At 45.4% G+C, this 68,071-nt stretch overlaps 1 protein-coding gene and 1 pseudogene across 4 annotated transcripts; one reads left to right on the top strand and one right to left on the bottom strand.

Annotated features, from left to right (window-relative positions):
* Positions 1 to 15,424: 15,424 nt before the first annotated feature.
* Positions 15,425 to 27,748, bottom strand: LOC102967688 (annotated as a pseudogene).
* Positions 27,749 to 28,321: 573 nt separating this feature from the next.
* Positions 28,322 to 33,292, top strand: LOC122239338 (pollen-specific leucine-rich repeat extensin-like protein 1). Of its 4 annotated transcripts, none has more exons than XR_006218304.1 (3): positions 28,322 to 28,462; positions 29,026 to 33,077; positions 33,155 to 33,292. XR_006218304.1 is itself a non-coding variant. In XM_042987818.1 (3 exons), exon 3 carries the CDS (start codon positions 30,956 to 30,958, stop codon positions 32,276 to 32,278), a length of 1,323 nt encoding a protein of 440 aa, XP_042843752.1. In that variant the 5' UTR covers positions 28,322 to 28,462; positions 29,026 to 30,485; positions 30,643 to 30,955; the 3' UTR covers positions 32,279 to 33,292. The 4 variants fall into 4 exon arrangements, 2 of the variants coding, with proteins under 2 accessions (XP_042843752.1, XP_042843751.1); XR_006218303.1 differs by having other exon boundaries at positions 33,131 to 33,292; XM_042987818.1 differs by having other exon boundaries at positions 29,026 to 30,485; positions 30,643 to 33,292.
* Positions 33,293 to 68,071: the final 34,779 nt, after the last annotated feature.

Here is a 68,071-nt window from a genome sequence, read left to right as displayed (position 1 = left end):
GAGTCACACAGCAGCATGGTGGTAGTGTCGCCACGGGAACACAGCCCTTCATTCCTAAATCTTTGCACTGTCTTTGTCAGTCAGACACCAGGGACCTCCAAGGCCTCAAAAAGGACCTCGGTCTTTGCATGGGTCAGTGCTACATCCCCTCTGCCAGCCTTTCCTTCGTAAAGTGCTGTTTCTCTCTGCTGGCTGATCGCTGTGAGAGGAATGCAGTTTTATCGTTTGTAAAGGCAGAGACAAGCTCAGAGCTGGGAGAGGAAGTCAAAGTCTCCTCGGAAAAGGCTTGATGGGAGGTGGTCCTCTCAGCCCACCCGGATGTGGGAAGGAGGCCCTCTCCTCGGCCACCTGCCACAGGCCAGCTCCCTCACCAGCAGCTGGAGCTTCTCCAGGCCCTGTCTTCCTCTTCTCTCCAAAGACTTCCCCTCTGTCTCAGGTCCAGCTCCCGGCAGGCATTCAAGGATTCTATGATGCCCACTGTGACCGTGGGTCAGATACACTCGAGATGGACAGAATGTAGCTGAAACCACCTCGAGTGTTTGTCGGGACTGTGGGTTTTGTGTCATGACCCTGTGGGAAAAGACCAAGGAAGCCGGTCCTGCCCCCGGCCGCCCCCAGACAAAGCAGTTAGCAGGGAGGCATGTGTCTCAGGAGCTCTGAGCCCTGGTCCTTCCTCCACTGTTGAGTTGCCTTCCCTTCTCTTGGCCCCAGTTGCTCCTTATGCCAGACAAGATGGTTGGACCAGATCACTTCACATTGTCTTATGTTGTGTTGTGTTGTATTGTAATGTACTGTATTTCATTTTAATTTTTCCTTTATTTTTTTTGAATAATAGCTTTTTAAAAAATGTTTATTTATTTTTGAGAGACAGAGACAGAATGTGAGTGGGTTAGGGGCAGAGAGAGAGGGAGACAGAATCCGAACCGGGCTCCAGGCTCCGAGCTGTCAGCACAGAGCCCAACACAGGGCTCAAACTCACGAGCTGTGAGACCATGACCTGAGCCAAAGTCGGACGCTCAACCGACTGAGCCACCCAAGCGCCCCTAAATAATAGCTTTATTGAGATATAATTCACGTGCCATAAGCACACTTTTCTTTCTGTCTTATTTCCTTTTTAAAAACATTTTTAATGCATTTATTTTTTAATTTACATCCAAGTTAGTTAGCGTATAGTGCAACAATGATTTCAGGAGTAGATTCCTTAATGCCCCTTACCCATTTAGCCCATCCCCTCTCCTACAACCCCTCCAGCTACCCTCAGTTTGTTCTTCATATTTAAGAATCTCTTATGTTTTTGTCTCCCTCCCTGTTTTTATTTGCTCCCTGTTTTCTTTTTGCTTCACTTCCCTTGTGTTCATCTGTTTTGTATCTTAAAGTCCTCATATGAGTGAAGTCATAGGATATGTCTTTCTCTGACTAATTTCGCTTAGCATAATATCCTCTATTTCCATCCATATAGTTGCAAATGGCAAGATTTCATTCTTTTTGATTGCTGAGTAATACTTCATTGTGTGTGTGTATATATGTATATATATGTATGTATATATATACATACACCACATTTTCTTTATCCATTCATCCATCGATGGACATTTGGGCTCTTTCCATATTTTAGCTATTGTTGACAGTGCTGTTATAAACATTGGGGTGCATGTGCCTGTTCAAAACAGTATACCTGTATCCCTTGGATAAATACCTAGTAGTGCAATTGCTGGGTCGTAGGTTAGTTCTATTTTTAATTTTTTGAGGAACCTCCATACTGTTTTCCAGAGCGGCTGCACCAGCTTGCATTCCCACCAGCAGTGCAAAAGATCCTGTTTCTCCGCATCTTCGCCAATATCTATTGTTGCCTAAGTTGTTGATGTTAATGAGTTGTAGGGCTGACAATAATCATCTGTACTTCGTGACAGTGTCTTAAGGGTTCAGTAATATACATGACTCACATGACTCCTTGTGTCCCATCATGCTTTTTGACCCATGGAGCTGCCCTGGAGGTTTCGTTGTAAAGGCTTGGTGCTTACTATCAGTTTTGAATCATTATGTCGAAAGGTTACCAAGACCATCCTCTGCCTTTGGGACTGGCAATAGCAAATCTTCTCTCCAGTTTGCAAATATGGTCTTTTCTTGTTTTTCTGGGGAACTTCTGCTTTGGCCAGACTGGCTTTCTCATCACCCCCAACATGCCTTTATGATCTCACTTCTGGGATCTTTTCTTTCCTTCCTTCTTTCTTTTTCTTTCTTCCTTCATTTCTTTCTTTCTTTCTTTCTTTCTTTCTTTCTTTCTTTCTTTCTTTCTTTCTCTCTGTTTAATTTTTTATATTTAGAGAGAGAGAGAGCATGAGTGGGGGAGAGGGGAAGAGAGAGAGAGAATCCCAAGCAGGCCCCATGCTCAGCATGGAGCCTGATGTGGGGCTCAATCCCATGACCTTGGAATCATAACCTGAACCGAAATCAAGAGTTGGACGCTCAACCTACTGAACCACCCAGGCACCCTTGGGATCTTTCTAATCCCTCCCCTGCCTGTTCTGACCCTCCCTGTCTTCAAGGATTTCCATAACCATGGACACCAGGAGTGGGTCCTCTCCTCTGATCTCTCATGGCATTTATTATCTGTTTAACTCCATCCAGAAAGAGAGAGAGAGAGAGAGAGAGAGAGAGAGAGAAGAAGAAGAAGAAGAAGAAGGAGGAGGAGGAGGAGGAGGAGGAGGAGGAAGGGGAGGAGGGGGAGGAGAAGGTCTTCTTTTAGGAGACAAAGTATTTATACCTGGTCCTTGGAGGATGGATATAGTTTGGTCTTGTAGAGAGGGAGGAAGAACGCATTTAGGGGAAAGTTGCAGTGTAAGTAAAGGCACTGGGGTGGTGAAGCCCAGTTTGCATGTGGGAAAAATTGGTCCAGTGTAGCAGGGCCAAGGGGAGGTGTAGTGGACTAGTGAGAGGTGAGGCTACATCAGGAAGAGCCTTGAATGCCAGGCTGAGCCTGGAGATATTTCCTGCAGAGTGGAAAGTGCCTTGGGTGGGAGGGGGGTTCCACAATGGAAAGGATACCTGGGGGAATGAATCTGGTATCAGTGTGGGTAGGGGTGAGGAATGAGCAGGGCTGGAGGCTGAAATAAGCCAGGAAAATGGACATACGGCCCAGAGTGTGGTCTTGAGGCTGCTCAAGGGGCAGTCTGCACCCTGAGTTCTAACATGGAGCATGGCATGGGGCGGACGATTTAGAAGATAAAAATACCCCTCCCCATTATGGCAGTGTTTCCCAACTGAGCTCGAAGCCAGAGTTCTAGAAGTGGGGCAGCCGGCTTGCCTCTGTCTCTTGTCTTAGCATCAGAAGGAAACTCAAAGACAGTTTCAGCTACTGAACGCTGATAATTTTTGTGAGAAAACTGTCGATTGCTTATGTTAATTCCTAAAGCTCACATGACTCCATGTATCCCAATCTAGGGGAAAAACCATCTTTCTTAAACTGAGTGTGCTGTAAGTGGCCTTCAACTCTGTCTTAGCCAGTTAGAACCCCACAAGCTTGTCTCTAGTTTTCCAGAGGAAGAAGGAAACCAGAATGAAATTTGATGATAAATTGTGCCTCTCACTGAGCCCATCTCCTCTCATTGAAGAGAAGGAAATGGGATTGGGCCTATTGCTGCCCTGTCAGCAAAAGTCACAAAGTAAGCAAATAATTACTGTTTGAAACCAGAGAGTCTTATAATTTATTCATGAATGGCACACATTACACATTAGGTCTCCCACTTCAATTTAGTTGTATTCTTTGAAACAAATTGATAAGATTTGAATTATTCAGAAACGCTAATTAGAAGAAAATTTTCTCCAACTACAGGAAATATTCTACTACACACTGTGGTGTGGTGGGGAAGTGTGAGGGCCCTGAAACAGGGCCACCTGGCTTCGAGTCTTGGCTCTATGGCCTAGGGAAACTGATTTGGCCTATCTGTGACTCAACTTCCCCATCTGAAAAGTGGGGATGATAATAATCATCTGTACTTCATGATGGTGTCTTAAGGGTTCAATAATATACGTAAAGCACTTTGGATAATAGCAAGTGCTATATATTTGCTATATCTTGTTATTTCAACCCTTCAGGTTGTAAATGTTCTATTGTGTTGTCCAAGTGACAAACATCCCTGAGGTGGTGACACAATGAAGAACTTTAAAGTCCCTTAACCTTCTATCAACTTTGGGAGGAGGAGGGCCACAGATAGGAGATAGACTGAAACAGGCATGAGGAGGAAGCTTGCTTTAAGACTGGTTGGTTTAGGGTTCTTAGGTTTGTTTTGTCTTCTAAAGACTTCCTAAATTCCATTGAAAAGAAGGTTTTAAATATCAGTCTAGCCAAAAAGGACCGATAAACCCCACAAAGCATTACGTTAGACATAATGGGAGAGTAATGAACAAAATAGGGAAAGCTAGAGCAATGAGAAGTGACAACATGGATAAATCTCACACACATGCGGAGTGAAAGCAGCTAGCCACAAAAGGGCACATACAGTGTGATTTCAAATATGTGGAATCATAGATATCTCAAGAACAGGTAAAACTATGACAATAGAAGTCAGAATATTAGTTACGGAATGTTACTGGAAGGGGGCATGAGGGAGCCTTCTAAAGGGTGATGGAAACTTTCTATATTCTGATTGGGGTGGTATTTTGCATGGGTTCATACATATGTAAAAAGTAACAGAGTTGTACACTTAAGATATGTGTGCCTTGCCCTATGTCAAACGGACTTCACTAATAAAGAAAAAAAAACCTGGATAATCATGTCACTGAAAATTACAGCTTAAGATTTTATATATTTAAAGACTAATTTTCCTGTTGCTAACACACATATGTGACCATGAATGAGATTCCTAGCTGAGAAAAGTTCCATGGAAACAATTTTATCTCTCACATTATCTACTCCATTTGGATAAATCCAAATTTCTAACTTCGATTTTAGGTGAGGACTGAAATTCGTAGCCTTTTGCAGCCAATGTGAATGGTCTAGAGAGTTCCATTAATAACTAGTAGAATGAATCGAACTATAAAAATAAATTTAAGGGCACGATTCTTTACTAATGACTTCCCCAGACAAATCCTATTACTTGGATGTCAATGAATCAACTGAAAACGGAAGCGAGGAAAATTTGAGCCCTTTTTGCAACGGATGGATGTCTGTGAGGCTAAGAAATAGGGATAAATGGCATGCTAATTTGGGGTTGAATGTAAAGGGATGATCTTGGAAATGTAAGAATACTGCCTAATGGGACTGTTTGCAATTTAATAAACCAACACACTTAAAGTCAAAGAGATAAAGGACATGGGCACTCAGAACAATGAGGGCCGCTGCTCTGGGCAGACGGAGGTCCCCCGCCCCGTCCGAGTCCTGGGAAGGGTGAGTGCTGGGAAGGGTATCTCGGGAAACACAGCATTTGATTGGAAGCTAAAGCCAGTGGTTGCAGCGGGTTCACAGAGGCTCCCGCTCACACTGGAGAAGCTAAAGCAGATGCTGCAACGTGTAAAATAAACCCGGTCCAGGGGCATCCTCCAAAACTGATGCTCGAAATAGCATGTTTGACACAAAAACGAATAAAAAAAATAACGGAAACAACGAAGAGAAAATGGCCTGAAGCTGCGGTGACAGAAGGTTCAGGTTTGCGGGGATGGGTGAGTTTAAGCCTGTGGTCCCATGCGGTGAGTGACAGTGGCCCCGTCACCCCACCATAGAGAGGGCATTAGCCAGAGGCCCCCTGTGCTGTTTCCGAAGGGTATGGATTTGCCCCCCCCCCCCAGTGTTGGAGTTGCCCTGCACTACCCCCCTCCAGCCGCCCTGCTGAGCGGAGACCACCGCCCCCCTCCCCCCCACCCGCCAGCCACTTTGCTGAGCAGACAGCACCCCCCCCCCACCCCGCCTCCCACCCGGCACTCCACTCCCGCGTTGCTCTGCTGCCACCTGCAGGCCGTCTGGGAGACAGGCCTTGTCCTCCGTCGCAGCCTGGACTGCATCGTAGGCCACGGGGCGGGCTTGGACCCGGCAGCGAAGCCCAGTTACAGAATCACACGGGGCGCAGCTGCAACCAACAGAGCCAAGCTCCTCCTCTTACCCACCCCTGCCTGCGTGCCTGCCTGCCTAATTTGATAAAGTGGAGACTGAGATCTAATTTAGAGACGGGATTGGATAGGGCTGTGAAGCATGTAGCTGGAGCCTTCCCATACTACTTTCCCCATCCCATTCCCCTTTAACAAATACTTTAGGATAGTGAGGAAGGAAGGGGTTTAAACTACCAAACTCCTGTTATGTGCTGGGCATAGGGCAGGCACTTTACATACGTTATCGCCAGCCTCTCAAATCCTGGGAACCAGGTGATTATACAACAGAGACACAGGATCAGAGTGGGCTAGTCCCTTGCTCATGGGCCTTCAGCTGGAATTTGAAGGTAAGGATCTGGTACTCTATTCAGGTGTCTGAATCCAGCAATATCTGTAAAATTCACATTGTCCTATGGAAATCTAATATTGCTCCAGAGTAAGGCTGTATTGCAAACAGAAGCGTGGAGTGTCTCCTTAGGGCTGGAATGATCTCAACAAAAATTTTACTCGATGTAACATGGGATATCTCGTGGAAACTGAATGAAGCACGACTTTGAGAGCAGTTTGTTGGATAAACAAAATCTGTCCTTGTAGGTCCCGGCTAGTAGAGAAAAGAAACCATTTTGCTACACATTTTCTAAGATGATTTTTATTTTTAATTTTATTTTTTATTTTTTAAAATTTACATCCAAATTAGTTAGTATGTAGTGCAACGATTTCAGGAGTAGATTCCTTAGTGCCCCTTACCCATTTAGCCCATCCCCCCTCCCACACCCCCTCCAGCGACCCTCTGTTTGTTCTCCATATTTATGAGTCTCTTCTGTTTTGTCCCCCTCCCTGTTTTTATATTATTTTTGTTTCCCTTCCCTTATGTTCATCTGTTTTGTCTCTTAAAGTCCTCATATGAGTGAAGTCATATGATGTTTGTCTTTCACTGACTAATTTCACTTAGCGTAATACCCTCCAGTTCCACCCACGTAGTTGCAAATGGCAAGATTTCATTCTTTTTGATTGCCGAGTAATACTCCATTGTATATACATACCACCTCTTCTTTATCCATTCATCCACAGATGGACATTTGGGCTCTTTCCATACTTTGGCTATTGTTGATAGTGCTGCTATAAACATTCGGGGGCATGTGCCTGTTCAAAACAGTACACCTGTATCCCTTGGATAAATACCTAGTAGTGCAATTGCTGGGTCGTAGGGTAGGGACCTCCAAACTGTTTTTCCAGAGTGGCTGCACCAGTTTGCATTCCTACATCCCAGCAGCAGTGCAAAAGAGATCCTCTTTCTCCACATCCTTGCCAACATGTGTTGTTGCCTGAGTTGTTAATGTTAGCCATTCTGACAGGTGTGAAGTGGTATCTCATTGTGGTTTTGATTTGTATTTCTCTGATGATGAGTGATGTTGAGCATTTTTTCATGTGTCAGTTGGCCATCTGGATGTCTTCTTTGGAGAAGTGTCTGTTCATGTCTTTTGCCCATTTCTTCACTGGATTATTTGTTTTTTGGGTGTTGAGTTTGATAAGTTCTTCATAGATTTTGGATACTAACCCTTTATCTGATATGTCATTTGCAAATATCTTCTCCCATTCTGTCGGTTGCCTTTTAGTTTTGCTGATTGTTTCTTTTGCTGTGCAGAAGCTTTTTATTTCGATGAGGGCCCAATAGTTCATTTTTGCTTTTGTTTCCCTTGCCTCCAGAGACGTGTTGAGTAAGAAGTTGCTGCGGCCAAAGTTAAAGAGGTTTTTGCCTGCTTTATTCTCTAGGATTTTTATGGCTTCCTGTCTTTCATCCATTTTGAATTTATTTTTGTGTATAGTGTAAGAAAGTGGTCCAGGTTCATTCTTCTGGATGTCGCTGTCCGGTTTTCCCAGCACCACTTGCTGAAGAGACTGTCTTTATTCCATTGGATATTCTTTCCTGCTTTGTCAAAGATTAGTTGGCCATATGTCTGTGGGTCCATTTCTGGGTTCTCTATTCTGTTCCACTGATCTGAGTTTTTATGCCAGTACCATACTGTCTTGATGATTACAGCTTTGTAATACAGCTTGGTGTCTGGGATTGTGATGCCTCCTGCTTTGGTCTTCTTTTTCAAGATTGCTTTGGCTATTTGGAGTCTTTTCTGGTTCCATACAAATTTTAGGATTATTTGTTCTAGCTCTGTGAAGAATGCTGGTGTTACTTTGATAGGTCTTGCATTGAATATGTAGATTACTTTGGGTAGTATTGACATTTAACAATATTTGTTCTTCCTGTCCAGGAGCATGGAATATTTTTCCATTTTTTTTTGTGTCTTCTTCGATTTCTCTCATAAGCTTTCTATAGTCTTCAGTGTATAGATTTTTCACCTCTTTAGTTAGATATATTCCTAGGTATTTTATGGTTTTTGGTGCAATTGTAAATGGGATCGATTCCTTGATTTCTCTTTCTGTTGCTTCATTGTTGGTGTATAGGAATGCAACCTATTTTTGTGCATTGATTTTATATCCTGCAACTTTGCTGAATTCATGAATCAGTTCTAGCAGTTTTTTGGTGGAATCTTTTGGGTTTTCCATATAGAGTATCATGTCATCTGCGAAGAGTGAAAGTTTGACCTCCTCCTGGCTTATTTGGATGCCTTTTATTTCTTTGTGTTGTCTGATTGCAGAGGCTAAGACTTCCAATACTACGTTGAATAACAGTGGTGACAGTGTACATCCCTGTCTTGTTCCTGACCTCAGGGGGAAAGCTCTCAGTTTTTCCCCATTAAGGATGATACTAGCATTGGGTCGCTTGTATGTGGCTTTTATCATCTCACGATATGATTCTTCTATCCCTACCTTCTTGAGGGTTTTTATCAAGAAAGGATGCTGTATTTTGTCAAATCCTTTCTCTGCATCTATTGAGAGGATCATATGGTTCTCTTTTCTTTTATGGATGTGATGAATCACACTGATTGTTTTGCGGATATTGAACCAGCCCTGCATCCCAGGTATAAATCCCACTTGGTCGTGGTGAATAATTTTTTAAATGTATTGTTGGATCCAGTTGGTTAATATCTTATTGAGGATTTTTGCATTCATGTTCATCAATGAAATTGGTCTATAGTTCTCCTTTTTTGTGGGGTCTCTGTCTGGTTTTGGAATCAGGGTAATGCTGGCTTCATAGAAAAAGTTTGGAAGTTTTCCTTCCATTTCTATTTTTTGTAACAGTTTCAAGAGAATAGGTATTAACTCTTCCTTAAATGCTTGGTAGAATTCCCCTGGAAAGCCATCTGTCCCTGGACTCTTGTTTTTTGGCCAATTTTTGATTACTAATTCAATTTCCTTACTGGTTATGGGTCTGTTCAAATGTTCTATTTCTTCCTGTTTCAGTTTTGGTAGTGTATATGTTTCTAGGAATTTGTCCATTTCTTCCAGATTGCTCATTTTGTTGGTGTATAATTGCTCATAATATTCTCTTATTATTGTTTTTATTTCTGTTGTGTTGGTTGTGATTTCTCCTTTTTCATTCTTGATTTTACTTATTTGGGTCCTTTCCTTTTTCTTCTTGATCAAACTGGCTAGCGGTTTATCAATTTTGTTAATTCTTTCAAAGAACCAGCTTCTGGTTTCATTGATCTGTTCTACTGTTTGTTTGTTTGTTTGTTTGTTTCAATAGCATTGGTTTCTGCTCTAATTTTTATTATTTCCTCTCTTCTGCTGTTTTTGGGTTTTATTTGCTGTTCTTTTTCCAGCTTTTTAAGGAGTAAGGTTAGGTTGTGTATCTGAGATGTTTCTTCCTTCTTTAGGAAGGCCTGGATTGCTATATACTTTCCTCTTATGACCGCCTTTGCTGCATCCCAGAGGTTTTGGGTTGTGGTGCTATCATTTTCATTGACTTCCATATACTTTTTAATTTCTTCTTTAACTGCTTGGTTAGCCCATCCATTCTTTAGTAGGATGTTCTTCAGTCTCCAAGTCTTTGTTACCTTCCCAAATTTTTTCTTGTGGTTGATTTTGAGTTTCATAGCATTGTGGTCTGAATGCACGGTATGCATGGTATGATTTCGATCTTTTTGTACTTGTTGAGGGCTGATTTGTGTCCCAGTATGTGGTCTATTCTGGAGAATGTTCCATGTGCGCTGGAGAAGAATGTATGTTCTGCTGCTTTAGGATGAAATGTTCTGAATATATCTGTTAAGACCATCTGGTCCAATGTGTCATTCAAAGCCATTGTTTCCTTGTTGATTTTTTGATTAGATGATCTGTCCATTGTTGTGAGTGTGGTGTTGAAGTCTCCTACTATTATGGTATTACTATTGATGAGTTTCCTGATGTTCATGACTAATTGATGTATATATTTGGGTGCTGCCACATTTGGCGAATAAATGTTTACAATTGTTAGGTCTTCTTGGTCTATAGACCCCTTGATTATGATATAATGCCCTTCTGCATCTCTTGATACAGTCTTTATTTTAAAGTCTAGGTTGTCTGATATAAGTATGGGTACTCTGGCTTTCTTTTGTTGACTGTTAGCATGATAGATGGTTCTCCATCCCCTTATTTTCAATCTGTAGGTATCTTTAGGTCTAAAGTGGGTCTCTGGTAAACAGCATATAGATGGGTCTTGTTTTCTTATCCATTCTATTACCCTATGTCTTTTGATTGGAGCATTGAGTCCATTGACGTTTAAAGTGACTACTGAAAGATATGAATTTACTGGCGTTGTGATGGTTGTAGAGTTGGAGTTTCTGGTGGTATTCTCTGGTCCATTCTAATCTGTTGTTGCTTTTGGTGTGTGTGTGTGTGTGTGTGTGTGTATACACACATATATATATGTATGTATATATATATACACACATACATACATATATATATACATACATATATATATATATACATACATATATATATATATGTGTGTGTGTGTGTGTATATATATATATATATTCATCTTTTCTCCCCTCAGAGAGTCCCCCTTAATATATTTCTTGAAGGGCTGGTTTAGTGGTCACAAACTCCTTTAATTTTTGTTTGTCTGGGAAACTTTTTATCTCTCCTTCTATTTTGAATGACAGCCTTGCTGGATAAAGAATTCTTGGCTGCATATTTTTCTGATTCAGCACACTGAATATATCCTGCCACTCCTTTCTGGCCTGCCAGGTTTCTGTAGATAGGTCTGCTGCAAACCTGATCTGTCTTCCCTTGTAGGTTGGGGACTTTTTTTCCCTTGCTGCTTTCATGATTGTCTTCTTGCCTGCGTATTTTGTGAATTTGACTATGATATGCCTTGTTGATGGCTGGTTTTTGTTGAATTTAATGGGAGTCCTCTGTGCTTCCTGGATTTTGATGTCTGTGTCTTTCCCCAGGTTAGGAAAGATTTCTGCTATGATTTGCTCACATAACCCTTCTATCCCTATTTCTCTCTCTTCCTCCTCTGGGACCCCTATGATTCTGATGTTGTTCTTTTTTAATGAGTCACTGATTTCTCTAATTCTTAAATCGTGCTCTTTTGCCTTAATCTCCCTCTTTTTCTCTGCTTCATTAGTCTCTATAAGTTTGTCCTCTATATAGTTGATTCTCTGTTCTGCCTTGTCCATCCTTGCCACCGCTTCATCCATCCGTGATTGCAGCTTATTTGTAACATTTTAAATTTCATTCTGGCTATTTTTTACTTCTTTTATCTCTGCAGAAAGGGATTCAAATCTATTTTTGACTCCAGCTAGTATTCTTATTATTGTGATTCTAAATTCTGGTTCAGACGTCTTGCTTGTGTCTGTGTTGGTTAAGTCCCTGGCTGTCATTTCTTTGTGCTCTTTCTTTTGGTGTGAATTCTTTCATTTTGTCATTTTGAAGGGAGAAAAGGAATTAATGAGGTAGAAAAATTGAAATTAAAAACATTAAAATTAAAAAAATATTAAAATTAAAAATTAAAAACACACCCACACAAAAATTGAATAGATGATGCTAGATCCTAGGTGTGTTTTGGTCTGAGTGGAGGAAGTGGTTTGACAGATTAGGGAAACAAACAAAAAAAAAGGGGGGGAGGGAGAGAAAAAAAGGAAATTGTTTGAGAACTTGAAAAAATGAATACACTAAAGTAGACTAAAATACACAAAAGTAGAGAATATAGAAAAAAAATTATAGAAAAATATTTTTAATAAAAATTAAAAAGAAATATGAATTTTTTCATTTCTGTATTTAAGAAAAAAGAAAAGAAACGAAAAGGAGAAAAAAGATAAAAAGAGAAAAAAGGAAAAGACAAAAAAACCCAAATCGTGTGAAAATTTGAAAAAGTGAATACACTGTAGTAGACTGAAATAAAATGATGGGAGTAAGATAGAATTTGAAAAAATTTACATAAAAGCAAAAAATATAGTAATAAAAATTAAATAAAAATATTTTTAAAAGAAATTGAAAGTAAAAATGAAGTTTTTCTCTTTGTGCATTCAAGAAAAAGAAAAATGAAAAAGAAAAAAAGAAAAAGAAAGAAAAAAAGGAAATTGTTTGAAAATTTGAAAAGGTGAGTACACTGAAGTAGACTAAAATAAAATGATGGAAGTAAAGTAGAATTTGAAAAAATTTACACAAAAGTAAAAAATATAGTAATAAAAATTAAAGACAGATGTTTTTAATAAAAATTGAAAATAAAAATGAGTTTTTTCTCTTTCTGTATTCAAGAAAAAGAAAAGAATTGTAAAAGAGAAAAAGGAAAAAGAAAAAAAATTGAATAGATGAACCGGCTAACGGATTGAAGTAGGACTGAAATTGCTTTGTTTTCCCCTAGAGGCCAGTCCACGTAGCTCTTTATAGCCCATAGCTTAAGCCGGCGGTGAGGTTTGTGTTCTTCAAGAGCAAAGTTGGCCCAGTTGGGCAGGGCTCGGTGTAACAGCTCCACTCTCCCCTAGATGGCGCTGCTAGCCTACTGGGGTGGATTGTTGCGGTGCTCGTCGGTGCGCATGTGCATGTGCGGGAGCGGTGAAAAATGGCGCCATCCAGCCACCCAGTCTCTTCTCCTGGATCAGCAAATTGCGCTCCGTCCTCTGTCTTCACCTCTCATCCACTCCCCGCTTTTCGACTCTCCGTGACCAGGCCCCAGGCAGTACCTCTCTCCCGAGTTTTGTCTCAGATGTGGCTGTTTTCCCCGGCTCCTTTCTTCTGAAGGACTGAGGCTTTGACCCGCCCTGCCCCTCTGCGGGAGGGTCTCACGAGCAATGGTGAATGAGCAATGGCCGAATGTTGGCTGCACCCAGGAACACCCGCTGGACCCTGCTGCTGCCGGTGCCCTGAGACTGCAGCCAGGTGCCAGCCTGCCTCCCAAAAAATCGCAAGACAGTGTAGCCTCAGTGTTTCAGGGACCATGGAAAATCGCAACACACATCTGGCACCAGGCTTCACCCCCAACAACCTTGCCCCAGCACCAGCGAATGTGTCTGCCTTCCGGAGTCTGCTGGGACCAGGTGGCTTCAACAGTCTCTACCAAATGTCCTTCCAGCAGTGGAACCGCTTTTCCCCGTGTGGCCCACGAACCTCCCGGACCCCACTCTGTTCCTGGGGATTCACCTTTCCCACCAGAGCACCTCCAGGTATCGAGCTGCGGAGTTGCAGCCTTTGTGCTCCCCTTGTTTACAGTCTTAATGGAATTTAAACCCTCTCCTTTCTCGTCTCTCCCTTTTTAGTTTAGTCCCTGAAGCTGTTTCCAATTTTCTACTTTCTCTCCAGCTGCTTTTGGGAAGGGGTGCTTTTCCCATATGCTCCCCCCCTCCCCAGTCTCTGTCCTCTCTCCTCCTGCAAAAGGGGTTCCCTACCTTTCAGGGCTTCTTGCTCCCCAAGTTCAGCTCTTCATGTTACATACCTGCTGAATTCTGTGGTTCAGGTTGTGCAGATTGTTGTGTTAATCTTCCAATCGGTTTTCTAGGTGTGTAGGATGGTTTAGTGTTGGTCTGGCTGTGGCATGGATGTGAGACACACAAAAAGCTTCCATGCTGTTCCGCCATCTTGGCTCCTCCTGCATTCCTTTTTTTTTTTTCCAAACAAGAAAATAACAACAACAACAAAAGCAAGAGAACCAAAGCATGCACACAGGGGGAGACGACAGCCCTGGGTGGCCACCACCCCCCTAGCTAGTTCTGGGTCGTGATGGCTCACACCTCCCTGTGTACCGCGTCCGCGCCTCCAAGCCAGCGCCTGGCACTTGTGGGACGACGTGGCACCTGCCCCAGAGGGGACCACTAGGCCTCCCTCACCTGCTGCCCTGGGCTCCTCAGGCACTCCACCGGCAGCCCTAACCAGAGGGGTTCACTGGGAACGGGAAACACCATGACTGCTCAATCTGGGGCACCTGCGGAAGGACCTGGAGCCCTCCAGAGAGCCAGGGGTATGCATGGGAACAATTTCTTAAACTGCTTTTTGAATGGAATGGTTTATAACAACGCTAAGCTGTAGACGAGACATGCCAATCAGCACCAAAAATCAGTTTTTTTAAAAAAATAAAGGATGCCAAGATCACATCACCCTCTTCAATACATTAAGAGAAAAGATTCCATTCCAGATCCCACCCTTGGTCTCCATCTGCCTCCATTTATAGGAGTTTTGGTTATGGCCCAAAGCGAAATTGCCCCTTTTGATAAAAATATGGTGGTGTCTGCCATGAACCATGTTTGGAAGAAGAAGCATGATGTCAAAAAGACACGTGAAACCCAGGACCCAATCACCTGTGTCCAGCCGACAAAATAAAACCTCTCTTTTAGGTAGCAGCTACCATAGACAGCAAGAGTTCGCAACTAGAGATTCAGCTACGCTCCTGACTTAGTAACAAACAGGTAGTCGAGAGCAAAGGTGCTTCCACATCCAAAATGGTTCAACCGCATTGACAGATTGTTTCGTCCTCCCTCCCCCTTCACATCCCTTATTTCTAATTCTTTCTTGAGTTCATTGCTTCTCAATCTAACGATGCCATAAATGGCATATGCAGTTCCTTGAAATTATCCTAAAAGGGGTGTGTACATGCTAGTCATAACATGAAAAAAAAGCCTCCTCTAATTTGTTCCCATATTTGCAGCGTACATTTTCTTTAGCTAGTCTGCAGGGTCTCCTGTAAGCATTTTACTATTACTTTTAACATACTCAAACAATAACTGTTTGCATAGAGAAGGGATTCCCTTCCGTTGTACTTCAAATAGCCACCAAATGCTTTTAGTTATTCCATTTATATAGGACCTTTTTCTCTCTCTTCTAAAAGATCTTTCAATATGATCTAGGTGGGGGCAGAATTTTTTTTTTAAGTTTCATCCTAAAACACAAAGAACAAAACACAGCCAGAGAAAAGGAGAGAGCAAGTGTGAACACGTCCCTCCCATGCGGCCAGACTACATCCTCACAGGTCAATATCCCGCACATCTGTAGGGGTGCTGGCCTGGTCCAGTTCATCCTCTGACTTGGACCCATCCCCCTGGTCCTGACAGAAATACTGCAGGCCGTTGAGCAGCACCACCTCAATCTGCTCCTGGCAGGCTTTGAGGCAGTCCACATCTGTGTTGGTGATCTTGACCAGCAGATCTACCAGGGCATTACTGGTGAGCGAGCTCACGTCCTCACCCTGCTGGAGCCCATAGATGGCAACTCCAACACTTCCAGTTACAATCATCGATGGCAGGTACATGGCGAGCTTAAAGTTGGTAGCACACAGAGCAATGAAAGTCTGCACATGCTTGCGGATCGGAGACAACTTCTTGCTGGGCTGGGGCAGCTTGCGAAGGATGTGCTAGATGAGGTCGTGAGGAGTGACAGCCGCCAGGTTCCACTTCAACTTCCCCGACACCACCAGCTCCCACTCCAGCAGCTCCTGAGGTTTGATGGAGTTGTTGGTGTAAATGCACAACTTCTCTGCTGTCAGAGGGGTGGTCTCTGAGCTTGGAGGCCAGGAACATGCAGATAGCACCCAGGAGTTGGGACCCCAGCCAAGAAGTGGTCCAGGCAATTCATGGCCAAAGGTAAGACCTCTTCTTCACACTTCTGTTCCTCACGGACCTCCAGCTCCAGGTGGCACCCTTCTGCACATGTAGGGCTGGATGTCCTTCTGCACACATTTGAAGTAGGAGCACTGGGAAGATAGTGCTCCTCGATGGTGAGCAAGTTCTGTAAAACGCAGTCACCGTAGAGCAGGTTGGCGTCCGGCATGGCCCTGACGACGGGGTCCACCTTGCAGCACAGCAGGTTCGTGGTCAGCTGGGTGCCCGCTCACTCCCTTGCTTTCTCTGGATTGGAAAATTGGGGGGGAGTTTGGAGGGGGGAGGGGAGAGCTTTCCCCTTACCTCTTTCCTTTGGCTAAATAAGGGGTTTTCAGGAGAAAAGTTATGGGACAGAGAGAAAGAGGCTGGGGGAGAAGAGAAGAAAGGGATGAGCAGTGGGAGAGGAGAACCTCGGGGGCTGCTAACTCTGCCTGCCCTCCCCTTCAAACTTTACAGTCTTTGTTTTAAAATCTAGTTTGTCTGATATGAATATGGCTATTCCAGCTTTCTTTTGATGTCCATTAGCATGACAGATGATTTTCCATTCCCTCACGTTCAATCTGCAGGTGTCTTTAGGTATAAAATGCGTCTTGTAGGAAGTATATGGATGGATCTAGGGTTTTTTTTTTTTTTTAATCCATTCTGATATCCTATTTCTTTTGATTGGAGCTTTTAGTCCACTTACATTCAGGGTGATTATTGAAAGGTAGGAATTTAGTGGCATTGTATGACCTGAAGATTTGGTGTTTCTGGTGATGTCCTCTGGTCCTTTGTAGTCTTGTTGCTTTGGTCTTCCTTTTTTTTTTTTCCCTCAGATCAGAGAGTCCCCTTTAAAATTTCTTGCAGGGCTGGTTGAGTGGTCACTAACTCCTTTAGATTTTGTTTGGGAAGCTCTTTTTCTGTCCTTCTATTCTGAACAACAGCCTTGCTGGATAAAGGATTCTTGGCTGCATATTTTCCCTATTCAGCACATTGAATATTTCCTGCCACTCCCTTCTGGCCTGCCAAGTTTCAGTGGACAGGTCTGCTGCAAACCTTATGTGTCTACCCTTATAGGGACCTTTTCTCCCTAGCTGCTTTCAGAGTTCTGTCTCTTTTTAAAAAATTTTTTATTTAAAAATTTTTAATGTTTATTTATTTTTGAGAGAGAGAGAGAGAGAGAGAGAGAGAGAGGCAAAGGGAGATGGAGACACAGAATGTGAAGCAGGCTCCAGGCTCTGAGCTGTCAGCACAGAGCCTGACACGGCTCAAACTTATGAACTGTGAGATCATGACCTGAGCTGAAGTTGGATGCTTAACTGATTGAGCCACCCAGGCACCCTTCAGAGTTCTGTCTTTATCTTTGTATTTTGCAAGTTTCTGTATGATATGTCATGATGTTGACCTGTTCTTGTTGATTTTGAGGGGAGTTCTCTGTGCCTCTTGGACTTGAATGCCTGTTTCCTTCCCCAGATTAGGGACGTTCTCAGCTATAATTTGTTCAAATAAACCTTCTGCTCTTATTCCCTCTCTTCTTCTGAGACTCCTATGGTATGGATAGTGTTTCATTTCATGGAATCACTAAGTTCTCTAAGTTTCCCCTCATGATCTACTAACTACCTTGCCCTCTTTTTTTTCAGCTTCATTATTTTCCATAATTTTATCTTCTATATCACCTACTCTCTCCTGTGCTTCTTCAATCCTCACTGTGATTGTATCCAGTTGGTTTTGCATCTCAGTTATAACATTTTTTATTTCAGCCTGACTAGTTTTTAGGTCTTTGATCTCTGCAGGAAAGGTTTCCCTGGTGTCTTCTATGCTTTTTGTTGAAGCACAGCTAGTAGTCTTATGACTGTTGTTCTAAAGTCTTGTTCAGATATATGGCTTATATATGTTTTGAGCAAATCTCTGGCTGTGATTTCTTCTTGACCTTTCTTTTGGGGAGAATTCCTCTGTCTTGTCATTTTGGCTAACTTTCTGCCTGTTGCATGTTTTAAAAGCATGTTATGTTTCCTGCCCCCAGGAGTACTGCTATATTAAAAAGGTGTCATACACTGTCCAGGGTCTGGCATTTCAGGAAGTGTTTCTGACGTATGCTGTGTGCACTCTGCTGTTGCATTCTGGCTGTCCTTCCCCACTGGTCAATTCTCTGCAGACTCCTCCTTGCTTGCCGTGGGGAGTGTTTGGACCTTTAAACTAGGTGTGCTTTGATTTGTTTGTTGAAGTAAGCCTGGAAAAAACAGTGGCGGTGGCGGGGCGGGGGGGAGGCTGATCCCCAAAAAAGTGGAAAGAAAAGGGAACAACAACAAAAAAACCCAAACAGAGAATCAAAAAACTGTAAGACTGATTCAAAAGAGAAAAGAAAGGATTTTTTTTCAAAGAAAAAGGAAAGAAAAAGAAATGACTTTTTAAAAAGACCTAATCCAAAAAAAAAGAGAAAAGGAAAAAAAAAAAAAAAAGACAAGACACTGAGCCAGATTCCAAAAGAAAAAAAGAAGAAGAAAATGAAAAAAACCGTAAGACTGGTCCTATTTCCAGCAGAACTGCAGGTGACACTTTGAAGCCCTGGGTTTTCAGTGCATTTGGTGCATGGGGAGGTGCTGGGCGTGCTGTTCTGGAGACCCAGAGCCAGTCTTGCCCCAGTAAATAAGCAGTTGCCAGGGATGGGGGTTGGGTTTGGTGTGAGTGGGTCCCGCCTTCACTGGGGGCTGCTGTGTTGCTCTCTGAAGTCCCACTGTGTTGGTGTTGGGGGGAATATGGCACCTCCCCAGTCTCTTGTCCCTGGGCGGGGGATCTGACAACTTCACTGTTCAGGCAGCCCTCACAGAACAGCGAGGGCAGTCAGCTCGTCCCGCACTATAACTCTTCCGTGTTTTTTCTTTGATGTGTGAGGGAGATTCTAAGCTTGAAATCTTTAAGGACCCGGCTCAGTGCAGATCTGCTCCCCTTCTCCAGAGTAGAGCCTCTTGACGCTGTGTCTGAAGTCCTTTGTCCCTGAAATACAGTCTCATTCCTGCACAGTGCACAGAATCTGTGGTGTAGCGCCTCTAAAAGCAGCAAAGGTTATATTCCCTCTGGGGGTACCTCTGTCCCCTGCTGATGAAAGGCATTTGGCTGGTGCCTGCAGGGTCTTTTGTCCTTGGGGAGGCAATATACCCTCTTCAAAAAGTGTCCAGGAAGGGGACTGTTCTCTCCCAGTGCACACCAGAGATCCCTACACCATGCTGTACACTCAGAGGCCAGCTTCCTCCTCCCCAGGAGCCACGCCGTGGCTCTGCTCCAGAGAAAGTCGTGCACTTCCAAAACCTGAGAGTTCGAGCTCCAAACACTGTTTGCAAAAAAACCCCCTGCGACATTCAGTGTCTCTTGCTCCCCGGTCCATGGTCCCGAGAGATTTTCCTCCTGTGCAAACTCGATGCTGTGCTTTCTCAACCCCTCTCTTTCTCTGTCAGTCTTTGTGTGTCTTTAGTTCTGAAGTGAGTTGTTTTGTAGGCAGCATATAGATGAATCTTCTATTTTAAAACTCTTCTTGTTTATCAAATTTGTGAGCATAGAATTATTTAAAGTATTCCTTTATTATCTGTTTAATGTCTGTGTGATCTGTGTGTGTTGTCTCTTGTTTTATTCATATTAGTAATTTTTGTCTTCTCATTTTTTTTTTCTTATTTAGCTTGGCTGGAGGCTTATCATTTTTATTGATCTTTCAAAAACCAACTTTTGGTTTTGTTCGTTTTTTCCTCTTAATTTCCTGTTTATATTTTCATTGATCATACTCTCATTCTTTTTTCTCCCCTTTGAATACTGTTGATTTTTATTTGCTTTTACTTTTTAAAGCTGTCATAGGTATTTTCCCAGAATGCCTTACACCTGGCTTGGTAAAAAGATTTTATTTTTCATGCAAAGTATATGCAAACATTTGTTTGACCAAAGTTACACATTAAATTATAACTGTAGTTGTGATAATACTACTAAGCTAACTTTTTCTTTTGTGTTGTTGTGTTAAAAATACACATAACATAAAATTACCATCTTACCACTTTCTTAAAAAAATGTTTTTTATTTATTTTTGAGAGATAGAAAGTCAGAGCACAAGCTAGGGAGGGAGAGAGAGAGGGAGACACAGAATCCGAAGCAGGCTCCAGGTTCTGAGCTGTCAGCACAGAGCCCAACGTGGGTCTTGAACTCACAAACCATGAGATCATGACCTGAGCCAAGCACCACACTTAACTAACTGAACCATCCAGATACCCACATGTATATTTTATTTTAAAGCTACTGTTCTATTGTAAATGTGTACCCAAGATAAAGTGTTCTTCACACTGAATATTTTAAGAAATGAGTGGTTGCCATTTATGAAAGTAGCAATTAAAATGAGATTTTTAATGAAACTTTTCAGAAAACATTTGTTCTTATGTCATGTTGAACATATGAGTCCAATGTTTTGATGAGCAGTGTGAAGAGGTAAATAAAAGACTCCATTTTAAGACAAATTCTTTCTTTCTGTATAAATCAGATCATAAAATATTTTTCTTGTGAAACTGCAAAATATATCTCCTCTTATAGTAATTTAATGCTTTAATATTATTATTAAAGAGTCTTAAAAAGTTTCAATCCCAGTAACATATTTTTGCTTGATCTAAATATGTAGTTTTTTAGGGGCGTCTGGGTGGCTCAGTCGGTTGAGCGTCCGACTTCGGCTCAGGTCATGATCTCACGGTCCGTGAGTTCGAGCCCCGCGTCGGGCTCTGTGCTGACAGCTCAGAGCCTGGAGCCTGTTTCGGATTCTGTGTCTCCCTCTCTCTCTGACCCTCCCCTGTTCATGCTCTGTCTCTCTCTGTCTCAAAAAAATAAATAAACATTAAAAAAATTTTTTTAAATTATGTAGATTTTTAAAGAGCATTAAAACATAATACTAATATGTCTTTCCTTTGACATAGGATTATTCTCTTTGCCAGGTCATAGACTGGATGTTTTGTTAACTGGATGTTTCCTAAATATGAGTAATTTATGCGGTTTCTAATTGTCTATTATTGTTTAGTTATTTAGGAAAATCCTTATCTCATACCCTCCAAAAAGATGTGCATGTGTATGTATGTGTGTTTTTCCTAAAGTGCTAAAGGTGTTCATATAAAATTAAAGATTTTGTATAATAATATTCTTACTCATTTAGTAATACTGTATATTAAACTGTCTCAATTTAAAAATGCTTGACATATCATGAATATTAAGGAATTAAATTACCATTTTAGACCCTATTTATATATTGAAGCTATTTCTTCTATGTTGAGAAGATTAGGCAGGGGTCAAAGAACTGATCAATTATTATACCAATATACATTTTGAGTCAAAAGTGTTTTCTTTGGGTTTTTAGTCTTCCTGCTCCAGAGAGTATTTCATTGTCTTTAGACTTATGGAATAAACTTGGATTAGATCCACATGATAAAATCTTAGAAAAGAAATCATCAGAATTTCCCAGATTTCCTAATCAGTGGTTATTAGTGAAGGCCTCCAGGCCTTGGTCATGGGCCCTAGGTCATCCAAGGTCCGTGCAGCAGAAGGGAGGCAGATATGCTGGACAGAGTCTGGGCTGTTTCCCAAATGTCTTTTCAGTATAAATGTTTAGAGTGGCCCATCAAGGGTGTCTTGTCTGATTCTTTTTGTCACCAAAGAAGAAACTAGTGGCTGAACCACACTGCTGGCTCTTAGGTTAATATTTTCCCATCTTATTTTTGAGACCTTATACCAAAATGAAATAATTTTTAAAAAAATGATTTCAGCTATGACTGAAAAACTGACAAGGTTATTGAAAATACCTGGCAATTATAATATTAATAGAAAATTTTGTTTTGTGGTTAAATAGAAATTAATTCACTGGTTTAGGGTCAGTGTGTCTGTTATTTATTTTATGGCACAACATCCTCATCTTCTTGGTTTTTGCACTCTGCTTTTCCCTGAAAACTCCTTAAAAAATCAATATCCCTTACTTAGGAAACCATTAAATAAGAATCCAAATCCAAGTCCTAATAACCTGCATCCTGATGTCTTAAGATTTACTTTCAAGTGTTCACTGTGTATTTGCACATTAAAAAAACACACACACACGCAAATGACTGCAGTAGCCGAGGTTACTGTGAAAAGGTGCTTCTACAAAATGTTGGGCAGAAGCACTTGTGAGAGAGAGTTGGGGGTAAAGTTGCCATAAGTGAAGATATCATTTCTGTCAGAACCACCTGCCTTTGTTTCGGGAAGTTTACCTGGATGGATCTGATATTTTGCAATCCACCTTTTTTGGTTTGTTTGTTTTGATTACGCTTATGCTCAAGGTGGGGTTGAACTCACAACCCAGAGATCAAGAGTCGCATGCTCTATTGACTGAGCCAGCCAGGCACCCCCACGATCTACCTTCCTTAGTAAAAACTTGGAGGTCTCCTAAAATCAGTGAGACTTTGCAGACTGAAATGACAAATGCTTCATTTCAGTGCTCAGACATTGCTTCTGTCAAGTGGTCTTTCTGAGAGAGTTCTGTCAGGGCCTGTTGGGGTCTCCCTGGCTCATGCCAATGAGATTCAATGATATGATGCTGGTGCGATGTTTGGAAGAATGTGCTATTTACTAGCAAAATGCACACTGTAACCTTCCTCCTCCTGCCCTGTTTTTATTGGAGGAAATAGAGAAGCTACTTCAGCGTGGAAGGGGTCTCTCAGCTGACATGGTGAGGAACAGTAAATGGTCCCTGAATTTCTTCCTCCAGGGCTGTCGGCTTGTCATCAGACTTCTGTTAGGCTGAGAGGTCACAGAAACCAAACGCTGGAGGTGAAAGTGTCCAGGCCTGAGAGTGGTTTTGGAAGCAATGTGGGAGAAGGGGGAAATGGAAGAAGAGGACAGGAGATGAAGGAAGGAGATGAATTTCAGAAAAACAACAGTCTGAAGGTGATATTAATGAAGTTCTGTGTTGGGTGTACCACAAACCTTTCTTCTCTTACCATGAAAACTGTAAAACCCTCCTCACTGGTTAGTGTATTGGAACTCTAATTTCAGGGTAGGATCAGACATCTTCTTCCTCAATAAGAAAGTTCAGGTAGATCCTGGGCAGGTAACTGAGGTTCACACTTTAGGGAACACGGAACAGTTATGGTGGAATCACTTGATGTAGAAATTGGACAATGTGCAGCCCAACTGAATGTGCTCCCTTACGAATAATGAGTTGTCTGTCATTTGAGTTGGTGGCACAGAGACCAGATGGATTGCAGTGAAAACTCAAAGATCAAAAGAAAAGTTGTTTCTATTTAAGCTTGTAAATTGCAAGCATTTTGTGTTTTTATACTGTCTAAATACTGTCAGTAGTTTTGATAAACCTACCAGGTAGAAACAGGCAAGTTAAAAAACATTGGAAAAAGATGCCTACTTTGTGCAAGGTGGTATATTAGCCCTTTCACACAGGTGTTGATACCCTAGCGAACTGAGGCACAGAAGCTGTAACTGATTTTTCCAAATTTACATAGTAAGAAGGTGCCAGACCCAAGAGGTAAATTAACTTTTTTGACCTCAATCTAGTGCATACTACATAATATGCTGATTCTTAATCTGAAGCTATAGAAAGTAGACTTTCTGTTTTGAGTTGGCTGTGCATATTGCACAGGGAGATTGAAGATGGTGAATATGTTTGGATTTTTCTAGTTAATTCTCTGCTGTGTTGATTTACCATCTTCAAAACAGGGAGAGGGCCATCCAAAAGCCATATTCATGACTCCAAATTCTGAGGCTCGTTCTGGAAAACACCATCTATGTGACCATTGCTGTCCTAGGTTATTGAGGCAGGGTGGTGAACAAAATAAGCAAGAGCTTTATACTCATGGAGCCTGCGTGCTAGCAGAGGAAAACAGAAAAGAGACATGGAGAAAGATAGGAAATACAATTTGAGATGATGGTAAGTGATGAGAAGAAAACAAGATAGTATAGTACAGTGAGCTAGGAAGTGAGTGAGGAAGGTGATGCTAAAACACTATGGAAATCATTATCATAAGTAGATGACTCATCTTCCCATTAACACTTTCCAGCCTCCTTGCCTTGATTTACCATTAATTTAACAACAGCTCTCTCTCTGATGTGAGATATTTGCCTTGATAAGTTAAAATTTTCTTGGAAGATATATCTGTAAATATCTAAGTCATAAGTGAGATGATATATGGGGAAATTTTATAAATAAAATCCTATGCTTATGCTAAATAAAACACAATGTTGCTTTTCCCTCCAGACTTTTATTGTGGTTTTCAACAATTAAAACCAATGTTATTAGATAGAGATACCCAGTCATAAAGGAAGAATGACTTTGACCCTGGGCAGCAACAGTATTTTCCAGTAGCACTTTATTCATTAGCTTCAACTGGATATTGCCTTTAGAAGGGGGATAATAAATGGTACTATCCCCATAGTCAGAGCAGGGACTAGTATTGGTTATTTTGTACTTCAATTAACACATATGTCTGTGATAAATATTTATGTATAGTGACCATTCACTTGGTAGTCATTCTTCAAAACCCTATTAATTCTATGTATTCATACAGTATTGTAGAAGATAGCACTTTATACTCAATGGAAGAACACGTTTGTATCCTCCAAAGTCTTGCACAGGTTGGCTTTCAGTCAGTTATGTCTGTAGCCTGACACTAACCTCTTGATGATATTGCTTAGCTTTCCCATGCACAGGAAATTCCAGTATTTGCTAGCTTTGATTTGCTCTGATAGTAAGTCATTCAAATCAAAGAATTCAGCAAACCTCTTCCTAGAAGACTGTAACACTGACACATGTACTGGGAGTCTATGGTCTTAAGGGACGCTTTGCTTGTGCTACAGAGATGTTCATAATAGTGAAAGACAGGCTGTGTGCACTTAGATGATGAGTTGTGTGTTGAAGCAGTCTGTGGAAGTTTAGTCCTTTGGTAAGTACTGAACGGGATATCACAATATGTCAAACTTGTATACTGTATCATTTTCTCCTCCATTTATTTTGCCCCATCCTGTGCAGAAAGCACTTAATCATTTTTGGTATGGCCCTAACATAACATGACTCTTTGAAAGAGCTTTGTGCTTTCCCCTCCTCCAGGAAGTTCTTTACTTAGTGAAATTAAATGGTGATTTCACTTCTGGCCGAATGTTAGAGTTAAAACCTGTCTGTGGGAGAACTTAACATAGGAAGGTGGGTTGTGCTCTCTTGCTACTTCAGAATCTTCCTGGTGATAGAGATTAATTACAGTGAAAATACAAAATATCAGAACTTGTGGGATGGAGTGAAGGCAATACTTAGAGAAAAATTTATAGCTGTAAACCTCTACCTTAAAATAATGAGAAAGATCTCAAATCAATAACATAACTGTTCACCTACCAGGAGGAAGGAAACATTGTAAGAGAGGTGAAGTATGCCTTTGATGGGCTAACCAGTAGGCTGAACTAAGCTAAGGAGAGAATCATGAGTCAGAAGAATAGTTAATAGAAAGTTTCAAAACTTAAATGCAAAAGACAAAAGAATTAAAACAGCAGAAGGGAATAGTCCCAAGAACCATGGGACAGTTTTGAAAGGTGTAATATATGCTCAATGGAAACACCAGAAAGAGAAGAAAGAGAAAAAGAAAAATAAATATTTTAAGGTAATGCTTCGAATTGATTGACAATTTTCCAGGTTTAGTGATACTGTATTAGTTTGTTGGGTCTACCATAACAAAGTACTACAGGACAGAAACATGCAGAAGAATAAAACTTGACCACTTTATTATACCATATACAAAAATAAATTCAAAATAGATGAAAGACCTAAATGTGAGACAAGAAATCATCAAAATCCTAGAGGAGAAAACAGGCAACAACCTCTTTGACCTCAGCCAGAGAAAATTCTTACTAGTCATGACACAAGAGGCAAGAGAAACAAAAGTAAACATGAACTATTGGGACTTCATCAAGATAAAATCTGCACAGCAAAGAAAACAATCAACACAACTAAAAGGCAACCTTCAGAATGGGAGAAGATATTTGCAAATGATATATCGGATAAAGGGTTAGTATCCAAAATATAGAAAGATCTTATAAAATTCCACACCCAGAAAACAAATAATGCAGTGAAGAAATGGGCAGAAGACATTAGTATATATTTTTTTCCCCAAGAAGACATCCAGATGACTAACAGACATGAAAAGATGCTCAACATTACTCATCATCAGGGAAGTATAAATCAAAGTCACGATGAGATACCACCTCACACCTATCAGAATGGCTAAAATTAACAACTCGGGAAACAACCGATTTTGGTGAGGATGTGGAAAAAGGGAACTCTCTTGCACTGTTGGTGGGAATGCAGACTTGTCAGAAACTGTGGAAAACAGTATGGAGGTGCCTCAAAAAGTTAAAAATAGAACTACCCCATGATCCAGCAATTATACTACTAGGCATTTACCCAAAGTATACAAAAATGCTGATTCGAAGGGGTACACGCACCTGGATGTTTATTGCAGTATTATCAACAATAGCCAAACTATGTAAAGAGCCCAAATGTCCATCAACTGATGAATGGATAAAGAAGATGTGGTGTATATATACATTGAAATACTACTCAGCCATCAAAAACAATGAAATCTCGCCATTTGCAATGGCATGGATGGAGCTAGAATGTATTATGCTAAACGAAATGTCAGAGAAAGACAAATATGATTTCATTCATATGTGGAATTTAAGAAACAAAAGAGATGAACATATGGGAAAGGGGGAAAAAGAGGAGAGAGGGAAACAAACCGTAAGATATTCTTAATGATAGACTCTGATCCAGGCGAACAGCTTTATTATTCATGATGAGAACTTCCTGAAAGAACCCATTGACTCTTCAATGGAAGACACCCAGTTTGGATGCTAAGATTCTGAGGATCCTTCCGCTTAATGTTCCCTGGATCCCTCCCTTGATGTTCCTGGATCCCAGGAAGGGATTAGGGATCCAGTCCTAATCGAAGCCTCATTTACCTGGATGTCTGATTCTCAGTGAAGTCTGACCTCACCGCCCCTTGGAGGCGCCTTTGAAGCTCTGGGGCAGCCTTCTCCAAGCAGGACACTTGGATCTCCCCACCCGCAGGTGGTGGTGGGACATCTGCGGGTCTGATCCTGACGCTCGCATGCATTTCAGGGGTGACCAAGCTTGTTTCAAATTTCGAAGTTTCTAGTAGATCAATATTACTTTTTAAATCATAAAACCGCATGGATAAGCATTACTAATCACTGAAGTGCCCCCTAATGAAAATAAGTCAGAACATGGAGGCTGAGTTCCAGGAGCCATCAGAGAACAGAGATGCACCCAGAGAGCAGTGGCGAAATTGATTCCATAAATGTTCCGAAGGCAAAAAGCACACGAGGTGGGGAGGCAGTTAGGAATCACTGGATGGAGTCATTTCAAGGGCCTGGCTCTGCCCTCTGTTCCCCAATTTCCTCCTCTTGTCGGTTGTGTGGGGTTTTCTCTGAAACAAAGCTGCTGTTCCTGGCTGGATGGCTGTGTGTCATGCAAACCCCAGCCTGCCAGTGGAGGTACCACCATCAGAGGCCCAGCTGGCGCAGGGCTGCAGGATCCTTCCCACCCCCACCCTTCCAGGCACCAAGTCACAGACCCTCACTGAAGTGAAACCTACCTTGAGCATCTTATCAGCCTTCTGAGGTATCACCACTGATTTATCTGTCAGCATAGCAACTTGAAAGTTCTAGAAGAGCCAGCCTTGTGGTATCTCCCCATGCAAAGGCTCCATCTCCCAAATAGAGGTGCCTTACACTAACTATGCAGGCTACGGCTTGAAGGACCTGGGATGCCACCAGCTGGCCGTGGCACCAGGGACGAGTTCCCTGGCCAGTCGGGCCACCCAGTGATGAAGATTAGACAGTGTTGCTTATGTCATGAGCAAGGAAAGGGACTGGCTGTGGCCAGCTGTCTTAGGATTCAGCATTGCCACACTGGACTGCTGGGCATGGAGCATCGTGTACGCAACATGAAGGTGACCCACCCCACCCTCACACGCTGCATGGGGGGTGGGACAGCCTCGGTGGTGCAGAGCAGCTCTTCTGTGATATCAGCTTTGCTAACAGCCCTCCGGGTATGTTCACACCCATGGTAGGTGGTTGTGAAGATGATGTGAACATGCCCACGCTCACAGCAGGCTTGTGTGCCAAACAAAATTCTGGGGTCAGAATTTGAATTATAAGTGCCTACCTATGCCACTAGCATTGTGACAAGTCAACCTGTGCCTTCTCAGTTCTTCCCCCAGCCCACTAAGATGGGCCATCACATTCTCCTCCCATGGACAGCGGGATCCTGCCAGGAGCCCAGGCTCAGCCTGGACCTCCTCACCCATCCCCCGTGTTATCACCGTGACACGGAGCTCACGGAGCTCACGGAGCTCAGACAGGTGGGTGTTATCCTGCCCATTTTACAGACTGCAGATCTGAGTCTCAGGGTATTAGATCCTCCTTATTGGCAAGAAATAAAGTCTGGGACGATCCCAGGTCACCCCCTTTGCCAAAGACCATGACCAGAGGCAGCAGACAGAAATCAGATCTCTGGGGATGTCCCACAGAGCACAGAGAAGAGCCACGCCAGCTTGCAGATGCCAGTGCTAGGGGCACAGTCTCATTGGCCAAATGTCTCCCCACCCCCACTGGGAGCCCAGCCCTCTAACTGCTTCTGGAGGCCAGGAGAGGCGGTTACCTCTGGGGCTGGGGAGTAACTGGACAGTGATCTGGCCGGTCGTCCAAACTAGTATGTGGAGACAGAATAATCACCCCAATAGGCATCTCTGGGGAGGACCTGCTGACCAGAACTGGGGTGCACTTTGGATTTGGGGTGTGGGGGTGTAAGAGCTTCCTCTCTTGAGCTCTCCTACTTATAGTGGGCAGTTGGTAGTGATGGACAAAAGGGCACCAGCCTCCCCTTCATCTGGTCCTTAGGCTCTGTCATGTCCCTCCCACACAGAGCAGCACTGACCCGTGTCACAATAGGACCTTGCAGATGTGACTGTGCAGGTCACACACATCATCATAAAAGACATCATCCTGCCAGGCTGTCTCTGGGGGAAGCCAGCCATCACACCCTGTGGATGCCCAAGCAGGCCTGCGAAGAGCCTCATATGGAGAGGAACCAGCTGTGGAGGGAGCCACCTGGGAAGAGAGTCCTCTGGCCCTTCAGATGAGACCACAGCCCAAACCACCCAGCCAACTTCTCCCAATTTGCAGACCCCCAGAAACACATGTTGATCATTGTATAACTGAAAGTCTCGGAGTACCTGGTTGCATAGGAGGCAGCTAGTGGTTATGCCCCCTGATGATGAGAAGGGACAATCCGTATTGTCACCTACATGCACACACACACGCATGCAGAGGTTTTAAATGGGACTGTATGATGCCATGCATGTCATTTAAGCTAACACCAGCTGCTATCTTAAATAAATCCTAAAATCTGCACAGCTAAACAAGAGGGAGGACATCGTGGAGGACACAATATGCCTGGTGGTTCTCCTCTAAGCAGGGATTCACTCGAGACCCCTGTCCTGCTGGCTCTCCAATTCACTTGGCCGGTGGGGACAGAGACCACGGGAGGGTCACACATACTTCTTGACCCTCCAGACCAGAAATGACACTTGCTGGACCCAGTCACATTCCACTGGCGAGAGGTGATTGCTGAGGACTGAGGTCCAGCTTTGGAGCCCCTGCTTGGCAACAGCAAGGTTCCATAGAATCTGTGTGGTCAGCCACCCATCTCTACTGTGTTCCTATTCTCTTGCTTCTGAAAATTAGAACCTATGCTCTGGGCATTGTGGCAGACAGACCTCAAGGTGTGACTGGATCCCTGCCTCCTGATATCATGGGAACACAACAGAGGTGATACACATATGTGATTATGTCCCATGAGAGTGTCACAGCGTCTCCAGCAGACACATTCCCCCAGTTGGCCTGAGGAAGCCTGTGGCCATGTCGAGGAAGTCTGACTCACACAGGAACTGAGCAGCCAACAGGCCTGAGTGAGGAGGTAGGTCCTGCCTCGTGGGGGCCTCAATGGGACTGCAGCCCAAGCCCACACCTTCCTCTCGGGACCCAGCTAAGCCTCACCTGGACTCCTGCCTACGGACACGATGAGATAGTAAATGTGCCTTGTTTCAAGATGCCTAGTCTGCCGTAATGTTGTTTATGCCAGGATCATGGAAGCCAGCGTCTGCCCATGTCTGGCCATATTTACATCCTTCTCTACGAAAGCCACGTGTGTCCCTGTGAAGAGGTGCCACATCGTGTATTGGTCCCTGTGGGCCACATGGAGACGGTCGCTGTGATTTCTCTGTCGCTCACAGCGGCCGAGCACATTCTATGAGGATCCTTGCAGGTGTTTGCAGGGATGACTCAACACAGGCTCAGTCACAGGCCTGCACCTGCACAATTCAGGTAGACAAACTGCCACACTGCCTCCCCAAAGGGGCATCATGATGGGTAAAGTGTCAACAGTGGAGATGCCAAGAAGAACAGAAAGAGGATTTCACTGCCTTCGCTCTGATCTGGATCTGTACTCTCTAATTGACTCATTCTTTTTTTTCCCAGCCAGCTGTGAAATCCAGCAAGAGACCCCGCAGGCAAAGCATCCCCTGCTGGAACCCACACCACACTCTCAAGCAGCAAGGACTGCCCTGAGCCAGCAAGACCTCTCCTGGGACTGACCCCAGGACAATGATGGGCCTGACCTCAGTGCCCCCCCCTACACGCACCCACTGGCCTCCACTCCCCCCTGCACGCACCACCAGCCTCACTGCCTCCTTACATGCACCCCCTGCCCCCCTGCACGCACCCACCTGACCCCTGCATGCGACCCTCCCTGCAAGCACCTGTGGACCCCCGAGCACACACCCACATGCTCCTGCATGCACCCACCCCAGCACGCACCCACCTGGTCCCCTGCATGCATCCACCTTCCTCCGACCTTGCTGCACACACCCGCCTGTCCCAATACACCCATCCACCTGCCCTCTGCATGTACCCGCAAGCACCCCTGCAATCACCACATGCCCCTGCTCCCTTGCACACACCCACCTACCCCATTGCACTCACCCAACAGTCCTCCTGCAGGTACCCAACTGCCTTCATTCCCCCTGAAGGCACCCACCTTCCCCCTGCATGCAACCACCTGCCTCCCCTGGCCTTCTGTAAACACCCCTCTGCAAGCACACAACCGCTCCTGCACATATCCACCAGCCTCAATACACCCACCCACGCGCCCCCTGCATGCACTCAGGAGCCCCACTGCAGTCACCCACCTGTCCCCTGCCCCAGTGCACGTACTCACTCACTCCCTTGCATGCACCCACCTGCCCCCCTGTACTCATCAACCTGCTTCCCGGCATGCACCCACAAGCCTCCCCTGCCCCACTGCACACATGCACCTGCCCCCCTACATACACCCACCTGGCCCCCTGTATGCACCCACCTACCCCCCTGGCCTCTGCACCACTCACCCTCCCCCTGCCTATCTTCATGCACCCACCTGCCCACCTGCAGCTACCCTCCTGACCCTCTGCATGCACCACCTGTCCCCCTGCATGCACTCACCCACCTTAACTTTCTGTGCACTCACCCACCTGCCCCCCTTGCATGCTCTCACCTGTCTCCCTGACCCCTGCACCCACATGCCTGCCCCTTTGCATGAATCTACCTGCCCCCTTGCCCCCCTACATGCACCCATGAGCTCCTTGCACGCAGCCACCTGCCCCACTATACCTACCCACTGTCACTCCTCCCTTCACGCAGCCACCTGCCCCCTGCCCCTGGCAAGCACCCATGGGCACCCTTGCACACACCTACATGCACCTCTCCATGCACCCACAGACCTTCACTCTCCCTGCACATACCCACTGGCCCCCCTGCACGCACCCTCCTGCCTCCGTACATGCACCCACTGGCCCCCTGCCCACACTCAGTTGCCCTCCTGCATGCACCCATCTGCCCCTCAGCATGCACTCACCCTCTTTCAACACCCCTGCACACACCCAGGGGCCTCTGTCCCACATCTTCCTCTGGGACCCCCTTGCCCTGGTTACAGGGTACTGCAGTTGGAGGGAAGAGACGAGGCTGAGCACTCCTGGGGAGACCAGGTGCACCTGCAGAAAAATTCCGGGGTGCCACTTCCCAGGGAGGATGAAGGGGAGCCCAGGCCTGCAGCAGGTGCAGCTGAGCCCCTGATGCCCTGAGAGGCTGCACGACAAGACTGGAGCCAGGGAAGCTCTCATCCAAGTTGGAACATGAAGAGGAGAGTTTCCCTTGGGATCTTTCTGGATTCAGATCCTACGTAGCTGGAAGTTTATCTCAGGGGAAAGCCCATAAGTGGAACTTTTGACTTATTGCCCTATAACATCCTCCCTGGAGGGAACGTCTGCATGGGTGGCAAGATGATTCTTCCACACGGCTATGGACGGCTGTGGGCCTCCAGGCGGGTGCTGCTCTGCCCTCGGCAGTGTCCCTGCTCTGCTCTCACCCTGCATTCTCCTGGTGTCTGTGAAACAAGTAGAGAAATGGAAGAGAAAGTGAAACTTGGAAGAGGCTGCGTCCCCTTACGTGCTCAGGGCTGTCAGACCTGACATGCACGCAATCTACTGTGAGTGTGGACAGAGGAAACACCCACAGACACTCAAAGGCCATTGGCATGAGTCATTACTAACAGTCACAGCGACTGCAGTTTCAAGGCCTGGATCAGGTCCTCCCGAGACACACCAACAGACCAGAGGGTCTAATGGCCCCTCTGCCCATAAACATTCACAGCAGCTGGGAAGGTGCTGGTCCCACATGATGGACTGTGACAGCGTCTCTGTGACCCTTTTGCTCAGAGCAGCCTGGGCTGCAGGGACCCATTTCCAGCCTGGCCTCCCTGCCCTGCACAGCACCTTCTCTCCAGCATCTTCCCTGTTTCTGTGTCTCTCATCCCTTTCCGTCTGCCCTTCCGTCCCCTGTCCCTAACTTCCTGCGGAGTATTCCTACAAGCCAGCAGTTCAGGTTGGTGGAAAGTGGGTGGTCGGGAGAGGTTCGCCACACTCAATGAATTTCAGGACATTCTGGCTATTTCCTCCCAGGCTAAAAGACCACCCAGCTCCCCAGGTGCATCCTGGCTCTTTACTGGCAGTGAGGGCACTGTTGAAATCTTCATTATTTTAAAATAACAAGTGTTGGTGAGAATGTGGAGAAGAAGGAGGCCTCCTGAACTCTTGGTGGGAATGTAAACTGGTGCAGTCACTGTGGAGAACTGTAAGGAGGTTCCTCAAAAAGTTAAAAATAGAACCACCCGTAGATCCAGGAATTCCACTCCTGGGGATTTACCGAAGGGAAAGGAAATCACTATCTGGAAGAGATCTCTGCACATCCACGTTCATGGCAGCATTGTTCACAGTGGCCAAGTCAGGAAAACAGGTTAAGTGTCCAACCAATGAGTGACGTATATACAAAGGAATATTGCTCAGCTGTAAAAAAGAATGGGCAGATCTGGAGGATGTTATGCTGAGTGAAATAAGCCAGCCACACAAAGAAGAGCCTGTGTGGTCCCACTTACGTGTGGTATCTGAAGAACAGGCAGAAGCCAAGCACAGAACGGCGAGGGGTGGGGATGTGTCAGTCACAGGGCACACCGTGGCGGTGACGCAGGAGGAAGCCTGGAGACCTGGTGCCCAGCATGGTGACCTGCCGACAGCCCCGGACTGAGTGTGTGTGATCTCAGGTGCTACGACCACACACAGACGGTAACCGAGCAGGGAGAAGGCGGGTCCAGAGCTTGGCTCCAGCCATCATGTCACTGGTACGCGTGACTCACATCACTGTGCTGAACACCCTAAATAGATGCCGTGCTTACTAAAATGTTTTAAGTTTTAAAAGTAAAATAAAACAACCAGCCTGTGTGGAGATTTTAGGGACACTGGTGCAAAGTCCAAACATCAGGCCCACGAGACTCTGTCTCCAGTGCTCACTTTGATACCTAAAATGTCCCGAACCAATGGTGACATTGCCTGCCCTCCAGGGACTCCAGGTAGACGGATAGAGGTGGGTCAACAGAAGGGGCAGGGCCATCACCTCCTAGGACTGAAGTCCTCGTGAGCCTCTGTCTGCTAAGCTGGGGCCAATGGGAAGGAGTGGGCACCCCCATCCCATCCATCCAGGAGATCTCCCTGTGGTGGACCAGATGTGCTGCAGATTCTGCCTCAGCTGGTACGTCACTTGTGCTTGTCTTTACACTGGCCTCTTCATTGGGAGGTGGCTGAGGTGACCCTGTCTGGACCCCTGGTGCTTGGGGAAGCTGGGAATTTGAGACCCTTTCTGGGGAGAGCCTTGGGATATCCCAACATGTGCAGAGCCTGTGGCACCCCACTCAGGCCTGCCGGGGCCCGGGGGAAATCAGGGGGGACCCACTTGCCACACACAGAATTGTGCAGAAACAATACATGCCTGTTGCTTCCATCTGGGCATTTTGGTGTTTTGGATAAAGTGGTGGGTGACCCCGCAGAGTTCACTTCGGTGGTTTGAGCTCAGCTGCCCTCAGCAGCATGCATCCCTCTGGCTCTCTCGCCAGCCCTACCCTCCCCAGCCAGAGAAGCTTCTAGATGCTGGTTGGGCAGACTGAGGGCAGAGGGCCAGATGATGGATCTACTCTCTTTGCTCCACCAGGCCCCTAGACCTCCAACAGCCCAAGGTGATTCTCTGTACAGCTGCCTCAGTAGTCACCTGAGATGCAACGCAATGTCCCGGGTCAGCAGGGGTGGCCACCCTACTCTGAAGTGATCCAGTCTGGGCGCCCCCCCTTGGCATGGTAGCCAAGATCCGGGCTGCAGAGGCTGGCAAATGGCCTCTGGATGACTTGAACACAGGTCAGGCTCTGTGTATCTCTATCTCCCCATATGATCCCTCTGCTGGGTACCCTCAGAATCCAGCTTGTCACATGGATACTACCCAAGCAAGTATCCCATGAGAGGCAGGCACAGCAGCATGGCCTCCTCGATGAGAGCCTCAGGAGTCTCATGGGCCACAGATCCCTTCTGGGGAGCTCTGGGGCCCCAGAAGAGATCGACTGTCCCAAGCCCCACTCCCTCTTTAGGACACAGCTGCCTGGCCATATCCTCCCTTGCCTGCACGCAGACTCCATAATCCGCAGGACCAGGGGGCAGCTTCCCACCTCTCTCCCATCTGGAGCTGACACCCTCCAGCTCCCTTGCACCTGCCCTGTCTGCTGACAAATGATATTTACAGGGCAAAGGATGAAAAACACATCAGCCTGATTGGACAGGAATAAATGTGTCTGTGTGAAGTAATACCTACTCAGGCTGAGATCCGGTAAAGCTATTTCCAAAGAGGAAGTATGGGCACATCCTGACCTTCTGTTTACATTCCCAGCACAAGGACTTTTAACCCTCATGCTTTCTGCTTCCTAGTTACAAAATAGCTACCAGCGCTCCAGGCATGACACCAACATCCTGCACTCGAAGGAAGGGAAGTCTTGGGGATCTCCAGATTTCTTTTTTTTTTTTTTTTTAGTACCTGTGTGTACTGTAAGGAATTGGCTCACACACTTATAGAGGCTGGGAACTCCCTGACTGCAGCCGGCCCGCTGCAGACCCGGGAACTGGTGGTGTGTGTGGTGTGTGTGTATGTGGTGTGTGGGTATGTATGTGTGTGTGTACTATAAGGAATGGCTTGTGTGGCTGTGGAGGCTGGGAACCCCCTGACCTGCAGCCAGTCCACTGCAGATGCAGGAGCTGGTGGTGGGGATCAGAACCCGAGCCAGGAGGCCGGAGACTCTGAGCACAGCAGGTGCACATTCTGGTCCAGGGGCAGAGAAGCCCGGGTACTGCTCAGCAGCCAGGTGGAGAGAGATTACTCCCCTTTCTGCTGTATTCAGGTCTGAGTGCACTGGATGAGGCCCACCCTCACTGGGGAGGGCAGATCAGGTGTGAACCTCACCCAGAAGCACCTCACAGATGCACCCAGAACTTGGTTTGGCACACAGCTTGGTGCCCGTGGTCCAGTCAAGCTGCCAGTGACATCAGCCCCTACAAGAGTCTCCCAACTCTCAGACTTCTGTGACACTGTCTTCAGCAGCCCTGTTTCCATAGGTGCCTCTGCTCTCGATTGCCCAGAGGACTCTTCAGGCCTGGGATCCTCACAGTTTCAAAAGCTTTGTTCAGGAATGTTCTGATGTGGTGCCCACGTCTTCAGTTCAATAAAAAAGCTTGGTCGCCCAGGGAATGTTTGTGGTGCTCTGCCCGGTCAGGGTGGGGTAGGCAGGATGGGGGACACATGCTGACTCAGGGCCCCCTCCATCTGCCAGGCCTGCGAAGATCGCACCCTCCCTGCAGCCCGCTCTTTGTGCCCCCCCACTGGGCCTGGGCGCCTGCACAACGGGGGTAGGAGTAAGTGGGCCCCCCTAACTTCTCTGCTGGGTTTGCTGGCTGCTCCTGTCCTGGGGCTGCCTGGCCTCCCCAGCTCCTGCCAGCTGAAATTCCTGGGGAGACTATCACCAAGGCCCTCCAGCTTCTCAGTCCCCAGTGCTGACCCCACAGTAGCCCTTGTACTTCCAACGTTGCAGGGCCTGTGGGAGACTTAATGACCAGTTTGTACAGGGCATTGAAGGCCAGATGCCATGTGATGTGGGTGCTGTGGTTACAGGAGTCCTGAAGGTAGTACTTATCATTTTAGCAAATTCCCTTTTCCACTTGGCTAAATTCTATTTTGTTCCTTTGGATAGAGGCCAGGTCAAGCACTAACCACATGGTGGTTGGTTAGCAGCATTTAAATTCCAGGCTAACTTACTCAGAGTTTTCATGGCCTCTTCCTACAAGACTTCTTTCTGAGCTAGTTGCTTGTGTAGGCAATGTACATTCATTTAACTGTTTAGAAATATCAAAATACTAGTTAGAAATCTGGATAGAACAATCAGAAAATCTGCCCCTCATGTCCAGTCAAATCACATCTTCTATTGCCTACTGTCTTACGTTATTCAGGGGCCTGCTCGCCTCTCTTTTAATGTATGTAATTAGGTTTTTATTTCTCCAACAGGTGAATAATTGCATTGTTAGCAGGATATGTAGTTGTGGTCTGGCTTGTTATGCAGTTGTGGAGATGGCTCAACCCCGATTTGATGTGTGTTGGTCACACTACATCTCGATGCAGGAAGTGGGTCACGAGCAGCTTTACTGTTCAACAAGCCATGGCCTGGTCTTGCAGACATGTGTGCCAAAGCCCAAACGGGACCTGGGATTGCCCAGGTGTCTCTACTGTGTGCTCATCAACCGTAACTCAAGCTTGTGTCCTTCTCACCTTCCGAGGAGCAAGGGGATCAGTGGTCCCTGCAAATTACATCCTAGATCATCACAGTTGCAAAGGGGTGACACTGGGGACCTGGCTTCCCGATGCAATACTTTCGGACCTCAAGCTGTCTCCTCATTGGCAACCTGGTACATTTGGTAAATAGGGCCCATATTTGCTAATCTAGTTGCATCGAAGTTAAATAAGATCAAATAAGGTCCTTTTTTATTACATTAGTTGACATCAAATCCAATGAGATATTTCTGAAAATATGAGTTGCTGCCCCCACCACTGAATTTTCCAGAAAATGAGCTCTGACTCATAGAGCAGCAACTCAATGATTCGGCTTGTAGTTGAGACCCTCCTGTAAGCTCCCCTCCCATGGCTTGTGTCAGCTCTCCTGCTGCTGCCAAGCCCCAGGGTTGGCCACCTGTCCATGAACATTATACACGGTTTCAGCACAATCAGGTGGGCGGCTGGGATGGAGGCTGGAACCATGACCTGACAGCATCTGCTCCCGGATGTAACTTCTAAGGAGATCCAGTATGCTGAGCAGAGCCACCAGGTATGTGGTGCTGATGTAGAGAGATGTCCACGGTTGGAACAACCCCTGGAGAACCACCCCCCCCATCCCACCTCCTCCTGCCACCAGAAGATACTGAGAAATTCAATTACCAGGTGACTGAGGGACATCAGCCCAGGGACTTGGAGGGCAGCAAGTTGTCCCCAGCTCTGACTGCCCCCACCGTGGGCCTATCCATGGTGGCATTAAGACATCTTTGGCCCCAAACACTGTTAGGAAAACACCTGAAAAAGCCAATCTAGCATTTACTTCCAAGGTTTCCAAGCCACATCTGAGGAAGTAAAGATCAACAACAATGCAAAGACAGCCTCTCAGCCCAGCCCAGCTCACCAGCCCTGAAGTCCAGGGATCCAGGGGTCCAGGGGTCCAGGGGTCCAGGGGCCTAGGGGTCCAGAGGGAAGTACTCATGGGGTTGGGGAAGACAGTCTCCTCAGCATTTCCCCCACCGGGGTGTCACTTTCTTGGCTTATCACTCTCCAGCTTGCAGATATCCAACAGAATATGTGGGCTTTCTGGAAACTTCAAGGCTGTACTGGGTGGTGGGGACACTCTAGGCCTGTGTTTTTCAGGAAATATGCCCATGGTTAAGACCCCAGGCCTGGGTTCTCTGGGGATGGGCTGGTTGTAGGTATGTTCAGAGGTCACAGGCAATGCTCAGGGCTCTGTGGTCAGTGGTGGGCTTGGGGTCAGTGGGCCCCCTGCAATGCCCCTCCTGTACAGAGTGGGGCTTTTCTGTCTCTGTAACCCCAGTGACTGACTGGGACCTGTGCCACGACAAGCACCAGGGAGATGTTAAAAATAGAATATTAGAACTAGTCCAGTCCAGTACCCTGCTCCCCTCTCCACCCCCCAACCTCCATGCTGCTCTGGTATTCCCCTTGAGGCCTGCTTGGCACCATGTATCTGGAGAACCAGTGCCTGGGAAGGAGCTGTGCCCACCAGTGGTCAACAAGTATTCCTTGAATGCCTGATGTGTTAAGGAACTTGTCTGATCCCAGTGTGAAGGCTGAGGAGACAGTTGCTGGGGTGGAGGGGTCAGGGTGAGCAGGGGAAGTGATTGAGTTCAGTCGCTGGAACCCCCCAAGACTCTGACACTTGGAGAGGCCCAGAGATGGTATTTGTGGGTAGGGTGTGCACCTTCCCTCCCAGCCCATTTTATCCTTCTGTGGCACACCTCTCAGAAGTCTTCATGAGAGTGCCCCCTTGTAGGTAACCTTTGATGTGTTTGGTGACCAAAATGTCACCTGGAGCACATGCTTGGGCAAGGGGTTCCCTATCAGGATTTTGACCCTAACCATGAGATACATATGCAAACTTGGAACACCCCTCTCCAGGACAGCATCCTCAGTCAGGACTCAGAGAAGGAGCCCCTGGCATGCAGGCAGGTGCTTGGTCCTTGTGCCCTCAGAATAGGGCCTTTCCCATGTGCGAGGGAGGCACTTGGTGTGCTGTGTCCATCACTTCCCTGCTGTCTGGTCCTTGCTTCTCCCCACGGGGGCCCCTGCAGGATGAGGTCCTTGGGGTTCATCCCTTTCAATTTCCCTTGTCCTTCCTTCATTGAGGAAGGTTCTGAACCACATTCTCTCATTCCCCTGTAAAGCCATTGTTTCAGAGTTGGAAACATCACCAGGAGACACTTGAGCCCAGTTTTGTCTTTGCTGGTACTTAATCAGGGGAGCTTAGGAAGAAATCAGAACCACTGCAGATCCTGCCAATGTCTCAGATCCTGCCAATGTCCCCACTGGGAATGAATCCCATCAGGGCACCAGGGCTCACTGACTTCAGAGCAGCTCTGACCTCCATATGGGTGCTGCTCCTTCCTCCCAGCTGTTGTGGGTTTTTAGTTAGTTGTTGTGTGTGAAGTGAGGTAGGGGTCTGGTGTTCTGCTTGGAGCTGTCCAGTTTTCCCAGCAGCATTCATTGAAGAGACTGTCCTTTCACTATTGTGTATTCTTGGCTCCTTTCTTGTGAATTAATTGACCACGTATGTGTTGATTTGCTTCTGGGCTTTCCATTCTACTCCATTGTTTTTCTGTCTCTTAGCCCGTAGCATCCTGTTTTGGTTACTATAGCTTTGTAATATAGTTTCAGATCAGGGAATGTTATGCCTCCTGGTTTGTTCTTTGTACAGATTCTTTTGCTCTTTGTGGTCCTCTGTGGTTTCATACAGCTTTAAGGATTTTTTAGTTCTATGCAAAATGGTACTGGAATGTTGAACAGGAAGGATTACATTGAATCTGTACATCACATTTTGGTAAAATGGATAATTTTATAATATTCATTTTTATAATACATGAGCACATAATATCTTTCCATTTATTTGTGTCTTTTTCAATTTCTTCATCAATGTCCTATCGTTTTCAGGGTATAGTTTTTCCATGTCTGCGGTATAAAGTTTTTTTCTCAATTGTTTTCTTAATTTCTCCTTGTGATGGTTCAGTATGAGTTTAACCAATGTAATAATTTTTGTATCTTGATTTTGTAGCCTACAATTTCGCTAAATTTGTTTATTTGTTTTAACTTTTTTTTTTTTTTTTTTTTTTTTTGTGGAGTGATATGGTGGAAGAGTGGAAATCCAAAATGGCAAGTTTCTACCATATTCTCGGTCATCCACAACATCCAAAGCATAGTGGCCACTAATATAATTCTACCACAGTGTCATTTAATAATATGTTGCATCTTGTGAACTGTGTCCAGGTAGGGTTTGGCCTCCATTGTGAAGTTTGATGTGTTTTCTATGCTTTTCTGGTGTGTTACTGATGTTTTGAGAAGTAATGCAGTTTCCATGAATTTCCAAAGTACAGAAAGCCTGCAGTAGCAGTGGAAATCCTCTTGATCTCTATACTCAGCTTTACCAGCTGTTGTTTTACATGGTAGCCACTTCATATGACATGCTTGTTTGTTTTTTTACTCAAAGCCTTCCCCAGGAACTGTCATAGAACTCCTACACAGGGAAATCATTATGGTTTCCTCATTATAATGTAATCCAGAGGCCACTTCAACGTCATCACCTGCCCAAACTCTGTGACAATGACTTCTCCTGTTGTGACCCACTTTACTGTTCCCAAGACTTTCACTCACTTCACAACTGTGATGGATTTAAAGATCACAGAGGGCTCCAATCTGGGCAGCCTTTTCTGTGTCGCTTCTGTAATTTAGTATGTTTTCAATCTTCATTCATGGTATGACATAGTACTTCAGTCATGACTTTAATTGTGGTTCAATTTACAAAACATAATAGTGACCATTTAAAAGCTTAAAATTTTTTTAAGTATTTATTTGAGAGAGAGAGAGAGCGAGAGAGAGCGCGTGGGTGCGTGAGAGTGAGCACATGAGTAGGGGAGGGGCAGAGAGAGGGAGACAGAATCTGAAGCAGGCTTCTGCCTCTGAGCTGTCAGCACAGAGCCCTACGTGGAGCTGGAACCCACGAACCATGAAATCATGACCTGAGCTGAAGTCGGGCACTTGACCGACTGAGCTACCCAGCTGCCCCTAAAAGATTTTTTAAGTCTACAGTTGTATGCTATTAAATATATGCCCATTGTACACAAACCACCACCTTCCACGTTGAGAACGTTTAAAGTTTGACTTAGTGAAAATCTGTGTATATTAAACATTAAGTCCCCATTCCCTTTTCTCCTCTGCCTGACAACCATATTTTACTTTTTGTAGGTGAATTTGATTATTGTGGATACCTCAAACAAGTAGAATCTTATAATATTCTTCTCTGTGATTGGATGATTACCCTTGCATAGTGAATTGAAGGTTCATCCATATTGTTATATGAATCAGTACTTTAGTCCTTTGCATGTCTGGGTAATATTCCTTTGTGTATACACCACCCATTCACCCTTCAATGGAAAATTTGGTCAGCTTAGCCTCTGACTATTGTGCATGATGGTGCTATGAATTTGGGGGAAGAAATACAGAGTGAGTCCCTGCTTTCAAGTATTTAGGGTATACACCCTGAGGTACATTGTCTTTTTTGAAGATTTTGAGGAACCCCCATTCAGTTTCCCTCAGCAGCTACACAAATTTATTTCATTTCTTGATATTTTGGAAGAACATTTCAGTTTATGCATGTATCCCATGTTGTATATTCATTTACCCTTTGTGGCATGTTTGCATATTTTGTACAATTTTCTGATTGTGAATAGAATTGCTATGAATATTTATGTTGGCTTTGGTTATGATTATGGTTCTGGTTCATGATGTGTGGATCATGATTATGGTTTATTCGTATGACTTACAATATCTAGAGTTCATGGTGTATGGTTTATAGATTAAGGCATTAGGATTGTATTGTTTAATGGTGTACAGTTTTGGGTTTATGGCATATGGCTTTTTCACACGCCCTTATGATTTGGGTGTTTTAGTGTGCGGAGGTGGGAAGAAGAGTGTTATTAGGTTTGAGACAAAAATATATTGGGGGAGTGAGTGGATTAGGGGTTGAGTTGGTGGGTGTTTGTGGGGGGAGGGTTTAGGAGGTTCAGTGGGTGGTGTGTGAGGAGCTAGTGGGTTTAGAATTTGGAGGGTGATGGTTCAAGGTGAGTGAGTGAGGGTTTGGGAGGGTGATTGGTTAGGTGGTGAGGGGGTGACAGTATTGGGTGTGTGTTTAGAAGGCTTTGGGGATGATTATTAGTTGAGAGATTAGAGGTATCAGGTGGTAATGGTTTAGGTAATGAGGGTTTAGGAGATGAGGGTAGACATTAGGGTGAGCCTTGAGTCATTGGAGATAATGGTTAATGTGTTTAGACTGGGGCGGTGGAAGATCCAAGGAGAACCCGGTTGTCCAGAGGACTCATTAGGGAGAGCACTTGACTAACTGGACTTTGTGGGTTCTAACCTAGAGGTAGAAGACCTTGAGAGAGCTAGGTTTAGGATCAGGGTACATTCTCAATACAGATCATTTATCAGATACATAGTTTGCAAATATTTTCTCCCAGTTTGTGGCTTGTCTTTTGGTTCTTTGAACAACATTTATCAGGATACAAGTTTTAATTTTATAAAGTCTATATTATCAATTTTTCTCTTTTTTTGGATTGGTCTTTGTGTGTTTTATTTTTATTTTTTGATGTTTATTTATTTTGAGAGATTGGTGCTATCTGCACAGAGCCCAACATGGGGCCAGTCTCACAGATCTTGAGCAGAAATCAAGAATCAGATGCTTAACTGACTGAGCCATCCAGGCGCCCCTTGTGTTTGCATTTTATGTGGATTAATTAATTAATGCAAAAAGGTTATTAAAGCATGGGGACACGACCTGTGGACAGGGAGAGCTGCCCTGGGACTGAGAGGAAAGACTACTTACATACTATGGAGTCGGGAGGTAAAGTCCAGGGGAAGTTTCCAGTGAGACTTTCATCTGCTAAAGAAGACTCACAGGATGTTGGAGGCCTAGCTGTTGTCAAGCTAAGGTTGTTTTCCCCCTAGCAAGGCATTAGCATTAAGACAGTAGGGAGTTCCTGGAGAAACATTTTACTCTGCCTGCCTCAAGTATTTGCCAATGGGCTTCAGGTTATAAGGAAATTTAATTGTATCTGCCATTTCCTTCTGCCTTTGTTTCCCACATCATTCCCTCCCTGAGCAATTTTGACCCACAAAATCTTTGAGGTTGGGGCACCTGGGTGGCTCAGTTGGCTAAGTGTCTGACTTCGGCTCAGGTCATAATCTTGAGGTCCGTGAGTTCGAGCCCCGCATCAGGCTCTGAGCTGTCAGCACTTAGCCTGTTTCGAATTCTGTGTCTCCCTTTCTCTCTGCCCCTCTCTCACTTGTGCTCTGTCTCTGTCTCTCAAAAAAATATATACATTAAAAAAAATCTTTGAGGTTGCTGAGGGTGGAAGGTCTCATCTCTGTAACTTCTTCCTGCTGAGTAGGGGCATAGAGATGTCCCTACCTGTGGGTCAACACTGGTCAGTTGGGGAATGTATTTATATATAGGAGTTACAGGCAGAGTATATAGGAGTATATATAGGAGTATACAGGCAGAGACAGCCAATCCAAGGTAGACAGTATATAAGAACCTCCTTGAGTAGAAAGGATCATCTGTCTCCTAGAAGTTATGGCTGTGGAGGAGCTTTGGCACCAGGCAGGAAGACACCAGAAAAGACAATAAAGTAAGTTTCGTATTATGGGAAAGAGAAGCCTAAATATAAAAAAACCTTTGATAATTTTCCTTCAGTGCATTACTATCATTTGAAGAGAGATTCGAAGTCTTCCACTGGTTCACAGGAATTAGAACATGTGTCAGCTTGCATACTAGATTCCTGTGAGGAAGGTCCAGGTTTAATTCTTGATATGTGAGTCCATGAAGAATGACCTTCTAATTTTACTACAGTGGGAGTACATAATACAAACCAGTAAGGGGACCTTCCATTTTGGAATTAAAACCCCTGCTGTATTAGACTTCCAATCCTTTAAATACATCATGTCTTCTGGGTTTATATGGGGTGGGTTTCTAGTAACTGTCAGATCAGGTTCAGGAAAGCTATGACTTATATATTCATTTAGAGATGTATCAATTAACCCGGCATCAAGTGAATAATTAAGAAAACACTATCGTCTATCTATTGATAGGTCTACAGTGAGAAAAGACTTTCCATATGCAATTATTGGTGTTGTCCAACCATTTTTAGTTGTTTGAACAATCATATGCCCATGGGGTCCTGTTACTATCTGCACAGAATAACAAGGAAGAAGATTGTCCATACCTGTGCTATTGTGACATTTTTTTTCCAAGTTTATCTCAAGTTGTCCAGCTTAGGGGCAAACAACATTTGTAGACTATCAGAATGAGAATTTTACATCCACAGAGGTGCATTATTGAAACATAGTTTTTCTCTCTAAAAACCCTCATTTCTAGAGGAAGCCAAATCAAGACTAGTTTGTTTGTAAAACAAGTCCAGTTTTCACAAACTTGGCCTAATTATTTACATAAGCTCAGCAGGGTTAGTGATTGATTATATAAATCTTTGAAAGTTTGCTTTGCTGGAACCTTTCATAAGGAACCTCTAGATTGAAATTTTAGTAGCTTCTCTAGGCCAGAAGCCAAGCCAAATACTTGCCATCAGACCTGCCTGGAATACCTTCAGATTTGGGCACAATCCTCTTCATGATTACCCCAAAGTATCCTGAAGTTCCTGCAACTGCCAGGAAGTGACCTTCTTTACACACCTGGTAAGGCTGCTGGGGACACTGTAAGCAAGGTGTCAGGCCAACATTTCTTTCTTTCTTTTTTTTTTAAACTGCTCAGAGTACTTTTAATGATCAAGAATGTGTTTCCATATATAGTTTAGAAATATTGCCTTAGATTACAGTCAGTAATTTTTTGTCAATATATGAAGTTTATTGTCAAATTGGTTTCCATACAACACCCAGTTCTCATCCCAAAAGGTGCCCTCCTCAATACCCATCACCCACCCTCCCACCCCCCATCAACCCTCAGTTTGTTCTCAGTTTTTAACAGTCTCTTATGCTTTGGCTCTCTCCCACTCTAACCTCCTTTTTTTTTTTCTTCCCCTCCCCCATGGGTTTCTGTTAAGTTTCTCAGGATCCACATAAGAGTGAAACCATATGGTATCTGTCTTTCTCTGTATGGCTTATTTCACTTAGCATCACACTCTCCAGTTCCATCCAGGTTGCTACAAAGGGCCATATTTCATTCTTTCTCATTGCCACGTAGTACTCCATTGTGTATATAAACCACAATTTCTTTATCCATTCATCAGTTGATGGACATTTAGGCTCTTTCCAAAATTTGGCTATTGTTGAGAGTGCTGCTATAAACATTGGGGTACAAGTGCCCCTATGCATCAGTACTCCCATATCCCTTGGGTAAATTCCTAGCAGTGCTATTGCTGGGCCATAGGGTAGGTCTATTTTTAATTTTTTGAGGAACCTCCACTGTTTTCCAGAGTGGCTGCACCAATTTGCATTCCCACCAACAGTGCAAGAGGGTTCCCATTTCTCCACATCCTCTCCAGCATCTATAGTCTCCTGATTTGTTCATTTTGGCCACTCTGACTGGCGTGAGGTGATATCTGAGTGTGGTTTTGATTTGTATTTCCCTGATGAGGAGCGACGTTGAGCATCTTTTCATGTGCCTGTTGGCCATCCGGATGTCTTCTTTAGAGAAGTGTCTATTCATGTTTTCTGCCCATTTCTTCACTGGGTTATGTGTTTTTTGGGTGTGGAGTTTGGTGAGCTCTTTATAGATTTTGGATCCTAGCCCTTTGTCCGATATGTCATTTGCAAATATCTTTTCCCATTCCGTTGGTTGCCTTTTAGTTTTGTTGGTTGTTTCCTTTGCTGTGCAGAAGCTTTTTATCTTCATAAGGTCCCAGTAGTTCATTTTTGCTTTTAATTCCCTTGCCTTTGGGGATGTGTCGAGTAAGAGATTGCTACAGCTGAGGTCAGAGACGTCTTTTCCTGCTTTCTCCTCTAGGGTTTTGATGGTTTCCTGTCTTACATTCAGGTCCTTTATCCATTTTGAGTTTATTTTTGTGAATGGTGTGAGAAAGTGGTCTAGGCCAACATTTCTAAGGGGCTTTATTGGTGTCATGCTTCACAGTCAATCTTAGTTCCTTAAAGATGTTACCATCCTGGCCAGGGTACTAACTTCCAGCCATAAGGCAGGCTTTCTCCTCCCGGTAGAGTAGCCACAGTTGAAGGGATTGCAGCCTGAGTGATCGACATGAAAGTGTTCCAGTAAGACCATACTTCTCAAAAGGCCCTGAAATGAGGGCAAAGGAAGGAAAGAGTACTCATCAAGTTTGCACCAGCTCAGAGTCCAGATGAAAAGACTCATCGCCCCACATGATGGGCGCCATATAAATGATGAAGTTTTTGGGGTGATAGTGGGGTTTGTGGGGTCCGGAGCCCACGCCAAGAAATGATTTTTGAAAACATCTTTGGAGCAAAAAGGTGATTTTATTAAAACACAAGGACAGGTCCCATGGGCCGGAAGAGCTGCCCCTTGTGTTTGCACTTTAAATTTATCTACAGTATCCAGTGAATTTCGGTGTAGGTTGTAAAGTTTGTGTGTACGTTCCACTTCATATGGTTTCCAATTAATTGTTCGTTAACTATTTTTGGCGAAGTTGGGGGATAGTGGGTTCCATTTCAGTTTCCATTTCCAAAATGTAATGGATTCAGCGGGCAGCCAGGAGGGGGCGCTGCCTCCACAGACCTGAGCCCAGCGTGTCCTGCACTACCGCCACCGTCTGCAGGGGGCGCCGGAGCTCCGCTCCCGGACGCCGGCGCGCGCACGCGCATTCAGCCCGCCTCCCGCGTGACAGGAGCTCCGCTTCCTCAGGCCCCGCGCGGTGGGGGATTCGGGAGGATGTGGGGCCGCGTCCACGCCGACAAGAACCCGTGTCCTCAGGACCCGCCGCGGGAGGAGCAGGTGAGGAGAAAGCGAGGCCCGCGGAGGAGGAGCTTCCGGAGCGGGGACGCTGAGGGGGTCGGTGTTCAGGGGACCCGGCGGGGGACGGAACCGACGCCGCTTCGTGCGCGGTGACACCGTGTCCCCCGCGGGGCTGTGCGCGCGGCCGTCGGGTCTTCCCGCTCCGGGCTCCGGGGCCCGCTCGTCCGTGCTCCTGCTCCGCGCCGACTCCGTTCCCGCCGCGCCCTCACGCGGTTCGCGGTGCTCGCGCTCCCGCCGCTCCGGCCGCGCGCGGTCGGGGTGTCCGTCCCGTGTCTGCGACGGCGTCGTGGGGAGTTCGGTGCGATGGCCCCGCGTCTGCAGATCGCTCCGGGCAGGACGGACGTGCTCGTGGTCGCAGTGTCGGTTCCTCTACGCCCAGGAGGCCCCGCCCCCGCCGCACGTCGTTCCTTCTGATGCGGTTGCAAGTGGGACCGTCCCTTCACGTCTCCTTCCGACGGGTGGTCGGGAGTGTGTAGATGCGCACGTGGTGTTTGTGTGTTGATCTCGTGTCCTGCGGGTGCGCTTATTTATTAGTTCTGCTGACCTGAGAAACAACACCGCCAGTTTCTGCCGGCAGAAACGGTGTGTTTGGCAGGAAGAGAGTATCCGTCCCCCTGTGACTGGCGTATTTCCCTGGGCACGAGGGCTGCAAGCTTCGGTCCGCGTCGTGGCAGGTGTCAGAAGTCCCGCCCTTGGTGAGGCCGAGCCCCTTCCGTCGCGTAGAGAGCGCATCTCGGTTATTTATTCGTCTGGCCGCGGTCGCTCCGGTTGCTTCCACGTGTGTGGGCTCCTGGGAAGAGGCTGCTTTATGAACCCGGAAACAGGAAATGTGCGCTCAAGGCTTCGCTTTCCATTTCCGGGCGTGTTGCAGAGGTGGAGTCTGTGTCAGTTTCCCGAGGAACCGCGCACTGTTCTCTGCGGCCGCGCGGTGTTACTTCATTCCTTTGCAGGACAGAATGATACTGCCGTTCACGGGTCCGCCCCGGGTTGTTGATCCGTTCACCCACCGCGGGGTTATTTGCGTAGTTTCTACCGTTCGGCCGTTGTGAGCAGTGCTGCTGTGTATGTTTGTGCACACGTTGGTTTGTTAAACTACTGTTTGCGGTTCTTTGGGGTCTACATCGAGGAGTAGAGTTGTTGACCCAAATGGTAATTCTCTGTTTTTATCTTTTTTTTTTTTTTAGTTTTTTTTTTTTTTAACATTTTTATTTATTTTTGAGACAGGGAGAGACAGAGCATGAACAGGGGAGGGTCAGAGAGAGGGAGACACAGAATCCGAAACAGGCTCCAGGCTCTGAGCCCTCAGCACAGAGCCCGACGCGGGGCTCGAACTCACGGAGTGTGAGATCATGACCTGAGCCGAAGTCGGCCGCTTAACCGACTGAGCCACCCAGGCGCCCCATGTGTTTTTATCTTTTTGAGGCAATGCCAAACTATTTCACACACAGGCTCCACCATTTTGCGTTTCCGCAAACACGTTTAAGGGTTCCAATTTGTCAACATCTTTGCCAACAGTAGTTATTTTGTAGTTTTCTTGATGATAGCAATTTTAGTGTGTGTAAAAGGCTATCAAACTATGGTTTAAATCTTCACTTCCATAAGGACTAATGATGTTTAACACCTTTTCATGTCTAGTCACCATTGGTATGATCTCCCTGGGGAAAGGTATATCTGAATCCTTTGTCCATTTTAAAACTTGTTTTGTTGTTGATGAGTTGTACAAGCCCTTTATATATTCTGTGTAACAGACTCTTACCAGACAAATAATGTGCAAATATTTTCTTCCATTCTGGGCATTGTCTTTTGACTTTTGGGATAGCACCTTTTGATCTACAAAGGTTTCTAATGTTGAGGAAACTAAATTTATCTATTTTTCCTTCCTTACTTGTGCTTTGGTGTCAGCTCTAAGAGCATTGTTAAACTCAATGCTCATGAAGATTTATCCCCATTTATTTCTTTTAGAGTTTACAAGTTTACCTCTTACATTGAAGCTTTTGATCCACTTTGAGTTAATGTTTGTATGTGGTGTGAGGGTAAGGGTTCACTTTCATTCCTCTGAGCATGAATTGTCTAGCACCCTTTGTTGCAAAGACCATTGTTCCCCAATGTCATGTTGTCCACCCTTGTCAAAATTCAGTTGACCGTTGATGAAAGGGTGTATTTCTGGGTTTTCAGTGAAATCCCACTGATCTGTATGTATATCTTTATGACAGTATCACAATGTTTATTTACTGTTGCATTGTTTGAAGATTTGAAATTGGGAAGTATGAGCTTCTACCTTTGATTTTTCCATTGTTTTGTTTATTTTGTGGTCCCTTCACTTGCCATATGGCTGTTAGGATTAGCTTGTGCATTTCTTCTCAGAGGCCTTTGTGAATTTTCCTGGGAATCACATTGAATCTACATGTTGCATTGTGTACTATCACCGCTTAGCTATAGTACATTTCAGATTGTCTTTAAGTTCTTTCAGCAGTGTTTTTTACATCTGTTCCCAAGTATTTTATTGTTGTTGATGTTACCTAAAATGGAATCGTTTTCTTAAATTCTTCTTCATAAGATTCATTGCTAGGCTTTACATATACGTGAGATATTTGTACATCAATATTTTGCTGTGTAACTTTCCAGAATTAGGTGACTAACTCCAATCATTTTTGTTGATTCTTTAGGAGATTCTTTACATAAGATGATGTCATCTTTGGTTTCTGAATACATGTAGTTTTACCTTTTCCTTTTACACGTGTATGCCTTTTTCTTTCCTCATTGCTCAGGGTAGAACTTTCAGTACAATATTGACTAATGGTTGAAAAGCCTGCATCTTGGCTTTGTTCCCAAAATCAGGGGAAAGCCTGCAGTCTTCAGAATTGAGAATAATGTTTTCTATAGGTTTATTACATAAGTTACCCTTTATTCCTACTTTCTTGGATGTATATCATGAACTAACATTGGATTTTGCTTAGAGCTTTTTCTGTGTCAATTAACATGATCACATGTTTTCATTTAAAAAATTGTGCTGCACAATACTGTTTGGTTTCAGTGTGTTGAATAATCCTTAAAAATCTGGAGGGAGATTTGCTTATGGTGCCCAGTACATTTATGTGCATTGGTTTTATATTGCTGTATTCTCTGGAGGATTCTTATATCTGTATTTAAAGGAACACAAGTAGGTTTTTTTCTGTTTTTAAGATACGGTGATGTGACATGAGTGGGAGAGGTATTAGAGTTAGGGTTTGGGGTTAGGGTTAGGGGTTGGGGTTAGGATTAGGGTTAGGGTTAAGGTTAGAGGGTTGGGGTTGGAAGGTTAGGGTTGCAGGGTTAGAGTTATAGGGTTAGGGATAGGGTTAAATTAGTGTTAGGAGTAGGGTTTCGTCTGAGTATGCCCTGGATCATAATCCCCAGAGGTGCAATAGTCCCCCCCCCCGGAGGAATGCGTTTTGTTTGTATGGGAGACTTCCTGTCAGGCTTAGCCTTTATCTTCCAGGGCCCGCCTCCGGTGTCAGCCACTCTCCTTCTGTGCCTCAGGAACCCCCTCGTGCACTTCCATTTGGGCTTTGGAAATAATAGGGTGATGTTCCATGTTCTCTGCATAGTGATCATGCACCGCTACCTTTCCCCATGTGCATGGTGTTTTCAGAGTTAAGGACTGGGTCCTCACTGGGATACAGCCTTAGCTAGAGTTAGGGTTTAGTCCAGGGACGTCGGCACAGCCAAAGCATCTTCAGTCCTGTGATCTCCCTAGAGGGATGAAGTGAGGGCCCTTGTGAAGGTGCAGGTCAAGTGTACAGTTAGGTTTAGAGGTAGGATTAGGTTTAGGTTGACGGTATGGTTAGGGTTACGGTAAGGTTTAGGGTTAGGTGCCAGGAGGCTCCAGGTTCTGAACCCACAGCAGTGCAGTTAGGGTTAGGGTTAGGGTTAGGGTTAGGGTTAGAGTTAGGGTTAGGGTTAGGATTAGGTCCTAGGAGGCTCCTGGCACAGAACCGACAGCACTGCGGTTAGGGTTAGGGTTAGGGTTAGGTCCTAGGAGGCTCCAGGTGCTGAACCTGCATTAATGCAGTTGTCTCCCTGAAGGGCTGAGGAGAGTGTCCAATGGAGGCTGCCAGTCAGGATTAGTCTTGGCTTCCAATGCCACACATCTCTATGGGACACTTGTCGGGTAGTCCTGGGAATCCTCTTGTGCAGCTGGCGGCGTGCTTTGTAAATCACATGGTAATATTCCTTGTTCCATGCCCAGTATTCCTGCACCACTTCTCGACCTCGTGTGCGTGTTGTTGTCAGACTTTGGAATTGGGTCCATATGGGGAGAGCCTTAGCCAGGGTTAGGGTTCAGTCCAGGGACATCTCTAGGGCCGACGTGACAGAATTCCGGTGATCTCCCTCGATTGATGAAGTGAGGGCCCATGGGTGGTGTGGGTCAGGTGTAGAGTGAGGGTTAATGATGGGGTGAGGTTTAGTTTCACGTTTATACTGAGGGTCACCGTTAAGACTACAGTTTGGTCACAGGAAGCTCTTGGCACTATACCCCCAGTAGGGCAGTGGTCTCCCTTCAGGGCTGAGTGGAGGGCTCTTGGGAGGGTCCCATTCAGGCTGAGTTTTGGGTGCCGGGGCCACTCCTCTGTTAGACCTCAAGAAGTCCCCTGTGGAGCTCCTCTGGTCTTTGGAAATGACATGGTGATATTCCAGGTTCCGTGCCGAGTAATCCTACTCCGCCTCTGGGCCCCATGTCCGTGGTATCCTGAGACTTAGGAATTGGGTCCCCATTGGGAGAAAGCTTTAGCCAAAGTTAAGGTTCAGTCCAGGGTCGTTGCCAGGGCTGAAGCGACAGCAGTGCTGTGATCACCCTGGAGGGCTGAATGAGGGTCCATGCATATGTGCAGGTCAGGTTGTAGTGTTAGGTTTAGAGTTGGGGTGAGGTTTAGTTTGAGTGGTATGCTTAGTGTCACGGTTAAGGTTAGGGTTAGGTCCCAGGAAGCTCCAAGCGCTGAGCCTCCAGCAGGGTAGTGGTTTCCCCAGAGGATTGAGTGTGGGCCTCATCGGAACGGGCTGTTCAGGCTTAGTCTTTGTGTGCCAGGGCCAACCTCGTGTATGTGCCATCTTCAGTTGGGCCTCAGCAACCCCCTGGTGCAGCTCCGTGCATTGGGCATTGGAAATGTCATGATGATGTTCCACGTTCCATGCTGAGTAATTCTGCAACGCTTTGGGCCCTTTGTTTGTAGTGTTCTCAGAGGTAGGAATTGGGTCCCCATCCAAAGAGAGCCTTAACTAGGGTTAATGTTCGGTCCAGGGACTTAACCAGTGCTGAAGTGCCACCATTCCTGTGTGTTGTGAGCGTTGGGTTAGGGTTTGGGTTTGGGTTTGGTGTTAGGGGTTAGCGTTAGGGGTTAGACTTAGGTTTATGCATTAGGGTTGGGTTTAGGGTTATGGTTAGTGTTTAGGGTTATGGTTAGGGGTTAGGGTTGGAGTGAGATTTAGGTTTAGGCGTTAGGTTTGGGCTGGGGTTAGGGTTAGGGTTAGGGTTAGGGTTTGGGATTAGGGTTATGGTAGAGGGCTAGGGTTAGGGTTAGGTGTTAGCATTAGTGTTAGGGTTTGCGTTAGGTTTAGGCTTAAGGATAGGTCTAGGTCTGGGACTTGGGTTAGGGTTAGTGGTTAGGGGTGTGGATTAGGGGTTATTGTTAGGGTTAGTGTTAGCGTGTCATGGTTAGGGTTTGGGTTAGTTTTGGTTTATAGTTTTAGGGTTAGTGGGTATAGTTAGAGCATTAAGGTTAGGGTTTTAGGGTTAGAGTTATAGTGTGAGGGTTAGTGGGTTAGTCTTTATGTTAGGGTTAGTTTGGATTATTTTTACCTTTATGGTTAGTTAGGGTTCGGTTTAAGGATCGGAATAGGTGCAGGGTTTAGCATTGTGGTTATGTTTGGGGTGTTCATGTGTGGGCACTTCCCTCCATCTGGTAGGGATTGTGTTCACGGTTTTGCCCCAGTCTGTCTGCACTGATGGTTGTTCTCACCTCGCCCCATTCCATCTTGGCTCTGTATTGTTTCCCTTGTCGGCCCGCTCTCTCTCAGTGTGGTAGGATTTCACGTACCCCAGACCATCCGTTTTTGGTGCGTGGGGTGCGTTCACACATGCGACCTTCCACATCCTCAGCATGCGAGGGTATTTTCCATGCGCGTCGCCACTCCTTAGATTGGGATTAGTGATGCCTGTATTAAATCTGATGTTTCATGAATGGCTCTGTTCACTTTCACTTCTGAAGAAGCAGGCATCTCTTAAGGTAAGGGTTGTGGTTAAGATTAGTATTAGGGTAAGTGTAAGGTTTAGGTCATGGTCAGAATCCCCCCTTGGTGCGGGAGGGCTTCATGAATGTGCCCCTTCTGCTCCCCTTTATCTGCAATGTAGTGGTGATATTCCTTTTAAATCAGATGTTTTCTTTGGTGCCTGGTGGCTCGTTGGGTTAAGCGTCCCACTTAAAGACTTAAGCGTCTTTGGTCATGGTTTCTTGGTTTCTGGTTTTGAGCCCTGGGTGGCCTCTGTGCTGATGGATCTGAATCTGGAGCCTGCTTCCAGATACTGTCTGTATCTCTCTCTCTCTGCCCCTTCCCCACTTGTGTTCTGTCTTTGTCTCTTTCAAAAATTAATGTACCTAAAAGCATTTTCAATCAGGCATTTCTTGGATGGCTCTTTTCACTTTCATTCCTGAAGAAGCAGGCATCTGTCTCGTCCATTGTTCTTTTGTTATCTTTGGCATGGGTGACGACATATACGACATTTCCCCAGCCAGCATCGGGGATGTGCAGCATTTCTTCTACCAGCTGGACACCTCTCATTCACTGTAACACTGCATTCCTTTAGCGCATCCCACATGCTCCCGGAAACTGGACTATAGCTGTGGACGGTAGCACTGTCCCATAGTCTTCTGATGGTATTTCAGGAGGCTCTTCATTCACTTCTTTGGTTACCTGAGTGTCTTCTGACATCTCTCATGTTTCCACTAGGCCGCTGCTACGACACCCAGCAGGGAACCCAAAGCAAAGAGGGATTCAGGAGCAGCCCAGCTACCGCTTGGTTCCCACAAAATGGTCACCTTGGAACTCTTTATGGAAGAGGAGAAAACACCACCACCACCACCACCACCACTGTTTCATAACCCTGCACTGAATGTGGACACAACAACCAACCACCCCCAGAAGGAAACTCTGGCAGGGTACATGTATCAAACCTATGGCATTAGTCAGGTATTTTGGATCAGTAAGTGAGGTTGTACTTTTGACTGTTAAGTGTACATCTAAATCCCTCGGAGGGGATATGATTCTCTGAGGTCACCCCAACCTAAATTGTTGGCCCATGGGGATATGTGTTGTCCCTATTCGTTGTATTGATGTAGCCTCTTTGGGCCAGTGAAATAAAGCTCCATAGGGTCTTGTCCTATTCCCACCTCTTCATGGGAAGGTCCATTTCACTGATTGGAAGAGACAGTAAAACCCTTGTGTGGCCATTCATATGAGTCACTATTTAGGGAACAAGTGATTATGCTCCTTTGCACGGTCAGGAGACCACTGCCGTTTCACGAATGTCCCTGGGCAGGCAGGGCCTCTAAAACTAGAAATGCTAGAGGTAATTTTATTGATAAACAGTTGGGGCTTGTGTTCGCTGAGTTCCTTTTACTTCTTTTCATCTTTCCTTGATTGCCTATCTTTGTTGGGTCAACAATTGGTTTGATATTGACTTTACAGTTAGGTTATTTTGATCTTATTGTTAACTATCCATGGTTATCTGCTCTGATAGAAGCTTACGCAAGGACAAATATTTCTTGCTGCACATACTAGCATTATTGCTTCTATTGTGAAATTCACCCAGTCGTAACTTAGGAGTTGGTTGTCTATTTTTGGTATTCTGGTCTTAAGGTCATGTACCAATGCCTGAGCCCTACTATGAACGCTCATCGCTGCAGCCCTAACAGCCGCCTACAGTACAGAAATCATATTGTTCGCCCTTCTAGGACAGCCTCGATACACCTACTCGGCGATGCAGGGGTATAATGCTCGAACCCCTCACTGGCGATGGACAGGTGTCATGCTAGCACTCCCCCATCGGCAAGGGAGTAGTGATGCCATCGCTAAATCTGAAATTTCGTGAATAGCTTTTTTCACTGTCAGAACTGAAGAAGAGTCTTATGTTACAGTTAGGTTAGGGTTAGGATTAGAGTTAGAGTTAGGGGTTAGGGTAAAGGTTAGGTCACACTTACACCCCCCTCCCCCTTAGGTGCGGGAGGGAGGCACTCACGACCTTGCCACCCCTCAGCATGGGAGGGGGTCATCCATGTGCCAGCCCCCCCCTCCCCCTTTCACTGAGGGAGTGGTGATGCCACTATTAAATTTGACATGAATGGGTCTTTCACTTTCATAGCTGAAGAAGAAGCATCTCTTGCGATAAGGGTTAGGGTTTGGAGCACCCTGAGTGTTAGGGTAAGGGGTAGGTCATGCTTGCAGCCCCCCGTTTGGCATGGGAGGAAGGTCACACCTGACCCCCGCCACCCTCGTGCGGAAGGGTGTTCACGCATGCACCCTGCTCCCCCTCCACGAGGGAGTAGTGATGCCACTCTTTAATGTGTCGTTTTATGAATGGCTCTTTTCACTTTCACGGCTGAAGAAGCAGGCATCTCTTAAGGTAAGGGTTATGGTCAGCATTGCCGTTCGTGGTTAGGGTAAGGGTTAGGTCATGCCTGCACCCTCCCTTGGAGTGGGAGGGCGTTCACACATGCGCCATCCCCCCCGCCCCCTGAGGGTGTTCACCATATGACCAGACCCCCTTTACCGGGGGTGCAGTTGACGTATGCGCCTGCACCCCTCTGCTGTGGGAGGGTGGTCACGCATGGGCACCACACCCCTGGGGGAGGGCGGGCATTTGCCCATGTGCCCTGCCCTCCTTGGCTCAGGAGGGTGTTCACGCATGCGCACAGTTCCTCCTCTGCTTGGGAGGGTGTTCATGTATGTGCACGCACCCCCGCCTCCCCGGGCTTGGGAGGTGGTTCACGCATGTGCCCTGCCCCCCTGCAGCGCTGGCGGCGGTCACCCGTGCACAGCGCCACCACTCAGCGAGGGAGTGGTGATGCCACTGTTAAATCTGACTTTCCATGGATGGCTGTTTTCACTTTCACAGCTGAAGAAGCATGCAACTCTTAAGGTAAGGGGTAGGGTTAGCATTACAGTTAGGGGTTAGGATAAGGGTTAGGTCATGCTTGCGCCTCCCCTCAGCACGGGAGGGTTTCACGCATTACCCCCCCCCCCCCCATCCTCAGCACAGGAGGGTGTTCACCCTTTCGCCCCACCCCGCCTCCTCAGCACGGTAAAATATTGAAGCTTGTGCTCTGCTGCACTTCTGCGGGGAGGGCATTCACGCATGCGCAGATCCACCCCCTTCAGGACGGAAGGTCGTTCACTCAGTGGCACACCCCACCTCCGCAAGGGAGATTGTTCATGCATGTGTCCTGCCCACCTCAGCATGGGAGGGTGTTTACACATGCGCACAGCCCCCCCTTGGTGTGGGAGGAGGTTACCCATGCGGAGCGCCACCCTTCAATGAGGGAATAGTGATGCCCCTGTTAAATGGGATGTTGCATGAATGGTTCTTTTCACTTTCACAGCTGAAGTAGCAGATACAAGGGTTAGGGTTAGCATTACCATTAACGGTTAAGGTAAGAGTTTGGTCATGCTTCCACACCCCCTCGTCACCAGAGTGTATTCACACAATAGCACCGCAGGAGAATATGCATGCATGTGCCCCGCCCTCTTCAGCCCGGGAGGGTGTCACACATGTGCCCTGTCCCCTGCCGCTTGGAAGTGCGTTCACGCATTCACACATTTGCACAGCGCCCTCCCCCGCATGGTGAGGGAGGGCGTTGGCACACGTGCCCTGTCCCCCTTGGCGTGGGAGGTGGTTCACACATGCTCCCCACCCACTCGGCGAGGGAGGGTGTCACCCATGAACAGCGCCACCCCTGGGAGAGGGAGTAGTGTTGCCACTGTTACATGTGACATTTCATGAGTGATTCTTTTCATTTTCACAGCTGAAGAAGCATGCATCACTTAAGGCAAGGGTTAGGGTTAGCATTCCATTTAGGGTTTAGGGTAAAGGTTGGGTCATGCTTGCTCCCCCTCTCTGCACGAGAGGTGTTTCACTCATGCTCCCTGCTCCGCTCCGCACGTGAGGGTGTTCACCGATGCGCATAGCCCTCCCTGGGGGTGCAACGGTGTTCTCACGCATAACCCTTCCCGGCGACGGAGGGCGTTTGCGGATGAACCCTGCCCCACTAGCGCGGTAGTTTGTTCACGTGTGTGTAAGGTCCCCCTTCCTGGCGGTAGGGCGTTCACCCATGTGCACCCCCCTTCCCCCCTCCCCCCTTTTGGCATGGGAAGGTGTTGACCTATGTGCCTTGACAGGTCAGCATGGGAGAATATTAACGCATGGACCCCGCCACCCTTGGGTGCAGGAGGGTGTTCGCGCATGCGCCCAATCCCCTTCTGCATAAGAGGTGGTTCCCGAATACGCTCCCCAACCTTCCGGAGTGGGTGGGTGTCCATGCACGTGGACAAATCCCCCTAGGTGAGGGAAGGCATTCGCCATGCGCACAGCCCCTCCTTGGTGTGGAAGGGTGTTCTCACTTACACAAAACCTCCCTCGCCAAGGCCTTTCATGCCTATGCCCCGCCCTCTTCAGCACATGAGGTGGTTCACGCATCTGTTCCGCCCCTCATGGTGCAGGAGGGTGTTCATGCATGCGCACAGCCCCGGGTCAGTGAGGGACGGTATTCACGCATGCACACAGCAGCCCCTCCATGAGGGAGGGCGTTCACGTATGTGCCATGCATCCCGCGGCAAGGGAGATGGTTCAAGCGTGTGCCCCATCCCCACTTTGGTATGGCAGTGTGTTGACCTATGCACTTCGCCCCCTCATCGTTGGAGGGTGTTCATAGATGTGCACAGCCCCCCTCATGGCCCAAGTGTGTTCATGCTTGGGAACAACCCCGGCTAAGGGAGGGATGGTGTTGGCGCATGGGCCCTGCGCCATACCGTGGGGGCCTGTTCACACATGTGCACAGCCCTTCCAACTGGCGGAAGTGTGTTCACGCATGCACACAACTCCTGCTCCCCGAAGTAGGACGTTTCACGTGCACACAACCCCCCTTGGCGAGGGAGGTCATTCGTGCATGCTCCCTGCCCCCTACCACAGGAGGCTGTACACGCATGCCCACGGCCCCCTCTACCGGCAGGTGTCATGCATGCGCACAGCCCCCTTCAATGATGAAGTCATTTGCATATGCGCCCCAATCCCCTGGGAATAGAAGGGTGTGCAGGCATGCGCACAACCCCCACCTCAGTAAGGGAGGTTGTTTGCGCATGCGCCCTGCCCCACTTAGCAAAGGAGGTGGTCCAGGCTTCCCTTTGGCCCCCTGTCAACATGTGAGTGGGTCACCCATGCACAGTGCCACCCCTCAGGGAGGAAGTAGTGATGTCACTATTAAATGTGATGTTTCATGAATGGTTCTTTTCACTTTCACAGCTGGGGTATACGCAGGAAATAGGAGAGGTTGAAAGCAAGGGAAAAGCACCAGAAAACGTATGACTTCATGAGGTGAGTATCTTGTGTTTGTTGCCAAGAGAAGCAGCTCCCCTGTGTGAGGAAAATAGTCTTACCCCACCCCCAGGACCCCTGGAGAAAAGGTTTCAATGGCTTCACCTAAGACAATACTGTCGTGACCGAGAGCAGTGGTCTTCAGGCTCCACGTCTACCATCTGTGTTTACTTCCTGGAAAATAGCGCGATTCCAGTGTACTCCAAACGGAGGTGTGGGATCAGCTCCACGCATGATCAGGTGCCCATGCAGGGGAGTTGCAGGGTATTACCACTTCGCACTGGTAGGAGACGGGGGGACGAGTATGGGAGTGGGTTCAAAGAGTATTACACCCAAGAGGGTGACATACGATAGGCCAGACATGGATACACGGTTCTTCCTGCAGGAAATGTAATTCATTGTGTTGCCTGGAGAACTGGGAATGGTCGTAATAATGACTCAATGGTTGCCTGCAGTCAACTGGGTTGAAATGCCAGAGCTTCCCTGACTTTCTCAGAGTCCGAGGGAGATGGGAATGGGGACCTGTTGTGCGCACACCTGCTCTTTTACCACAAACTTGGTGGCTTTTGAGAACAAAATCATGTTCTCTCACAGTTCTGGAGTCCAGGAACCCAAAATTCGCTTCACTGAGACTTAGGTGTCAGCAGGCCTGTACTTCCTCTGGAGACTCCAGGGCTCCAGGGGACAGTGTATCCCTTCCCTCTGGTAGCTCCCTGTGGCCACCAACCTCCCTTGGCTTGGACCACATCACCCCAGTCTGTCTCCATGGGCACAGTGCCTCCTCTTTTGTCAAGTCTCCCATTGCCTCTCTAAGGATGCTCATGATTCTGTCTAATCTAGGGCTCACTCAGACAACCCAGGACTCAAGATCCTTAACTAGATCCCATCAATGGGAGTTAGATTCCAGGTATTAGGACTTGCTTTCTTTGAGGGCCATTGCACAGCCTAGGACAACGTGTCCTTTCATAGGGAGACAGCCAAACCATGCTATCCCCGTGTGGAGAGCGATCACCTGTGAGCAGTGCCAGAGCACGCACTGCTGACAGACACTGCAGCAGGACTGAATCTCTGGAGAATTATGCCCAGAGTGGAAAATCGAATCCTAGAAATATCACATCCTTTTCGATTCCATTTGTATAATATTCTCGATGCGACAAAATCATAAAAAAGGAGAGCACATCAGGGATTGCCAGGCATCACAGAGGTGATGGGTGTAGGAAGGAGGTGGGAATATCTGCTGTAAGAGGACAACTTGGGAGTCCCTATGGAGGGCTTGATGCTCTGTTTCTCGTGTGCATCAGTATTGAAATGCTGGCCATGATCCCATTCTACAGGCAGAGACAATGAAGGGCATCTTTATCGTGTTTCCCAATCACACACATTCCCAGCAACCTCACAGCCACCCACCTTGCTACATCTATCCCCAGGGCTCTGGCTGGTGTCCCGTTGCCACAGTTGAGTCCTGTTCCCAAGGGAGGAATCCACCTCTCGCTAACACACCTCCCATACCACTTCCCTCTCTCCTGCACACCAAGGTTTTCTCGGGACCTGGCCATCCTGTGCACCTGCAGCTGTTTCTCCCGGCCCACGGGGAGCAATCACTTCCCATCCAGCGCCACCTGTTTGGTCTTCCTATGCCTAGCAGTGCACGTGCCGGTGCCTGCAGACCTTCCCTTGTTTCTCTGTCAGCTGAGTCTGAATGGGCTTCCTCTCCCACTCGTCCCTAGTTCTCATCTCTTTAATGAATGACACTCACATCGCTGAAGCTCACAGCGAAGTCTCAACCCCCAGTATGTGGACTACGTGGCACCATTTTACAGACACATATGATTACTCCCTTTCTTTAAAAATTACTTCCTTTCTCCTCCCACCGTCCGGGCGCTGCTCACCAGTGTCTGTGTTGGTTGGTCCTCATCTTCTTCCTCCCCCCCCCCATCTGCTTTCCACCCGTCCTTACTCTGGGGCGACCTCCCCCAGCCTCAGGCTTCTGTATACCAGCAGCTGGAGCCTCCGAGTCATTATGCCCTGCCCCCAGCTCTTCATGTCTCCAGACGCCTGACTCCCAACTGTGTACCACACAGGTGCTACCCTCCCCAGCCTCTGCCACCTCCCTGAGGCCTCTCCTCTTCCCCTCCCCTTGTTTACTGGGATGCAGCCACACTGACCCCCTCCTTGCTCCCTGAGCACATCAGGCACATACTCCTGCTTCAGGTCTTTGCACTCACTTTGCCTCTCTTTGTCCGGAATATTCTCCCACATGCCAACATGACATACTCCATCATTTTCGTCACCTCTTTGCTCTGACATCACCTGCCCAGTGGAGTCTCTTCTAGCTCTCTATCTAAAACTGAAAACTGCTCCTTCTCCGACCTGAACACCCGATATCCCTTCCCTGCATTCTTTTTCTTCCCGGCCCTTGGCATCATCTGTTTTTCTTACTTGATTGCTGTCTGTCGCCTGCTTCAGTCCCTGCCAGAATGTCGGCTCCATGGGGTCCAAGACCAAACTAGCTTTGTTTAGGGCTGTTTCCTTAGGGCCCTAGAACAGTGACTGACTCCTGCAAAGGCTCAAACACCATTCACTGAGTAAATGTTGGGATTTCGTCTTAATTTGCTGAGTCTGCCATCACAAAGTACCACAGACTGGGTGGCTTAAGCAACAGAAATTGATTTATTTATTTTCTCACACTTTAGATCAAGGTGTGGCCAGGGTGGGTCTGCTCTCTCCCTGACTGGTGGACGGCCACATTCCCACTGTCTTCAGGTGGTCTTCCTTCTGTGTGTGTAGGTGCCCACTCTCTTCCTATAGGACACCAGTTATCAGAGTAGGGTCCCTCCGCCAAATGAGCTCATTCGACCTCCACTTTACCTTTCAAGATCTGGTATCCACGTATAATCACATGGGTAGTTAGGACTTCAACGTGTGGATTTTGGGGGCAAATCCATTCCATAACAGGTTTCTGTCTGTTGTACCTAGTAACTACCTACATGGGTTTTTTTTCCTTTATGCCCTTGTCCCCATTATTTGCTCACACAGCGCTAATCCCAGTTTGCCCTTAGCCCAAGTTATAACTCTGTTTATTTATTTGTATAGGCTTGCGTCTTCCCTCTACCTCTATAGTCCAAGTTCATGGATGGCACTGGAAATACATCCTTAGCATGTGCATCATAACCTCCAGGTGAGGTAAGTATGATTAGTCTCATTTCTAAAATCTACAATCTGAAGCTTAAAAGAGAGTAGGTCATGTTTCTGAGATCACAGTACTAGTAAGTGCTGTCCTTTTGATAACTTTGTTCTCGTGGGCTCCAAAGCCCACTTTCTTTCATCTACCACACTGTCCCCAAGATGAACAGGGAAAAGCCATACTTCAGCCTGATATATTATAAGCAATGGTACCTGTAAGGCTGGTGTCACATTTCAGGAAATGGGATTAAGTTTAGAATCTGAGTAATGATACCCACAGGTTGAATTTCAATGTCACATCCTTTTATTTTTTTTTACTGCTGCAATTTCTGTTATCCTTAATGATTTTCTAAATGTATTCTTCCCTTTGCAAAATTTAGCCACTAAGGATAGTAAGAGTTAGTTTCCTTTGTAAGAGGTCAGAATTATACAATGAATTCATAATGTCAAGGCAATAGCTGTTATTTTATCCTAAAATACAGAGGAAAGGGTCATTGCCTTTGTTGTAAGAGTTTACCATGTGTTCTTGATAACATGCCTGAATTCTATTGGCGAAAAACTGTCATAGACTTTGAAAGTCAGTTACTTATAGTTAAGAGAGTATCGTTCTCTCTTTGGGTGCCGCTGATTGTTTGAAATAGATCTTAGGATTTTTTCTCCATAGATTTTATATTTCAGAGTGAGCTTTGTTTTAAAAAGTATGTTATGTATGCATTCATGCAAGCTGTGCAATCATTAAATTGACAGGAAAGCAGCTGTTAGTAGTTGTCATTTGGACATGTAGATGGAAATGCTGGAGGTCATCGTGTGACTCCTTACACGTGTTGAATTCTGGTTTCGTTTGGCATTTCCAAACCATTGCCCTGAGCTTATGGATGTTGATCAAGTGGCCGTGTAATGGTTGTTTTAAATTCGTATCAGGGGTGTAGAGGTGATTCTTACGTTGTGTATGAGGAAGCTGTTGGTTTTCTGCTTCTATGTCTGTGTAGCTCCTAAAAAATAGAAGACTGGGGTATCTTATTGACATTAATTTTGTTCAAAGTAAATGCACCTTGTGAATTTGCTAAAGGCTTAGATAATAGTCAATACTTTTGGAGTCTGATACTAATTTGCGAGTTTAAAATAGGTCTAGGGACATCTGTGTGGCTCAGTTGGTTAAGCGTCTGACTTCAGCTCAGGTCATGATCTCACTGCTCATGACTTGGAGCTTTGTGTTGGGCTCTGTGCTGGCAGCTGGGAGCCTGGAGCCTGAAGCCTGTTTCAGATTCTGTGTCTCCCTCTCTCTGCCCCTCCCCGGCTCATTCTCTGTCTCTTTCTCTCTCAAATATAAACTAAAACATAGAAATTAGGTCTAGAATAAATCTGTAGACAGTAATATACTTATAATGACTGCTGATTAAAACAAAGAAATAGCCTGAATCTCCAAGCATAAATTACTGTTGTTTCCCTAGGAACCCATTATATATCAGGTTGAGGATTAAGCTGAATAATAGCATTAATCTTTTAGTAACTCGGAAGAGATAAGCATACTATGTTGGCTATATATAGGGTATATATAAGGCTATATATAAGGGTATATATATACGGTATATATATATAAGGTTTGGTATATATCATTGTGGTAGACCTATTTTCTTTAATGATCAAAAAATTAATTTGAGGTCTCTTTTATTTGGGTATTCAGCATTAAGGTAAGTAACTCAAGGCAAATGAATTAAGACCATTTTAGAACTCAGGTGGACTTAAAGAGCCAGAGACTGGAGTCATGATAAAGATAGTTTGAACATTCCAGCAATAAAAAAAATTACAGCTCCTGGATGGCAGTCATCATATTGGAGGAGAGTTTCTGGGGTTCCCTACACAAATGGTACATGATTTTGAGTCAAGAATACAGCCTCACTGACTGTACTTTTACCGAAATGATGGTTCAGATACCAAAAATGTTGTCTGTTGGAATTGTCAGTTGCAAAACTGATATCCTTTCAGTTTTTGGCTTGATTAATTTACTAAAGAGAAAAAAATGTTTCCCTCTTTCGGAAGCATAATCTCATTTGTATTTAGAATTATCATTAAACATAGTATTTCTAAAGATAGTTAATAAATTGGAAGTCAACATAAATTTGCTTGTGAAGTTATCAAATGGAAAACTTTTCCCAAAGCAGTTATTTTACATTTTATAGGAAAACTAATCTTTTATGTCCTTACTGTATTTATGTTATATCCTCTTCACTTTTGTTTCATGCTATTTGTGTGTGTGTGTGTGTGTGTGTGTGTGTGTGTGTGCGTGTGTGTTTTTGTGCGTGTGTGTGACTAAGTGAAATGTGCAATATTTGGTCATTTAAAAAGTTTCACTAATTTAGGCAAAGTCAGCCTGAAACAAATGCAATACATTATGTCCATTGTAATCAAGCAGACTTTTAATCATGTGTAATAGTTGATTTATCTCAAATGAATTTTCTTTCCTCTTTTCTTTTCTTTTTATCAAGCCAAGTCATAGGAGAATATTTTCTTTCTGCTAACCTTGAAGCAGGGCAAGAGCAGATTTGTGTCAGAGCACATTGTCTGTATTTGTGAGAAACTAGGGAAATTAAGAAATCCACTTAGTTACAAAGCTTAGTGGGGACTCATGACTGACTTGGAATTTTCAACAATATTCTGTTGGGATGTGTTTTATTTACTGGGTTAGTTTTTTTTTTAATTTTTACTTAATTTATTTTTTTAATTTACATCCAAATTAGTTAGCATAACGTGCAAAAATGATCTCAGGAGTAGATTCCTTAATGCCCCTTACCCATTTAGCACATCACCCCTCCCACAGTCCTTCCAATAACCCTCTGTTTGTTCTCCACATTTAAGAGTTTCTTATGTTTTTGTCCCCCTCCCTATTTTTGTATTTTTTTTTGCTCCCCTTTCCTTATGTTCACCTGTTTTGTATCTTAAAGTCCTCATATGAGTGAGATCCTATGATATTTATCTTTCTCTGACTAATTTCGCTTAGAATAATACCCTCTAGTTCCATCCACATAGTTTTAAATAGCAAGAATTCATTCTTTTTGATTGCTGAGTAATACTCCATGGTGTGTGTATGTATGTGTGTGTGTGTGTGTGTGTGTGTGTGTGTGTGTGTGTGTGTATGTACCACATCTTCTTTATCCATTCATCCATCGATGGACATTTGGGCTTTTTCCATACTAGCTATTGTTGATAGTGCTGCTATAAACTTTGGGCTTCATGTGTCCCTTCAAAATAGCATATCTGTATTCCTTGGATAAATAACTAGTAGTGCAACTTCTGGGTTGTAAGGTAGTCCTCTTTTTCATTTTTTGAGGAACCTACATACTGTTTTCCAGAGTGGCTGCACCAGCTTCCATTCCACCACTCATTCTTTAGTAGGATGTTCTTTAGTCTCCAAGTATTTGTTATCTTTCCAAATTTTTTCTTATGGTTGATTTCGAGTTTCATAGCATTGTGGTCTGAAAATATGCATGGTATGATCTCGATCTTTTTGTACTTGTTGAGGGCTGATTTGTGTTCCAGTATGTGATCAATTATGCAGAACATTCCATGTGCCTTGGAGAAGAATGTATATTCTGCTGCTTTAGGATGAAATGTTCTGAATATATCTGTTAAGTCCATCTGGTCCGGTGTCTCACTCAAAGCCATTGTTTGTTGATTTTCTGTTTAGATGATCTTTCCACTGCTATAAGTGGGGTGTTAAAGTCCCATACTATTATGGTTTTATTATCAATGAGCTTGTTTATATTTGTGATTAATCGATTTATTTTTTTGGGTGCTCTCACATTTGGAGCATAAATGTTTACAATTGTTAAGTCTTCTTGGTGGATAGACCCCCTTAATTATGATACAACAGCCTTCTTCGTCTCTTGTTAGAGTCTTTATTTTAATGCCTAGATTGATATGAGTATGGCTACTCTGGCTTTCTTTGTCGACCATTAGCATGATAGATGGTTCTCCATCCCCTTACTTTCAATCTGAAGGTGTCTTTAGGTCTAATGTGGGTTAATTGTAAACAGCATATAGATGGATCTTGTTTTTTTTTTTTTTTTTCCCCACTCTGTTACTCTGTGTCCTTTGATTGGAACATTTAGTCCATTGATGTTTAGAGTGAGTACTCGAAGATATAAGCTTATTGCCATTATGTGTCTTGTAGAGTTAGAGTTTGTGGTGGTGTTTTCTTGTCCTTTCCAGTCTTTGGTGCTTTGGTCTTTTTTTTTCTTTTTTTTTAATCTTTTCTCCCCTCCGAGAGGCACCCTGAAAATTCTTTGAGGGCTTGTTTAGTGGCCACGAACTCCTTTAAATTTTGTTTGTCTGGGAAACTTTTAATCTCTCCTTCTATTTTGAATGACAGACTTGCTGGATAAGGAATTCCTGGCTGCATATTTTTCTTATTCAGCACATTGAATATATCTTTCCACTCCTTTCTGGCCTGCCAAGTTTCTGTGGATAGGTCTGCTGCAAACCTGATCTGTCTTCCCTTGTAGGTTAAGGACTTTTTTCCCTTGCTGCTTTCATGATTCTTTCCTTGCCTGAGTATTTTGTGAATATGAATATGATATACCTTTTACTGGTCGGTTTTTGTTGAATCTTATGGGAGTCCTCTGTGCTTCCTGGATTTTGATGTCTGTGCTTTTCCCAGGTAAGGAAAGTTATCTGCTATGATTTGCTGACATAACCCTTCCACCCCTTTTTCTCCCTTCATCTTCTGGGAACCCTATGATTCTGATGTTGTTCCTTTTTAATGAGTCACTGATTTCTCTAATTTTTAAATCATGCTCTTTTGCCTTACTGTACCTCTTTTTTTCTGCTTCAGTATTCTCCATAAGTTTGTCCTGTCTATTGCTGATTTCCTGCTCTGCCTTATCCATCCTTGCCGCCGTGGCATTCATTCGAGATTGCATCTCAGTTATAGCATTTTTTGTTTCATCCCGACTAGCTTTTACTTCTTTTATCTCCGCAGAGAGGGATTCTAACCTATTCTCACCCCCAGCTGGTATTCTTATTATTGGGAATCTAAATTCTGGGTCAGACATCTTGCTTGTTCCTGTGTTGATTATGTTGCTGGCTGTCATTTGTTCCTGCTGTTTCTTTTAGGGTGAATTCCTGTTTCGTCATTTTGAAGGAAGAAAAGGAATTAGTAAGGTAAAAAAGTAAAATTAAAAAATTAAAAACAACACCCCCCCCCCCCCGCCACACAAATCAAATAAATGATGCTAGATCCTAGGTGTGTTTTGGTCTGGCTATTAAAAAGAGCTTGATACATTAGATTAAAAATGGGGTGAAAAAGGAAAACGTTTGAAAATTTGAGAAAATAAATACAAGGAAATGGAATAAAATGAAATGAGGGATGTAACATAGAATTTGAAGAAAAACTACAAAAAATTTAAAAATATAGCAGAAAAATACAGAAAAACATTTTAATAAAAATTGACAATAAAAATAAAATTTTCTCTTTCTATATTCAAGAAAAATAAAAGAAATTAAAAAAAAGAAAATTGAATAGATGGACCAGTGAACAGACTGAAATATGATTGAAATTACATTGCTTTCCCCTAGAAGTCAATCTATAAAGCACATTGTAGTCCATAAACTAAGCAGGCAGAGAGATTTGTGGTGTTCCTGAACAGCGAGTTTGGCCCAGTCAGGCGTGGCTTAGTGTCACGGCTCTGTTCTCCACTAGATGGTGCTGCTTATATTACTGGGGTGGAGTGCTGTAGTGCTTCGTGGTGTGTATGCACATGCAAGGGAATGGTGAAAATGGTGTCACTCAACTACCCAGTCTCTAGTATCAGAACTCTGTGCTCTCTCCGACCAGCAATCACACACCCATCCTTTGTCTGGTTTCTGTCTACCTTAACACTGTCCGTGACCAAGCCT

Source organism: Panthera tigris, chromosome B3 (assembly GCF_018350195.1).
Source record: "Panthera tigris isolate Pti1 chromosome B3, P.tigris_Pti1_mat1.1, whole genome shotgun sequence".
In the NCBI taxonomy this organism is placed as follows: domain Eukaryota; kingdom Metazoa; phylum Chordata; class Mammalia; order Carnivora; family Felidae; genus Panthera; species Panthera tigris.
This window is presented reverse-complemented; position numbering and strand designations above follow the sequence as displayed.

What these genes read in the sequence shown, in the direction of transcription:
- LOC122239338 (XM_042987818.1), top strand. Translation starts at nt 30,956, where the DNA reads ATGCACCCACCCCAGCACGCACCCACCTGGTCCCCTGCATGCATCCAC.